General features: G+C 44.2%; 3 protein-coding genes across 4 annotated transcripts in view; all 3 read right to left on the bottom strand.

Annotated features, from left to right (window-relative positions):
* The window catches only part of snap25a (synaptosome associated protein 25a), a 34,267-nt gene extending 30,774 nt beyond the window's left edge, over positions 1–3,493 (bottom strand). The window contains exon 1 of one of the 2 annotated variants that reach the window (XM_082505432.1): positions 3,319–3,493. The gene's annotated coding sequence lies outside the window, so the exon portion shown is untranslated. The remainder of the gene's footprint in view (positions 1–3,318) is intronic. The other variant, XM_082505431.1, reaches the window with a different exon arrangement.
* A 21,209-nt stretch (positions 3,494–24,702) lies between these two features.
* Positions 24,703–37,661, bottom strand: ankef1a (ankyrin repeat and EF-hand domain containing 1a). Its single transcript, XM_082506227.1, has 11 exons — positions 37,469–37,661; positions 36,977–37,183; positions 35,707–35,868; positions 33,653–33,852; positions 33,416–33,565; positions 33,101–33,224; positions 30,213–31,029; positions 29,749–29,975; positions 29,346–29,485; positions 26,213–26,368; positions 24,703–26,039 (listed from the first exon to the last, which is right to left on the bottom strand). Exons 2-11 carry the CDS (start codon positions 37,164–37,166, stop codon positions 25,911–25,913), a joined length of 2,295 nt encoding a protein of 764 aa, XP_082362353.1. The 5' UTR covers positions 37,167–37,183; positions 37,469–37,661; the 3' UTR covers positions 24,703–25,910.
* A 1,627-nt stretch (positions 37,662–39,288) lies between these two features.
* emilin1a (elastin microfibril interfacer 1a) lies at positions 39,289–69,714 on the bottom strand. Its single transcript, XM_082506226.1, has 12 exons — positions 69,324–69,714; positions 50,904–51,020; positions 48,904–49,070; positions 48,479–48,578; positions 48,144–48,252; positions 47,890–48,060; positions 44,570–45,844; positions 43,645–44,059; positions 43,282–43,398; positions 42,490–42,507; positions 42,256–42,390; positions 39,289–42,157 (listed from the first exon to the last, which is right to left on the bottom strand). Exons 1-12 carry the CDS (start codon positions 69,434–69,436, stop codon positions 41,838–41,840), a joined length of 3,057 nt encoding a protein of 1,018 aa, XP_082362352.1. The 5' UTR covers positions 69,437–69,714; the 3' UTR covers positions 39,289–41,837.
* Between the last annotated feature and the right edge of the window lie 2,375 nt (positions 69,715–72,089).

The raw sequence follows: 72,089 nt of genomic DNA, 5'->3' as shown, positions 1-72,089 counted from the left end.
AACATTGATTCTCTCTCACACGAAATTCAAAGCTGGGTCACAATTTAATCTTCAGTACAGCAAAAAACGAGAACGAAAAATATTATATGTGACCACGAGTCACAGTGAACGAGTGCAAACTCTCAATAAAAAGCCTCGGGGCTGTTTGCCACAGTATAAATAACAGCACTTCCACTCTGTCTGCCTGGCCTCAGAGGCTGATCCTGGCAGCACGCTAGCTAAAGGAAGGAAAAATGGGTGGATTTCACATGTTGTAGTGACCTGAGAGGATTTCAGACAAAAGCAAAGGACACTTAATGACTGGTTAGGGACCATTACATGTCAAGCCTGTGAGTTTAACTTAAACGGTAAACAGCTGTAAACAGCTGTCTGTGTACAACAGCTAAAACAACTTTAGAAACATAACAGCGTTTTAGAAAACCAGATTCAATGAACAGGATACAAAATATCAAATATCAAGTGGATTTGCTGGCTGTTTAAAACTATTTGAAAGCTTTGAGGTTAGTTATGCTAAACTTGCTGAAAGCTGCTAAACTTAGCCAATAAGGCTCAATTTAATTTTAATGACATCTACTCATCTAACTCTTAACATTAGAGCAATAAACGTATTTATTACTTTTTACTTTCCAGATAGAAAAGGTTTCATCTTCTTCCCTCAGTCAGTACGATTTAATCATCTGGATATCTCTGTGTTTCTGTTCGTCCTTTGCTCCATTTAAATCTACCACTGTAACATGAGAAATGCACAACATGTAAAAAATAAAATATAAGGTCGTCTGATGACGCTGAAGCCATTTCACAGGCTAATAATGCCTCCTATGACACATCAGAGAAGCTAACAGCCTTTCACCTCAGAAGCCACATCTTGTCCTCCTCTGGACTATGAACCTAAAGCTGGTGTGACTAATCCCACAGTGAGAACGGCACATTGGACCACCAAAGCTGCTCATGCAACAGCTCTGCTGAATCGATAAAGATGATTTTGTTTATTCTGCAGCCAAAACTTGAACTGCTCTGTGACAGCGAGACACGACCGCTGAGCAGTTTAGAGGGATGCATGTACATCTCTGCCTCCATCCTTCCCAGACTGATCTCTAGCTTCAGCTTGGATTCAGGAGCTCAGCTGTTTCTGTGATGCTGCACCTGGCTGAGTTTAATATTCAAGGTGTGAAGGAAACCCTGTGTCACAGACATGATAAGGCTTATAAATTCAATTTCAAAATTTCATTCTGTCTTTCCAGCAGATATAGAAATATCGCCCCAAATATGAGCATCTAGTTTCATTTTGGACTCGCATGAGAGGGTTTGTGTGACTGCATTTGATTATTTCAGCATCAGGCTGAAGGCCGAACTTAGAAACTCTGGAGAGGGGAGAAAAAAGCAAATAATAAGAGCTGTACCTGCACCAAAACACGCACTGCGCCGGCCGGCTCAGCATCAATCAGAGAGGCTTTAGCTTCATTTCACAGATGGCAGGCGTGAAAGTGCTCCTGTGAAATGAACAATGGCCGGGGTGTTTCTAAGAAACAATCAGTGCGTGCTGATGGTGCTGCAAGTCACCATTTATCCAGAAAGCAGCCCTTTCACAGTGTGTGCAGTATAGGCCTGGCACCCCCTCCCACCCCCTCCCCAAGTCTGCCTCGCTCCCTCTCTGCAGTCCAACCGCATAACGTGCTGTGGAAAAGCAGCAACCAGGGTATCCTGAGGGGCTTTACGAACTGTAGGCCGTCCTTTGATGCCATCGGCCTGCAGGCTCTGCTTTTAGACATGATTTTGGTTTTAAACAACGCCATCTGAGCACAGCCTTTGCTTCATGGAAAACTCACACTGCAGATTTCCAGTGACGTGCCAAACATTCAACTGAGCATGTGTCAGTAACACAGCCAGGCACTTACGCACCGTGTGGGAGTGTAATGTAATTTCAGGTGCGCCAGAAATCCAAACCACTTCAGTGTCTAATCATCATCAAAGCTCAGGAGAAGCAACAAGCGCCTCTCTGCACCTCTACGAGCAGACGCGGTGCTGTGACTGATGGGCAGAAAAACTAGCTTAGCTACTGTTTGTTACCAAAGCCTTCAAACACGCAGACTCAAGTTAACATGGTGAGTGTGGTAAATCACAGCACGCACACACTGACAGATAACCTGGGCGGACTCTGCTGGGCTCGCCGCTCCTGCAGGTTTGGGAAAAGCAGTCAAAGGCTCCGACCTGGCAGCTGTGTCGTGGTTCATGTGTGTCTCCTACTGTCGTGGATCAGAAACACTTCAACTGTTACACGTTGTGTCGAGCTCAGGTATCGATTTAGCGCGCGAGCCAATGTGGCTTGCCTGATTGACAAGACAGCGCGTGCGGGGATCATTGACAGTTTCGTGCGTGGCCACAGACGCTGGATGGGACGCAGGAGGAGAGGGAGAGGAGGGTGTCATAGTGCGGGCTTCACCGCCGACATCCCCGGCACTGTCCTCCTTTTTCTCCCCGCACCCCTCAGCCACCTATCCACACACCTTTTCCCTCTCTGCCACGGTCACGTAGACGCGTGGCGTGGATTGGGCATGTTATGCGAAGGTACTGCGTAAAAGAAGGAAGAAGGGAGCGTCGCATTCACAGAACTCGACGCCCCCCCCGCACTACTGTTTATATGGGCTACCCTCCTTCCACCGACTTCACCATGGCGCAGTTCACTATTACATGACATCCCCACAAACCACGCCACGTCCCGCGACTCTGCCGTGTTTTGTTTGGTTTAATTTCCTTTCTAGGTGGCGTGAATGCGACACGTTGATTCACGCTTCAGTCTACACCTGTTTTGAGGCTTTGCAAGGAAAACAGGGTCCCCCCCCCCGGCCCTCTTTTTACAGAGCAATAAATGCTTGAACAAAAGAAAACGACGCTGAGACGCTGATTTCACCTCCTCGGTGCGTTCTGTCTCTGGCTCTGTCCGAGGTGCTGAAGCGCTGAAAACGCCCACACTGAATATGCGCATTATAGCGCGCCGCATCCCATCCTGTCAGCTTTCCACTGCGCGTTTGAGATTTATCACCCAGGAGGTCACGCATCACCCGCCCCCCCAACCAAACCACGTCCTTTGCTTTCCTCGCCCTAACAGTGCTGCAGATCGTCCACAACACTGCCCCAACACTCAAAAGCACACACACGCACACAAATCATCTGTATCCCAGCATCATTTATGCTGAAACACACCCGACATCCACGGTTTCACTCAACACTAAACATCTTCCGCCTCGATTCGCACAATCTAAGCCGTCCCGAGGTACACGAATGGCTTCAAATCTCGCGGAAAAGCGTCTCCAGTCTTACCTGCGCCTGTTGTCGGTGTCCCGCCGTCAGTATGGGAGGAAATGTCTGCGTGTATCAACAGCTAACCGATACCAGCCTCTCTCTGTATGTGACTGCAGCAAAGGCACTGCGCGTCGGCTGGTTCCTCCTCACTTGTTCTTCAATGGGGGGGAAAGCGGTGCAGCTCTCCTCAAAGATGGCGGACACTTTTGACGTCAGCAGCAGCTTTTAATAGATAACTGTCATCGAGAGAGAGAGAGAGAGAGAGAGAGAGACTTCAAAAAGTCTTTGTTATAACGGGCAGCTGCGCGGACAGCAGCTTATCATCTGTTTAGATGGTTTCATATGCTGCTGCTGTGTGATTCATAGAGCCCAGCACATGGAAGCCAAATAGATTCAACACATCAGCTGTTCATACATCCCTACAGGCCTTTCTCTTCATGCAAGATGATCCTGCATCGTCAGTTAACACCCGACAAGTTCCTTAGAGCATTTGTAGCCTCAGAGGTGTCGGTTTGTTACACTGACAGCGTTCACTCGGTGTCAGTGGGACGTGAGTGGGGCTCTACACTATCATTTTAAATCCCACGAGTATGAGTAATCACGATCTGTGGTCACCAGAGTGGACAAAGCGACCAGCTGCCAAAGCCAAAATGTTCGGTGTCAAAACAAACCTTATCATATTGCACCGACGTGGTGCACGGATGGAGAGGAACATGAGGCCTAGTAATAATGGATTGGATTTATATAGCGCTTTACAATTCCACTATTCATTCACTCTCACATTCACACACTGGTGGAGGCAGCTACAGGTGTAGCCACAGCTGCCCTGGGGCAGACTGACAGAAGCCAGGCTGCCATATCGCGCCATCGGCCCCTCTGGCCAACACCAGTAGGCAAGTAGGTGAAGTGTCTTGCCCAAGGACACAACGACCAGGACAGAGAGCCCGGGGATCGAACCGGCGACCTTCCGGTTACAGATACGCGTCCCAACCCCCTGAGCCACGGTCGCCCCAATAGTAACTTATTAATTGCACAATAATCCTCTGGTAGCTGTAACCATGGTAGCAGTTGGCGATTTCTTGGTTTGTCAAGTAAGCACAGAGTTAGATAGTGGGCAGACTGGAGGCAACTGTACGCCAGTCCTAAAGCTCACAGGAAACCAGCTGTGTGACTTGCATCGCAGAAAAGGAAAGCAGAGAAACACTCAAATATAAGCAACATAGTGTGAAGTAAAGAGTCTTCCATGAGCAGAAGCTTCACAACAAACTATAATTACGTGTCCTTGCATATGTGTCTGTTTCTGTTGAGTGAGCGGCACGTACACCTGTGGGTCATCCAACCCTCCAAGTTTAGCACCTTGTTTGTTTGCCTGATATCAGACAGAACCAGACGCGTCACTCTCTGATTCTCTTTCATGGAAACACGCAAACAAATAAAAAACAAAAAACGACGTCGTCTCTGTTTACATGTAGAGTCAACATAATGATACTAAAGGAGAACAGGTGCCAAAAATCCCACAGAATGCAGTGTTTCACTCTGTTATACGTCGTTATATGTTAAACTTTTTTGTCCCTTACAGTTTAAACATCCCCCTCAGAGTTCATACATGCAGGCCATTGCATTTTGACAGGTCGCCTTTCATGACACTGACGTCATCTCCGCTCCAAATGAAAAAATACTGAACGACAATCACGTGACGAGAGGGAAACGTGCACAAAGACAGCGACTGATGTTTCCTCAGCTTGTCTGTGGACTCAGCGGCGTGGGAATGCCCCCCTCCCCTCCAGCCGCTGCCTCTGCTCTGCACTGTAACAAATGTGTCTTCAATTACTCTGAAGCGAACCTGTCTCCTAAATGAATGATAATGATAACTCTGTACGAAAAATCCATTTGGAGAGAAGAGCCAGAGGAGAGAGGACGGGAATCAGGAGTGTGTGTGTGTTGAGGGCTGTTACGTGGCTGCAGATGTGTGTTTGAGTGTGGAGGGTGAAGAGGATGAATCTACAGGTTTCACGTTCATTCATTTTGCTCTGAAGCAATATCACAGGAGCACGGCAAACAAAATTAGTCTCTGATGGAAATGAAGGATTTAGAGTTTGAACAGAAGCATCAGAGGCTGTGAGGCCGGCACTACAGAGCAGGGTTCAGGACCTAAAGAGGTAAGCTCGGGTTTGACTCGGTCACAAAGCTGGTTCACTTTTATTGCCTAACTTATGCTGCAACACAAAAACACCACTAGCTGTCCAATCAACTCTCTGGACAACAGCGTCACCACTCCTGGAGGATCCTGTCGACCTGTGTGCTCAGATATTATAGCGAGACATCCCTCATGAGCAGACTGCCAGCAAAGCAAACGTTATTCCTTTTTCCTCTTTACTGCTGGTCTAAAACAATTTAAAGGCATCTGTTTTTCCATGTAGCTTTAATAGTGTTTCTATACTGTGGATTATTTTTCTATGAAAAATGAAATGCTACAATGCTGCAAGCAGTCATGTTTGTGATTGGTCATATATGGCGAACGGCCTCTCATTGATGGGAACGCGCATAGTTAGACTGGGAAACCCTGGGTGGATCTATCAAGCTGATAACTACTTAGTGGAAACACTTTGTGAGACTGCTGATGGAGCTGAAGCTGCATGAGGGGAGAGACAGCCCGAGTATACTGAACTTGTTTGGCAGTACAGGACACACCTTCGAGCAAACTAAGGTCAACAATCTCACACACCACTTATTGTCAGCATTATTTCAATAATAGGAGTCCCAGTTAGGAAATGTTTTATGGACTGACTGTCTTTACTTTCTGAATATTCGTAGGAATAAATCTGAGTTTTGAGTTGCAATATGTTTACTGTTACGCAAGATGAGACAGAAAAGGAGGAACAATTCATTTATTTGACCGACGCATAGCAGAGATGCTGCGTTGGACGACTCCAAGCAACTTTGCTCCAAACAGTTACCCTCTAATATTTGGCAGCCATAATATTTAAGGTTTGCCATCTTATTTTCACACTAGCATTAGCCATTGGCCCTAAACAGAAGTGCAGCCGAGGCTGGTATTTAGCTTGGCAGCTGAATGTTAAGTGTGCTAGATTAATAAGTGTTTTTAAATTGGCTGTAGGTCTGCAGGAGTGAGCATGCATGGTTGTTAATCTCTCTGTGTCAGCCCTGCGACAGACTGGTCACCAGTCCAGGGTGCACCTGGCCCAGTGTCATCTGAGAAAGGCTTCTTTTAAATGATAAATTAAAAAACACCTTATGAAACAATAATTCATAACTGTTTTTAAAACAGTTTTCACATGGTTGTTGACAACAGAAAAGAAAAACCAGGATAAACAATCCATCTATAGCGTGTCTATAAGCACATCTGGATCAATACAAAGCTGTTTAGCTCCTGCTTCTACAAGCTCCGGAGGTTTTTGCCCATTAGTCCAGTGGTAGTAATTAGATTGAATGACTAGACTGAGTAACGTGAACTCAGCAAGCACAAAAAACCCTGAATTTAAAAAGGTTCAGATTGTTACTGTTTCACAATGACAGACCCACAGCATTAGATAACAATGCAGGGCTTTCTCCACCAAATCTGCAGCTACAAGTACCAAAAAACATGCAGTGAACCTGAAACTCACAGGCCCCCGGGAGTCTGGTGTCCTGGGGGAATTACAACCTCGGGCACATCTAACTTCTCATTTAAACCTGCAGATGGTTACATTCTCAAAATCGAAAGGTTTCAGTGAAGCTGCAACAAACGCTAAGTCTCATTCTGCTTCTGCTGGTTGTTTTCTTGTTTGTGTTTTTTTTGCCTCCACGATTAAATAGACTCGATCCAAATGAAAACTTAAAGTGTGCCTTTAATGAGTATGTGTGCTGGGAAAATAAAGTCCAAAGAGGAAACTACATCCAAGAATCTGGGAAAAACACAAAAGCACAAAACCAAAGAAAACCAGAGAGCAGCGCGGGATCACAACGCACTGACAACCAACAAAAGACTTAAATACACACTGAGGAAAAATGGGATTGGACACAGCTGTGTGAAACACATGGGCGCAAACAATCTGGGAAAATGTGAGGAGGGGAAGTAAACTGAACACGAGGCACAAATCCTTAAAATAAAGCAGGAAGTGAAACGTGGTGAGTAAGTAAGACAACAGCTGAACTAAACCGTAAACAACCAAGAACTGAGAACATGACTAAACAGCAAAATACACAAAGAACAATACCATCAAAAATATGACCAGAAGGTAAGAAAAAGGAGTCAGGAATATAAACTTCAGACACTGGGTAGACTGGGACTATGATACTAACAATGTTTTTTACAGCAGTACGTCATTATTACAGCATGAATGTAGAAAACAGCTGAATTTGTCGTCCAGTGATTCAGAAAAATCATTGACGATTTTGTTGTCATAGAGATTTGGACGACAGTATTATTATCATCGGTAGATTCAGGTTAATCCAGTTTCACATGTTATGAGAATTACATTTTTATTTATTTGTTTTTTTATCTGACAGATTTATCAGTTGTCTGAAACATGCACTGCCAGCCTATTTCCAGAAACTTCCCCCTGGCACTGCTTCAGTTTCTTCACCACAGAGCAAACTGTGGCTGCAAGGTCTAAAGTCTTTCCTTGTGGATTTGAGGGCGAGCTGGTCTCTTCTGTTCAGCATCTGAATATAAAGACACGCCTTAAGTTCTGATGTTATCATGATAAAGACATGAATTAAAAGCTCTCAGTGAGAGAATGAAGTCTTTACTGATCCATCGTGTGCATGTACGTGTGCATGTGTGTGTGTGCACGTATGCATGTATATGTGCGTGTACGTGTGCATGTATGTGTGTGTACGTGTGCATGTATGTTTGTGTGTGTGTGTACGTGTGCATATGTGTGTATGTGTGTGTGTGCATGTACGTGCGCGTGCATGCACATATGCATGTACGTGTGCATGTGTGTGTGTGTGTGGGGAACTCGGGCGATGGAGCTTTTGCTGTAACTGTGCTTTGTCTCACAGTCAAAGAGCAAAACACAGCAAGTGGAGGGAAGATTAGCTGCAGCATTATCAGCCCTGTAGCAGACAAGCTCACACAAACTTCACAAGGAAGGTGGGAGGCTGGAGGAACTGAAGGCGGAGGAGAGAGGATGGGGGTGAGCTGTGAAAGAGTGACGAAGCAAAAAAACCAAACCCACAATAGTTACGGCCTAAAAACATAGAAAGAGATGCGAAAGAGCTGCAAGTGACAAAATCAACTGAGGCAGAAGAATGAGATTAGAGATGAGGCGAGGCAGCGATGGAGTGATGGATGGAGAGGCTGCATCTCTGTATTATGTTATATACGTGTTTCTGTGTCCGTGTGTTTGTGAAGACAGAGAGGGCAGGATGAAGCATGAGAGATGAAGCTAGTCAGCCAGGCTGAGTAGTTCAGTGTGGGGGAGGGCGCTGCAGCGGCAGCAGCAGCCGTGCTGTGACTCAGCACTAAACTCTGCCCCCCCCCCCCCCCTTCATTTCCCTCAAATATCAGCCCTTAGTCATCGTACTTAGCCATCGCACACAATTAGACCGCTTTTCATCCGTCTGTTCAGAGCTCGTCACGACGATGCGTTTTTATTTTAATGTTGCATCTGATTACAGCTGCCTGTGTTCCTGAGCATTCAACCACATGAAGCATTTACATCTGCCCAGCTCTTATTTACAGTTTTTACAGTTCAAAGGATATTTTCTGTTTGCAATTCATAAAACATCCTCATTTACTCGTTACTTTATTTAACAGTCTTAGTACACAAAATGGTCTTTAAAATGTTTAAATGTGTTGCTACAGGATAACGCATTCACAACATCAACGGGACTCCAGTGTTTTTATATTGTCGTGTTAATGCTTATTTCCTTCAGTGCATCTTGTGCTGCGTTTATATTCTGCACAGTAAAAACAACAAAAAAGCAAAAAGTTTATCTGGACAAATGTCGTAGGAGTAGCTGAAGAATCAGTTTATTAAGTCAAGGAATGAAAGACTCTATTAGTTAAACTTAACAGTGCAGTCGATGATCATTAGAAGAAAGTCTGCATTGTTTTGAAATTAGAAATGAAAACACCTACAAGGCTATTTCCAGACAAGGACACACACTTCATATAACAGTCAGTGAACACATAACAATTTGATTCGACTATTGAACAGTGGGTGGCTACTGTCAGTACTTGTAAGGCCATCTTCAGCTTCAGGGTGTGAAAACTGACGAACAATATCAACAATCTATGTGAACAGCAAAACCAGCCAGTAGGCGTGAAGCATGTCAGGGCCGGGTGCTGGCCAACTCCTCGTGCTGGAGACCCTTTCTTGGACATGGATCTAAGAGCAGGTTGCTGTGGTCTGCTCTTTGATCCAGTAGACACTCAGCATTGCTGTTGTGGGGTGCGTCCTTCTCCCATTGGTGGTGCTGGTCTCGTATTGTTCCCCTGCCACCGAGAGTACACCTCGGATGGTTCAGTGGAGGACAGCTGGTTGATTCTCCTACTTATATCTCTCTGCTGCATCTCTTCAAGCGACTGGCCTTTTTCACCTTAATGCAAAACTGCCAAGATTTCCTTCAGTTGCTCCGTTCCTCAGACTCCTATGGTTATATTTACCATTTAACATTTTAATTCAATATGTAAGTGTAATATATATAGAATTACCAGACTAGGTGATTTTTGGTGCATCTGACTGCAAGTCGTCACAGATCCCTGTCTTTGAAGAGACCATTTCAAAGGTAACAAGTCTGCAATTCTATCACACACGGTTGTAATAATTTTGATTGTGCTGTGATCTCTGTTACCCTGGTTGGACTGTAGCATCACAGAGAAAATCCCAACAATCACATTATCCACTACGAGCAGCACTTGGTGACCCCGGGAAGGAAGAACTCCCTTTTAACAGGATGAGACCTCCAACAAAGGGAAGCCACCGGCCACGAGGGGAGGTGAGAAAAACACAGAGAGGCCAAGAAACAAACACATGTACTGTAGAGGGTTGTTTAAGAGAAAGCCTCTGTTTTACTCATATCATGACTGTTGGTGCTGGATATAGCAGCATGTTAACCAAAGCAAGTAACAACACAGGATATTTTTTGATTTTTTAAAGGCTTTTAAAAATATTTTCTGTGATTTGATGGGAAACAAGAGCATTCAGAGACTGTAACTCTTACCAAAGGCTAATGGTTACACTAAAACCTTCATGTTTTATGATGTTTTTATCACAATCTGATGATGTCAGCCTGTTATTGGCATCGTTGTGTTTCTATGCTACTATATGATTTTTTTTTCCAGGTCAACTTTGACCACAGGTGCTAACTATGAAAGTCAAATGCTTAGTGAATCTGAGTACTTATGCTCCCTAAGGCCTAGTATATTGTTGTTAAGTTTGAAGACGATCTGTAAAAAATTGTAGGTAATATGAAATTTTTACTGATTTTCAAAGCTGACCTTGTAGTTGCACCTTGACCACACACCTCTGGTAGCCATCAGTAAGCTCCTGGCATAATTCAGGTTGGATGTTTGACTGCTCTTCTCAGCAGGATTTTTACATTTCATTTGAATAGGGACCTAGCCTAGCCTAGCCTAGCCTAGCCTAGCCTAGCCACTTCTGCCCTTGAGACGAAGGTTTAGAAGTGTCCAGAACATCCAGACTCACTAACTCCTTTTCCCCACTGCCACCAGACTCTTGAACAGCTGACCCATTTTGCACGCCTGGTCGTCTTACATATTGAGCTATAGCTCTTTTGCACACATCTTTTTCAAATCTCCATATTTTGTCTCCTTTTCTGACTTCAGCTATTTATTTGTACTATTTGTATTTATATGCTCTATTTCTATTGTATATATTATTCAGCATCTGTGGGTGGACAGTAAAGAAAGAATTTCATTGCACAAAGAAATGCCTTTTCTCTTGTGACACATAAACACTTTGAATCTTGGATCTAGTGCACAGATTTCAGAGGGATTGAGGTGTGATGGCTGCACTTACAGCCACACAGTGGTAATATCACCATATTAGTGCAGAGGCTTTTACATAACACTGCATTCTAAAATAAGTGCGCACATTTTAGTTTACACTGTTATGTATGATTTAATCTTTGTCTTCTGAGTTACCTTAGTTGCAGCTGCTCCAGTCGCTTGATTGAGGAGCCAGGAGGTGGAAAAGGGGCGGAGCAAGCCTTGATGGAAAGCTGCAAATTGGCTCATTCCATAACTCGGGACCATGGGGGGGATTTGGACTTCATTATGTTAGTTTCAGTTAGGTTTTGTGTGTTTTACCCCTTTTTGTGGGCTGATCAGCCACTATTTAAGTTTCCCTTTGTCTTGTTAAGTTAGGTCAGTTTGTTTGCGTTATCAGTGTTGTTGTCAACTTTGAGTAGAGTTCTGTTATTCTGACCTCTTTTATGGGCCCAAGATGTTGATTCTTTTTGCAGGATTTAACCAATTATGATTTTGGGGTTAAATAAAAAATCCTTTTTTTGGACTTTAACCTGTGCCTAAGTTTCCTTCGCTGCTCAGTCCATCACAAAGCTCAGGACTGCTAGCCTGCTGTATCCTTTCCATCTGGGATCACTATCCTGGTGCAACATCAAACTTTGTCTGAATGCAACCCTCTATCTGGTCATTTGAGGTGACATTTAAGAATATCAAGGTTGTCCTCCTCCTTCATTATTCCATCTATTTTTTACAACCTGCCAGTAGCTCTGGGAGCAAAGTGCCAGAGCAGGATGCAGCCTCCTCCGTGCTCCACAGCTGATACAGAGTTTGAAAGCCTCAGTTTTACTCCTCCAAACATACGTCTTGTCGCTGTGGACAAATAGCTCCATTCTTGTCTGTTAGGGAAAATGTTATAAAACACTTCTTCAGTAAAGACTCAGAGAAGAGAAACACACAGAAGTTCTTGCTAGCAAGGGCAGCCTCCACTCTAAGAGACTCCAGTGAGAGAACTGCCCTGGTCTTTATTTATACTCTTGAGCGTATGTGTGTGTGTGTGTGTGTGTGTGTGTGTGTGTGTGTGTGTGTCACTGCTGATCAAAAGGGTCATATAACATACAAACACAAAAGGTACATCCTTGGTCATAAAGAGGGTAGTCTCCCCCACCCTAGATGGCACGGTGAGGAAGTCCAGCAGTTAAAGCACTTAGACTAAAACAGACATAGCTACGTTAAAACAATAAAACAAGGTGCGACCTCTCCCACGCTCCCAGGATGTGGGGGGTGAACCAAGCCTGCAGCCTGCTAGAGATCACACATCTTATCACTACACAATTGATTATATGCCTCTAAGTATACATGGTTAAACATTTCCTAATACAAATAACTACAAACAGCATCCTACCATAAGCAAACTTATATCACTAAAAGATTATACTGACTACTAAATACAATTTTCCATTGACATTGTCTCATCTGACTATGAAACTTTTCTCCACAAGGCATCTGGCTTGTCCATGTGGGGAGCTCCAGATGTCACTTGAGCTTGAAGGTGCTGACTTTGGAGCGAGGGCTTCTTCTCTGTGGCACCTAGTTTCTGTTTTTAAATGTCATTAGAGAAAAATGCAATCATTGTACAACCATTCCACCCTGGAAACGGTAACGTTCAAAGAAAACATTAAAATCCCCAAATTACCACGACATTCATGCCATGATGAGTGTATTTGAAACATCTGACCACAACTGTAGGCATTAGCACGTGTGCTGTTGTGTCACCATGAGGAGTGATTTAGATACCAAGTCATCGTGTAGTAAGTTTCAGCATTATTCTAAGAAGAACTCGTGTCTCAGTGGAGTGCTGCTAATATCGTATAAACATGACTGAGTCTCATCTTTTGTAGCAGCTCTGTGTGTTGACTCTGACGGTTTGCGTGCAGGCCTGTTATGTTGCTTAGCCTTTAACGGCCTGAACTCTTCCACAGCAGCATTTTTAATTTCTCTTTGATATTTGGGCTGATTGGGACCTGATGAATGTAAAAACAAAGAATTACCAGATTTTTTTTTTTTTACCTAATTTTTGTTTCTAAGAAAAATGAGAGCCACTTATGAGGATATTAGTTTAAAATTTTGATAGAACAGTAGCAGGATAATGTCCTCGTGAGTGGATATCAGGCCCTTGTTAAGCAAAATTGAGTATTTTGGTCTAAATAACCCAAAATGTGACGTCCACATATGTGGACGCAGGTCCTAGGAGGTTAAACTGGAGCTAAAGCAAATATACATCAACGGGGACGTGCATGAAGAATAGCTCTCAGTCTCAGCCAGCCCACTGGGGAGAGTGATATTCAATCTGATAATTGAGGTATTGATGAATCAGGAATGAGTGGTGACATTGATGAGTGTGAGACTGGAGGTCTTGCATCCGATGGTGAGGAGGACCGTTAGAGGGAGAATGGTTGTGAATCGACCCGCACAGCTACGCCTCCCCGGCCTTATTCTTTTTCCTTTTCTATCCTTAGCTTTGGTATTTTCTCTCTTCTGTTTGCTCCAGCTCTCCCCACATTTTCCTGTTTTCATCTCCTCTTTGGATCTATTTGCAACCCCCACCTCCCCACTCCACCCCCTTCTTTTTTGTCTTCTGTTTTTTGCTAGTGTGGGATGAAGCATGTAGAACAGGCTTACATCCTGTGAGTGGTATGTGGTATTTGTGACTCAAACAAGGAAACGACATAGAAGCGTTGTCCTTAAACACTTCACTCCAACCGAGCAGAGACAGACCGACTGGACAGAGCAGGTTATGGAAGATATCGTCCCAAACTAACACAATAACAAATGCACAAGCGCTGTTACATAAAGCAACACAAGGTAAGGAAATGTAACGTAATACAACGCGATGTAACGTTACAACAGAACTGAGAGCAGAAAAGGAGCAGAAGTGATGAGGGTGCACTGGCCCAGAATCTAAAGTCCCTCCTGGCTAGCTCACAGGAAGTGGCACATTACTGTCGAATAAACTCAGAATTCTCTCCCATATGTGCATATGTGTATACATGAAACTGCATATAAATGTGTGGTAATGTTTGAACAGCTGACACTGCCCCGATGCATGACTAGGGCCAGTGAGCAGAGAAATGCAATCAGCTTCGTCAGGATATGGAGATCAAGACGTTTCTGTTTGCTGTTAAAGACAAATGCAGATAAATGCCCATCGCAGGAATTTCAAATAGACCAGAATGATTTTTTGTGATGCTTCAGTGTTCATTAATAAAACTAAAGCTGTGCTGAAAAGTGACAAGTGAAAAATGACAAGAATGGCAGAATAGGCTGCACGTACATATTGCGCAGGTTTTCTTTGGTAATGCTCTGTTTTATTTGATGCAACCTCCTGTTTGTCCGCGGTAGCTGCTGAGCTTTCCAGATGGTCAGTCCATTTTAAATATCCCTGCAACTATTTGGTGCATTACTATGATATTCTCGCTGTTTTGCACAGAAACAATTTTAGTTTTTGGACAGTTCACACTGTTCGGGACATGCTAACACATGGACATGCTAACACATGGACATACTAACACATGGACATGCTAACACATGGACATACTAACACATGGACATGCTAACACATGGACATACTAACACATGGACATGCTAACACATGGACATACTAACACATGGACATGCTAACACATGGACATACTAACACATGGACATGCTAACACATGGACATGCTAACACATGGACATATTAACACATGGACATGCTAACACATGGACATGCTAACACATGGACATACTAACACATGGACATATTAACACATGGACATGCTAACACATGGACATGCTAACACATGGACATACTAACACATGGACATATTAACACATGGACATACTAACACATGGACATACTAACACATGGACATGCTAACACATGGACATACTAACACATGGACATGCTAACACATGGACATACTAACACATGGACATATTAACACATGGACATACTAACACATGGACATACTAACACATGGACATGCTAACACATGGACATGCTAACACATGGACATACTAACACATGGACATGCTAACACATGGACATACTAACACATGGACATGCTATATTGCTAACACAATTCTAATATTTAAGAAAATGTTTTCCTGAAAGTTAAATATGAATTGAACTTTTTCGTGTCTATTTCTACTTCGGCTAAATTGTTGATTGAGGGGCGTTGGTTGGCATAGAGCTCCACGGGGAGGGAGGGGGGGGGGGGGGGGGGGGGTGATGATTAACAGTGATGAGTAAAATTTACATTAAACCAAAATTCACGATAAGTACTTACATTCAGAGTCCAACTAGAATCTCAAATATCTGGAGCAGTACCCTCCATGGAAAAGGAGACTAAAGGCCCTCATGTCGTTGCAGAGGGAAGTGGAAAGGTGTGATAAAGAAAGGGATGCCAAGTACAGCAAAATCCCCACACCTTGGAAACTGCCGAGCAAAGACTCACAGTCTTATCTTGAAGAGATAAACCAGAGAGATTGAAAGTAGGAGAAGAAACCAGATGCTCTCCACTGAACCATCCAAGGTGTACTCTCAGTGGCAGGGGAACAATATGAGAACAGCACCACCAAGACTGGAAGAGCACATGGGAGAAGGACGCACCCATAACAGCAATGCTCAGTGGCTACTGGATCTAAGAGCAGACCACAGCAACGTCTCTGAACAGGATGCAGCAAGTATCACAGCGGCAGACATCCAAGAAAGGGTCAGAATTGGACAGCACCCGGCCTGACATGATTCACACCTACTGGCTGAAGAAGCTGATTGCAGTCTATGAGTCTGGCAGCACAAATGAATCAGCTGCTAGTAGATAAGACACACCCCGAGTGTCCTGATCCTCAATAATCCCCAGAAAGGACCGGTCCCATCAAAATACCAGCTAATAACTTGCCTCAGTATCATGTGGAAGGAGGCATCATAGCAGCTAAGATGAACAGACACATGAGCAGGGCACAGAAACGGATGGGCAGGAATACCAGAGGGGCGAAACTACACCTACTTATAGACAGAGCAATTGCCCGAGACTGCAAAACCAGCCTCACTGTGAAGGCCTATGACTCAATGCCCCACACCTGGATCCTGGCATGCCTAAAACAGGAGCCTAAGAGCCTTCATCGGGAACTCAGTGGGGATGTGGTGGACAACACTAAAGGCCAACTTAAAGCTCACAAGTCACCATCAAGTGTGGGATCTACCAAGATGCTCTGCCCACTGCTGTTCTGCATAGGCCTGAACCCCTCAGTGAGAACTACAGAACGGAGCAACCGTCAGCCACCTCCTCTACATGGGTGACATCAGGCTGATGCACAGCACCAGGATACACAGCAACGACATCACAGTGTAAAGTCCTGTTGTGGTACAGCCACTTTGGTATAGCCTCCACTGCAACACAGCAGACCAGTGTGTGAATGGGTGGATGACTGGATATGTAAAGCGCTTTGGGGTCCTTAGGGACTAGTAAAGCGCTATATAAATACAGGCCATTTACCATTTACCATTTACTATCATTCAGGCAAACAAGCGCTCAGAAGTGTTCATGCTGTAAGGAGCTGTGGCTCTTTACAGCATGAACAGCATTTCTGCAGCACACCCTGCATGCATCTGCCTTTTCTAAAGTTTTCCTCACGTCCTGCTCTAATCTCTCCCCTCTCTTGTTCATTCTTTGAAATTGCTTTCTTCTCCTTCCCTGTCCTCACCCTAGCCCAGCGATCCCCCTCTCTGTCTCTCTTCCCTCCTCTTCATCATGTATTGCAGCTCCAGGGTACAGATCAACACTCTCTCCCCCAGCACCCCCTCCTCTCTAATCACACTCTCCTGCCTCATCCTTCTCCTCCTCTCCCCTTTCCTGTCGACTCCCCTTTCACCCCCCTCCCCTTCCCTCGCCAATGCGTCAGGCATTTCCCAGAACAGGGTCAGCAAAGTCACGGTGCTGGTTGGCCAATCGCGTCTTCTCTGTGACGGAGACCATTTTCACACGTGTGCTTTTCTCACATCTATGACCGAAAATGCACGAAGCTCTGCCATCGCACTCGTGTGAGCGTCGTTCTAATCACACTGCAAAGTGCATGCAAATGTTTCACCTCAGCAGATCGAAAACTAGCTCCCAATGTCTTGCACCTGCCTGTTGCTATGGAAACTGGGTATCCTCTGTGCGTCACCTGTGCCCATGTTTGGTCTGGTTTCCTGCTCCCTTCCATCAGCTTCCCTCTTGCTCTCTCTTGTCAGATTTTGCTGTCTCTGACGCTCTCGCTCCCAACAACTCACTGGAAGAGAAACACACACTAAAAACCTTAAGTGCATTAACTAAATGAATTCCTTTTTTTGCACAGTGCAGTGCACAGACACACACACACACCGCTGGGATCACCTCAACAGAGACAAAAACATAAAATACTGTACACATTTCAGAATACAAGCACTGTAGAGAAAACAGCAGCATCGAGTTCCTGTGTGATGCTCTTAATCAGAATTAGCTGAGCTTTGATCAGCGGCTGTTTGCGGTTCAAACAGATGTCGCTCTTTATGAATCAGCGATGAGGAACAGAGCGCCGCACACTGAAAGCATCGGCATTACTCATCATCGAACCCTGTTGTGAAAATAGTACCTACAGGAATTTCTCTCCCCTAATACAGAGCTGATACTTAAACCCTACTGCACGAACCAACAGGGCACCGATGGAGCCTTCCCACTTTATGACACAGCTAACAGCTAACAGCTAACAGCTAGCCTGGCTCTGGGAAAAGAAGCAGCAACTCTAACGTTTGCTCATTTATCTAATTTACTCTACACAGAGAAGGGTGCAAATGACAAAGTTTATGTTTAATGTGTTTCTTTGACATAAGTGGTAACTTTAATGAACCTGCAGTTTCTCCAAAACTGATTCAGTCCCACAGACTCCCAATTTTAAAATGCCCAACTTTACAGTATTAATACACCTTCTTCCAGCCACATACAAAAAACATTTACAGCCTCTACTGATCGTTCCCACTTCATGACAGCTGGACAGGGAGGGAATGTTTATATCATCCTGGAGAAGAAACGATAACTACTTTATTTATACCATATACGGGGAATTCGTTTATTACAGCAAATGTTAAATAACAACAATAATACAGTAATAATTACTCTCTGGCAGACACCGCGTTTCCAGACATCCAACCACTGCAGAATGGTCAGAGTGTTTCTCTGCGTGTCCTGGGGTGTACATGGTGAGCAGGAATGGAGACAGCACAGTGGAGCTGCTGTACTGCACATCATTAAACCAGACAGAGCCCTGCCCAGTCTTACATACTGTCTATCAGATAGTCACCAATCCATGAAATAGATTAAAGTTAGTGCAGAAACAATGTGGTGTAGCTGACAGCTGTCTGCTATGACAAATCTGCACTCACTTCACTAAAGGTCCCCACACTTTCAGTGCCTTTAACACCAGTTTTACTCGACTTGTCTAACTAAATGATTTGCTGTGTTACTTTGGTTTTGGTGAGTGAAACTGTAATCTTGTGTTACATTTTATAATAGCATAATATTTGTGTAAACAGTTTGGTCATGATTGTGGTCATACTTTGAAAAACATGATTGAAAGAGGAAGAAAAAAGGGTCTCCTGCGTCTCCACGTCTGACACTGTACTAACCCGCCTGTCCTCCCCGACCTCCTCTCTATGCACACCTTACTCTGTAACGATCTCAGCCAGTGTCTCAATATAACAGGCAGCCAAAGTGCTGCTCATAGGGGGTCATGTGATTGTTGGGTTTTCTCTGTATGTATTATTGTAGGGTCGACCTTACAATATAAAGCACTGTGAGGCGACTGTTGCTGTGATTTGTATAAATAGAACTGAACTGAATTATTCATCGTAGATCATCCCGACAGTGTTTTTGATAAGGTGAAAAACCCATCCATCAGTGTATCCCTACCACTGCCCCCTACAAACTCCCTTCCAAACAAACTCTAGAAGAATAAGTTTTGTGCAAATGTGCCAAGTTAGTACAGGGCAGACGCTGATGCAGCTAATAAGGAAAAGTGTAGGATCTTGGCAGGATGCTGGATGTCTGCACACTGCAAGAATCTGAGACAACTTCACCCAAGGCTGCCAGAATAGTTGTGGACAGTGTGGCGCCAGGTATCAGAGAGCAAGGTCCTGCCTGGGGGAAAACCGGGCAGAAGGACAGGGAGAGACAGCGAGTCAAGCAAAGACAGATGAGACTCCAGTTAGAATGACGGGAGAGAGAGAAAGATATGGGGCCTATCAATGTGAAGTCAGAGAGAGAGCCTCCACTGCAGTAAAACAACCCTATACCAGGCTGACCCTCCTCCTCCTCTTTCTCCTCATCGATTCAGTAGCGCAGCAGCAGCATAGCAAAACTCTTGCAGAAAAGAAATCGCTCAGCTTTGGGCTCTGCAGTGGCTACACGGTTTGGGGAAAACACCTCTCTTTTGTCTTCGATCGCTGCGTCCTCATATTTGAATCGACACACCCAAATACAGCCTATTGTACTGACACCCACGATGATACCTGCAGTTTCATTAAAGGCCACCTTCTTTTTGAAAGACACCCCTTTTCCCACTTTTACTCACCGCTAAACTTATCCTCACCTTCCACTGTGTCTGAGTGATTTTCCTCGCCTGCCATAACTTCCATGCAGATCTTCTTCAGTCCTCTCACGCTCCTCCTCTTTATCACCTACCGGCTGCCTAACAACAAGCCTTCACCTTCTCCTTCTCTTCTACCCTGAAGCACATTTCTCTCGTACATGATAAAACCAGGAACACTGTAGAAACACAGGCATGCTTGGCATTCGGTTCATTGTTTCCTCTCTGCATCCTGTGCTCCACAGCCACGGCTGTATCCTTACCATTCAGAGTGAGAGTGCAGTGGCAGCGGTAAGTGTGTGATGTGTGGGGCTTTAGGGGAAATAAAGCTAATGGGAAACATAATGACAAGAACTCTTCAGACTCCTAATTAGATAATAAAACGAGTGTTTGCATGGCAGCAAAACTAAAACAGTTCAGTCACAGTCTTGACGCATGAGTGGCTTTTTTTTACACAACATTAATCTGTATTATTTACAGGCTTATCAGGAAGCCCTGCTAACAATTCCTTATATAACATTTAGATTTTATATTATTATTATATTATATTTTATGGCTGTTTTTTTGAAGTTTGATTAAAATGTCTCTCTCTTGGCCACTGAGCAGGCCCTGTGTATGTGTGTGTGTGTGTGTGTGTAACTGTGTGTGTGTGTGTGTCTGTGTGTAACTGTGTGTGTGTGTGTGTGTGTGTGTCTGTCTGTGTGTGTGTGTGTGTGTGTGTCTGTGTGTGTCTGTGTGTGTGTGTGTGTGTCTGTCTGTGTGTCTGTGTCTGTGTCTGTGTGTGTGTGTGTGTGTGTCTGTCTGTCTGTGTGTGTGTGTGTGTGTGTGTGTGTGTGTGTGTGTGACCATCTCTCCTCGTTGTATTTTCAAAGGTCAGTTTGGGGAGTACAGCTGACACTGCAGTAAGATCCAAGCGCACACAAAGGCTCGGACACAGGACATCAAAGTGCTCTTATCAGTCCTGTAAATCCAAAATGTCCCACTGAAAACAAAAGCACAACACTGACATGGTCAAGTCATGAAACTGAACTCGTGTTAATCAGATTTGGTCTCATGTATCCAGGAGAAACGCAGGAACCTGTGGGCTCTAAGCTCTCCTGTTGTTAACATGTTTCTACTCGTGGCTCCAGGTGACGTCAGTGAAAGCTGACATTAGAGGTCAGTGGATTGATCCAAATATCAATAATGCTGGTATGGGTATCAGATTGATACCAGCTGATACTTTGTTTCTAGTCTCTGATATCATTATGTGACCTCTTGAATTGTATGAAATTATCTTCTTGGAAATTAAAAAAATATACGTTAAACCTGCTGTATGAAAAATGTCAGAGCGTATTTGTGTTGACTGTCTACTTTATTTAAAACCTACAGCACATTTAAAGACCTGAGGTTGATCCAACGTGCTGTTTGCAGGGAAGCACAGTCCACGTCTCACATACTGGTATCGGTGTGTATATGTTGGTATCAGCAACACTGCGCCTGTACTGACTTATTAACTAATAAATACCAAAATGTGCAGTACTGCATTACCTGTTAGGACAGCAGTTGCTCTGTTTGTGAACGCAGCAGCCCCGCCCACCTGCTTGTTTATAACAGGCAGCCAATCAGTAGAAAGCTGGCTTAAAGGAACAGCTAATAGGACTGTTTCAGGAAACATCTGTAATAAGGGGCTGTACCATTCCACAGAAAAAGATGGGGGAGGATTGTTTTGTACAGTGAATCATGGAAAACCTCATTAAAAGTTATTGAATAAAAACATAGAGGTGAAAATGAGCACAGTAGGTCCTCTTTAAGTAGAATACTCACCCTTCTTTACACCCAGACCCAATCATATATGTAATACTTTTAGCAGTGTCGCATTCCTTTTTCTCCTACATTAGATAATATAATTTTTAATGCAGTTTCATAAATCTTCATTCCCAAGTCAAATTAATAATATCATGTCTTCTTAAGTACACTAAACTATTATGATATGTATTCAGCTTTACACTTATTATGTGCCAGTCCTGCTTCTTCGTGGAGGCGCTTATTTGGACTTTGGTATATTTTCAGTGTGCTGTAAAACCATACTGAAGACTGAAAGCCAGCAGAGTTAAAGTCTAATGGGACCGCTCTGGTCTTCATGATCTCTGCCAGCAATGCTGATGAGTTGTTTTCAGGGCAGAGGAAATTTGTTCCTGTAGTTTGAGCTGATTAAAGCCCAATGCCAGCGTGTTCCTTACAGAAACAATGTGTTTCTGTATAATAGGATCTTAAAGTAGAGAGTCAGTGTTTTAAAATCCCATGTTTGATTATAGTGACCTGGTAATATCAAATATTGCTCCTTTGGCCTCCTGTTATTCTCTTTTTCTTAAAATTCCATTAAATACTGTTTTTTTTTTTTGTTTTTCTTAAATCAAAGTACAGTCAGTGAAATGGTTGCAGCTGCAATGCATCCTGAGAGATATTTATTATACCAGCTTTTGGTGTCTTTCCCAGGAATTGTTCTGCTTATGTGAGCCAAGACCCCATCCTCTGTTTACCACCCAGCCTTACTGGTCTCACTATGAAATTCAGATCAATACTCTCATAATAAAAGTTCCAGGCCTGGAACAAACTGGAATCTAAAGCTGAGAAAGATAAAGAGATCTATGGCACTGCCAACGCTGCACTAATGAAGGATGAATCACTGCAACACACACACACACAGTAAACCTGCACAGGTGCTAAACAAAGACAAAAGCTGCTGGCAGAGCTTACTGTACGTTCTCCTGTTGTGTCACATTCAGCGTGAAACACGACTCCCGCATCAATAATGGATACAGATCTGCACAGTGCTGTCGACGGGAGCGTGGCTACCATATTTACACTATTGGTGAGAAAAGTCACGAGCACTGGATCCATCTCACCCTGAAATCGGAGAAAAACAGATTTTTTAACCCAAAATGTTGTTCATCATCAAAGCTTTTAAGCTAACACCTATGTGTCTATGTGGATCTCCGTGTAGATGCTTCTGGAGACTACAGGCAGACAGACACAACTGCACGTCGTGCATGTGCACAATGAGTCTGTGCATGGTTATGCATGTATGTCATTACTGGATGCTGGATGCATATGTGAGCACATTTGTGTCTCTATGAAGGCACGATTATTGCAAATGATGACACATCAATAATGCTCTAATGTGACAAACAGCAATAATATAATATAGTGTGTGTTTTTGTGTTTGTCCCCAGAGGCTGTTTGGGGAAGTGAAGGGTTGAAGTGCTGAGTAAGCGGAGCAGGGCCCGAGCTGAGAGACTGCAGTGCTGCTGCCTGCAGCTCAGACTGATACTCAGCAGAGGGGAGGAGGGAGGCTCCAAACAGGCTGCGACTCTCAGGCATGTTCAGCTGGCACGCTTTCATGGTACGCTCACACAGACAGTTCAAATAGGAGAGCTTGTTCCTGACTGCGCTAATGACACATTAACTCAAAGCCGCTCGCATGTGTCTCCGAGTGGTTCTGCAAACATGCTGCAAGCCGACGCCCTAACAGACGTGCTGCATCACAGCCTTGTTTACTCCCTCTAACCTGTGTGCCACTGATTGTGCTAGAAAAGCCCTCATCCTCTCCTCCCGCCCACTCCCATTCCTCCGTCGTGCTCCCTCCCCATCCTCTGAATCACCCTCCGCTGCTCCCCCCCCCGTGTGCCTCTGCCTTCCCTTTCCTCGCCGTCACTCCTCACCTTCCCTCATGTCTCGGGTCTCTTTATGAATGGCACTGCTGGGCTTTCAGTGATATGTTCTCCATTCCCCTGCTCACCGTCTCCATTCGTCTCTCTGAGCATCGTTACATACATGCGCGCCTTTTTCTGCCTGTCTCACTGCTTCCATCCATCCCCCTCTTTCTCTCCACTGTCATCGATGGCGTTGTGCTTATGTATATTTAAACAAACCCGAACCCCCCCTCTCTGCTGATATATTTGATTATATAACTCCGTCCCCATGGACCTCGAGGACGCTGCAATCTAATTTTATCAGGTGAAGGTGGCGATGATGATGGGAGTGTGCCTCAATGCGACATTTAAAGCAGAAGAAATGTCTGTTTCCTGTAGCTGCATTCATGCAAACATCCAAAACACAAGCCTTATCCAAACAGGGCTCAGACACAGTATCGTTAAGGTAATCTGGGCAAAGATGAACGGCTACCATTTTGATGCCTTTCTGTGCTCGAAACACAAGAGCTTGCTCCAAGTTTTCTGTTCTAATAAACAACCAGACCGCTGCTTTGGAAAACCTGGCAAACAGCGCCATGTGCTGGTACAAAGATGGAACTGCACAGGGCTGAAGGACCAAATCACCCCGACACGAAGGCGACGTGAGAGCCCTGACAGGCTGCGATGATGACTTCTTTCTTTGTGTGACGTCTTAAGCGTGTGGTTTGATCTGTTTTCTCTCACTGCAGGCACAGTTACTGCAGAGCTGGCAGGATCTGAACCATCTGCAGCATCTGCACACTTTTATTTCACTCACGAACTGTGCTAATTTCCAGCTCTGTATCTTTCTATTCTTGCAGACCACTAGAGTAGCTTTGCATGATTCACAACTCAAAATAAGTTCTTCTTTATCTTTGCTGCACCCTCTCAGTTCATCCACTGTCTGAAACCACATATTGTCCCCCTCTTAAACCAGCAAAGACAAATTCATGTAAAAACATCAATACCCCATTATCTGTAACTGTAACCTCATTTAGTTGCACATCCAACCCCCGAGATGTCTCAGAATAAGAAAAATAAAGTGCAACTGCAACAATACTCCTTAGCTTTTCTACATGATCAAAAATGCTGCTGTAATAAATGAAAGAAATCTTCCAGCACAACTCTGAAACTGCAAGAAATAAATTAGAGAAAAGGTTCCAGGGGCTCATTGCCATCGAGTGGAATATTTTATACAGAAAATGTCTCCTTTTATTCATTTTTCTGTGGATACATTGTATAAAAAGAAGATGTTTTTTGTAGTCGATAGTGAGAAAACAGGAACTTTTCTGTTTTTTAATTGTTTATCTTCATTATTGTGTTATGAATAGCTGTGGGGGGAGTCTTTATTAGTAGGACAGCTGTAGGTTTAATGAAAATACAGTTAAAAGTCCTAAAACATCCAGTGGGCCGAGTAGGGGATTTTGCCAGGCTGATTCTGGCCCCCAGACCTCAGGTTTGACAACCTATCGTTCCGGTTACTCTGCGTGTCAGAGATGACCACATTGAGCCATTATAGCAGCAGAAATATGAGCAGAAATAAGAAAAAGCTAAATAAACGTTGTTTCATGAAATAAACAAACAGTTTTTTAAAATAAGCGATCACACATTTGGCCCATAAAGTTCATTCTCATGAAATGCAAAGTTGTTGCCATGACAGCAGAAAAAGCAGTGAAAGATGATGCGTATCACCGAAAAACAGCTGCAGTTTGTAAAACGTGTTCAACAACACTACAGCAGATCGGCTCACAGTTCATCCTTCTGAGTCATGCTGCCAAACAACATTATGACCTTTGACCCTGTGGATATAATGTTATCCATACACCATGTTGCTGCAGTGCTTCCTGAGTTGCAATGTAGTTTATCAGGGCCACAAGCCCTTTGTTCTTTGCCACATGTTGCTGTGCAGTGCTGTCTGCGTTTAATCACCTGGCTGTGATAAATGACAAATTTTCCCAAAAGGAAACAATAAAAGTGAATCGATTATGTCCAATCGGTTCATCGTTGAGTCCAAGTGGATGCTTGTGCCTCCTTAAAAAAGAAAAAAATATTCTTAAGGTAATCCTGAGTTATAACATCGATGATTAGAGACGCACAACCTGGAAACATCAAACCTGTGACCACGTCTGTCACGGGCACAGAGCCGTAATGAAAGCAGCAGGAACCTGATGCGATGGAAGGAAACGTTATTCAAAGCACGATGTCCAACAAGGCAGAAGAAAGAAGCCATGTGGAAAAGATGAAACATCCACAATTATGATAAGTGGCCAGTTTCAGTCCAAGATGTCAGCCTCTGTCTAACCTCGCTGCCTGTTACTCTGCGCTGTTTGTTAGCTCCAGCATCGTGCCCTGGAGGTCGCGGCTGAAAGGCATCACGAGGTTGTCAAAGTCCACCTTTGTCTTTGACATCAGCTGGCTGGTGGTGGGCGGCTTCCCCCAAACCTGAGACAAAAACAGTCAGAGTGAGAAGTGGAATTACACAGTCACTTCTTCAGGAACATGTGTGCACTAACGGGCTTAATGCAGGGTTGGTTTGTGCACGTTGTGACTGCTGCAACTAGCCGGCAGCAGAAGACACATTAAGCCGTCTTCTTGTAAACGGTGGAGAGGCTCACCGTCTTTGGCACAAAGGTGATGTCCACGAGTTTGGTTTTCCCAGTCGTGATGCTGGTGTTCTGCAGGACGACGCTATTTGAATCCTTCTGGGGTGGAGTCTTCTCTGCTGCTGCAGACGACGTCTCTGCTTGCACAGCGACTTTTGCAGCAGCAACCTGTAGTGAATACCAAGACTTTCAAAGCTTCTGCAGCCTCGCTGTGTTCAATACAAAGTGTCAGATTCAGGCTGGTTAAAGGCAGCTAGAGATGTCCAAATGCACAAGATTAGGTCGCTAACAATAAACGTTATGTTTGAGGATTAAAGCTCAATGGTTTTCAGTAACGGTGCAGAGGCAGGATAAAGAGTAATCCAAAGATTTAGCTGTTGCACCGAGGAAACAGAAGTACTCTGTTAAAGCACCGGACAGCTAATGTTTACTTTGGACTGAGAAAACCTGGTGAAGGAATCTGAGGAGCATCAGTAACAAAACTTATTGTGTATATAAATGTGCTACAAAAAGTATTTGCCCTGTTCCTGATTTCTTAGTTTTGCATATATGTCACACTTACATGGCTCGGATGTTTCAGATGAGAAACAAAGTCCCTGACATCCGTCTTGAGAAGGTTACAAAGCCACTTGTAAGGCTTTGGGACTCCAGCGAACCACGATGAGAACCACTGTACACAAATGGAGAACCTTCCCAGGAGTGGGCGGCGTACCAGAATGACTCCAAAAACACATCAACGACTCATCCAGGAGGTCACAAAAGAACCCCGAGCAACAAAGAACCGCAGGCCTCACTTGTGTGTGTTAAGGTCAGAGTTCATGATTCAACAGTAAGAAGGAGACGGGGCAAAAATGAGAGTTCGAGGAGAAAACCACTGCTGACCAAAGAGAACAGAAAGGCTCATATCTACCAAAAAACACTGTGATGAAGCTGTTGGGATAATACTCGGTGGACCGACGAGGTAAAGCTCTCGTCTGAGTCCTGTTATGCCGGCATAAAACTAGCACGGCTTTCCATGAAAAGAACATCAAACGACTGTCAAACCTGCTGAATTCAGCTCCACCAGAAAATCCTGAAGAAGCATATCTGGCCATCAGTTTGTGCGCTGCAGCTTAAGTGCGCTTGGCTTCTGCAGCAGGACAACGATCTGACACACACCAGCATGTTGGTAATTCATGTTCAAGAACCCTCCACTGTGGCTGAATTAAAACAAAGACGACTGTTGCTCCACAGTGAAGGATCCACAGTGAAGGATCCACAGTGAAGGATCCACTGCTCGTTATCACTGACTGCAGTTGTTGTCACGGTTGACACTTAGTAGCTTTAGGAGGCAATGACTTTTCCACACAGCTCCACGTAGGATCATTTAGTTGAATGAATATTTACTCAGGTTATCGTCGTCTAATATTAACATTTGTTTGATGATCTGAAAACATGTTATTGTGACAAATAAGAAATCAGGAAAGGGGCAAATAATTATCCACAGAACTGTGAACTTTACGAGATATGACTTCCTGCCAGATGTTTGCATCACTGCTACCTGCTGCTGATGTGATCCTGCCTCTGGATGGTACCAAGTTAGACTGAACTGAAGGTCCTGTGAAGCTGCAGCTGGAGATCATCTAGGCCTGCTTTAAGCAATTTGCATCGATTCGAGTGTTTCTTTTTGTCGGCCATCATCGTCAGGTGTTCAGCCTATCTGCCGCCACCGCTGTGTCAGTGTGTCATCGCAATAATGAATGTTTATCACTGGCATTGTCAAAGCATACGCAGGAAAACTGTCTGCAGGCTGCAGGATGTGAAACTTGAGCTTTGCCAACTGCATGTCAAAAAAGGCTATCATCTGATTGGCCAGGACTGTGGCTAAGCTGGATATTGACGGCTGCCAAAACGCTGTTTTTGTAAAACCCCGTCTACATGTGAGGCGTGGTCATGGGAAGAATTTGCTGCTACACCAATCGTTCTGCACAAAGGCCCATTATTAACTTAATCACCGATCACACGGGTGTTGATGTTCTCATCAGGATGTTCTGGCGTTCACCACAGACGCTGCAGAGCTCTGTGCTGTTTGTGTGAGCTTGTTATCAGGTAATCATTGGCTCTGCTGGCATCAAACTGCCTTTCCCATCCCCTAGCTGCTCTGTGTGTGTGTGTGTGTGTGTGTGTGTGTGTGTCCTATATTTCTTAGTGTAATTATTCTTTCATTGACAAACATAAATTTTTTTGTTCACATGTAACTAATTTTTAAAGACAAACAAGAGCAACATGCAGTCGGGTACTGAGAGTGGTGTACTTCCCACAGAAGCCCCCACATGTTCCCACGGCTGTGGTTAGAGGGTAGGACGACCACAGGGCTTCTTCTGAATCACTCACAGTGCTGAAGGTGCATGATTTACAGAGAGTTTGTGAATTCCAGTGGGCCTGATGAGGATTATTGCCCTTTATTGTAGAAAACAGTGAAAGCAGCTCATACCGCCTCCGACCGAGCTCAGAGAAAAACGCTCCGTGATTCGTCGGCTCGCTGTGTGACAGATATTTTCATTGAATTATAAATACTCCTGATTATTTATGAACGCGTCACAAACACCTGCTGCTTTCAGGGTCTTAATGACAACATCAATACATCTGAACCGACTGTGACCTGGTTACAGGGAATACAAAGCTAAACACCAGCTCGGTGTAGCTGTAACCAAACACATGTGGTGTCATTTGCGTACGAGTGCCCAGCTTTAAGTAATCGGCTCCCTTTGCAGGCTCGGGTTTCCCTGCTGCTACGAGGGAGAAGAGAGCAACACCAGCGTGTGTCCTTTTACATGATTTAGAGGTCATGATGGGGATCAGGAGACAGAGCGGGCTGTCTCTGTGGCCCAGACGCTGATCCCAGAGCTGCCCCTGCTGCATACATCAGCGTGGGAGTGTGAAAGAGCACTGAGGCCCAGGAAAACGCACTTGTGTGGTGAAAATGCTGTGAACGCTCAAACAGAGGAGAAAAGCACTATATCAGAACCAAGACTTGCTATATTCCTATAGTACAGAGTGAACATTAGATACAGTTTAGAGAAACAAAGATAACAGGGAAAGTCTGAAGGCAAACGATTTTAATGTGTTTCAAAGGTCTCCTTTAAGTCGTAGATTATTTGTGTACCTTGGCTTTAGGCTTTTTAGCTTCGGCCTCCTTTCCTTTTGCTTTGTCCTTTGGTTTAGGCAGAGAATCCATCTTTTGTTTGACCAAGTCGATTATCACAGGGTTTGCAAAATCTCTGGCAACATCAAGGCAGCTTTGCTCTGTACAGAAGTAAAATCGGCAGTTAAACGAGACATGGTGATTCTAAAGTGGCCATAGATGTGAAAGTGCTACGATGTAGGGTTGTAGTCAATGGGCCTATAAAGACAGGATATGAATGCTGGTACGTTATACATCGCCACAAAGGAGACCTGTAGAGTAAATGCTGATGGAGAGTTAGAGTTAAAGAGTAATTATACAAAATCACGTGTTTCCATTGTGGCATTATAAGAAAAAGGTACAAAGGCTTTGAACTACGTCACACCTCTCTTGTTCTCTGCAAGCACACTGGCACCCGCCTCGATGAGGAAATCCACACAGGACACTCGAGACGTCTCAATGGCCCTCATGAGGGGCGTGGCTCCGCCCAGGGCCGGGGCATCGACGTTAGCTCCAGCATTCACCAGAAGTTCAATGAGTTCCCGCTGCCCGGCGTACGCCGCATGGTGGAGGGGGGTCCAGAAGAACTGGTCACACCAGTTCACATCAGCCCTGTCACAGACAGTGATGTCAGGGTTTAAGGCATGTATTAGTATTTAGGCCCATTCTTTGGCTCGGATCAGCAGTCATCTCTCAAACACCAGAAAAAGTCAGTTTGCTTCTGTGTGCGTGCTTTGTGATACAAAGCTAAAGAAACGGGTAAAAAATATTGAAAATATTAATTTGGCTTTTATTGTAAAGCCACAGAAAAAACAAACGGCACTGAAATCAGAACATGAACTTTCTCACCCCTTGCTGAGGAGGTACTGAGCCGTCTCATAGCTGCCAGTGGAGCACGCGACCATCAGCGGCGTCTTGTAAAACTCATCCTGAACGTCCACCGGCACCCCTTCACTGAAGGCCTGGTCCAGAGACTCCAGATCATTGGTTCTCACGCAGGAGTTCACGTTGACGTAGACCGGCGGTGGCTTGTGTATGTACCATCCTGAGTCGTTCATCACCGGATGCACTGGCGGGTGAGCCGGGTCGAATCGGAGGACGTCCGAGCAGTTAAAATAGGAGCTGATCATGAAGCTGGGTGGGCCTCCGTCTGCTCGTCGGGGCTTCAGCTCCGGTGGGAGGGTGCAAACGGGCATGGGGAGAACAAACGGACCCTTCTTCTTCTTCTTGCCCCCTTTTTTTCCCTTTCCCCCCTTTTTCTTCTTAGGCATATACAAGGAGAGGCGGAACGGTTTCTTGATGTACTTGACTCCTCTGATGAAGTCACTGATGTTGACGTCTCCTCCATGGGCTGAGATGACTGCTTGGATCCGGTCTGGTTCAACTGGAGCTTGTAGCTCCTCTAATACAGAAATAAACCTCTCTGCAGTAACTGTGTCTGATTTGTCGCCAAAGGCTTTCCACAGTTCGGCTTCATACTCTTGAGACCAGTCGTGGAGAGTCAGTGCCCAGAGCTCTGACATCTGCCCGGTGCCGCTGGGATCGCTGCCTTTTCCCTGCTTCCTCTCCGCCTTCCGGAGCTCCTTGGCTACTGCGTTGTGACCGCAATCTTTGGCAATCTGATGCGGCAGCAAACCTTCCCGGTTCTTCAGTTTAGGGTTACAACCTGACCACAGAGCAGAGGTTATATAAACACACGGCAGAATGTCCTCAGGACTGTGGTTGCAGCTATAGTATCATACCAGAGATATGCAGACACAGAGGGGAGAACACTGATCCTCCAATCTGTTATAAAAATACTGAGGAGAAGAATTCGAAATTCAGTTCTGGAGTTTACCCAGAACCCAGTCCAAGCAGTGAGGAGACGTCAACATGGGACAAATGTACTGTCTGACATCCTGATAACAGCGAATTACACAAGTCCAGCCTAGAAGTCACAAATGCATGAACGTGGGATGTTTCCAATACAAGAGAGGGTTTAATATGCGCGTTGAAGGACAGAAATGTCTCCAAATCAGCTTAAGAAACATGAGTGATGGGACAGATTTGTCCCCAGCTGGGCAGCAAACAGTCCAAAAAGACCTCTGATCACACAGGAAGCTGACAACGCGCTAAAACCAACACACAATGACAGGTGTGGTGAGCAGCAGGCGTGCACAAGCTGGTAATTATGGACAATACTTCCACGTGTGAACATGAAAAAAGCAGGGGGACTGTGTTATTATGTTAATCTCTGAAACGACTGTGCGTTTGATCATAAAACGACAGTTTGATCCATATTTATAGCAGCTGGGAAACCCCCGTGTGTGATCAAACGAGACGTGCTCGTGTATCAAAGAAACCAGAACAGAATCAGAAATGTGCTCGACTCTTCCAGCGTCCACACGCGTGTAAATGAAATGACATTTCAACATTTTGGCAGTAACGTGGAGCGTGCTCCTTTACGTTTCCATGTATACGAACACTACTACAAACGGAGGGTAACATATTGAAATCATCGTACCGTAAAAAGGTACCGTAGAGCAGTTTTTGGAACGAACTGAAACTCCCATATTCCAAATAGAGTCCTGTTCCCCTTTTAAACTTGAAAATATTCAGTGTAACCGTCAGCATTCCTCTCACAGGCCATGCATATGAATCATTACACAGTTTGGGTATACAATACTTACGTAGCAATACCTCAAAAACACCGTGATCAACAATAATGTGACAGCCTCATGAACACGCACTCACAGAGGCGACGCCTACAGAAGGTGAGGCAGGTGCTGAGAAGACAGCAATAAGATGTGAGCCAGTACAGACGTACGGCCATCATCACGGCCACATAAGTGTCATAGATGCTTAGGTGGGACCCTGGGAACGCAGTCCAGCACCTTTGGGCTCTACGAGAGAGAGGGAGGGGATCAGAGCGACAAGCCAGAAGCAACCATGAATACATGGCCCCCACCCCCACCCACAAGATGAGCTGCTACAACAGTGCCTTAGGTAGCTGAGGAGCTAACAGGAGGAGGAGAAACAGGAGGACAAAGCCCCTGCATGGGCTAGACAGAGGAGGTGGCTGACATCAATAAATCCTACCAGAGGTTAGAAGAGCTCGGCCTAAAGGACTCCACAGAGTCATGGCGGCGCAGACAGACAGCTGCTGACGACCAACCACACAGAGCTGTGGCCGATAAAGAGCACAAGGCTGCAGACGCGACAATCCTAGCTTACTGTAATATTGGGAAGAAGTCCGATGGGCGGAAAGAACAGCTGGAGATGTGAAAGGTCAAGTCCAAAGTGGTCCCAGTGGCTAGAACAGCGAGTCCAGCAGATTCCAGGCATCAGAGGTCTGAGGAATGACCGAGACGCTCGAGCAGAGCACACGTCATGGTGGTTTTTATATAAGGCTGCGAGGCTGAGACACATTTACCTCGTTCAACAGTAAGTATTACGATGAGCCCTTTTTACTTAAGTATTCAGTTTGTTTCCCTGTTTGTCAAACACCAACACACACATTTAAGACTCGGAGCCGATTGCAATGCTCTGTGACCAGCTTTCTCCTCATGTACATTTTGAGTAATAGCTGCTGTGCTCTCCTCCTGCGTTTCAGCGTTAGCCTACAAGTGACATCAGACTGAAATTACTGAACGTAATGTTGATATGAGCTTTAAATGTCTGCACAGTCGGGCTCCTATTAAGGCATCAGCAGGAGTGACAGGCCTCATCACAGAAGAAGACTTTAAAGAGTACAGTACCTCTCTGTGCCAGGAACTTGCAGCAGTTTGCATTGCCCGAGGCAGCAGCGTAGTGTAAGGCTGTGCAGTCCTTAAGGCTCATCGCACTCATGTCTGCTGAGTATGCAGACAGCACCTGAAGCACCTGAACACAGCCCAGAGCAACACGTTAGACGAGCCTAAATCCGAGGTGCTGCTTACACTAACAGTGGGTCGCTGTCATTTTAATTCAGCTTCCAGGACAAAGTAGAATAAGACCTAATAGATACAGCTTAACTTTGCATGTTATTGCCATTTCAAAAGTTGTCAGCTATTATATATGAGCAGCTACTACACCTCAAAAAAGCCCCCCATGGCAGCATAGTGGACGGCTGTGAGCCGCTTCCTGTCAGAGGCGTTGGGGTCTCCGCCCATCCTGATTATAGCTCTAACAAGCGGCAGGGACCCTGCTTTGCCTGCCTCCATCAACGCTGTGACTCCAGTTTTCTGAGCAGAGGGGAAGAGAGGAGAGGAAAGGCTTCAGCTCCAACAGACTGTCTTCAAAACGCAGGTCTCACAGTCCCTGTTGTTTACCTGGTGTGCCGCATTGGGGTCTGCCCCGGCATTCAGCATAATGAGGCACAGGGGGGTGCACTCCTGGGCCTTTTCACACATCAGCTGAAAGACATGCATCCCCTGCACTGACACGCTGTTGGCATCGGCTCCGCACTTAAGCAACACCTGCAGGCAGCGGCAGTGGCGTTTGGTGGGGTAGATGCAGTAGAACAGCACATCTGAGTCACAGCGTGGGTGCAAAAGTTTAGGAAAAGCTCATGAGACAGAAGAAGCAAGTAAGCGTCAACAATAAAGCTGTACATCAGTGTAATCAGACTACTTTGATAGCTAAGCACTTAAGACCTAAATGCTGTTTCAAATATTAATGTGGACCCTCCGTCTAATCCAGTGTTTGCAGTCCTTCGCAGCTATCAGCGAGCTAACTCTGCCAAGTCAAATCAAGCCATCTTCATTTCTACTGCAAAATTAAAAGCGAGGAAACTTTCGGGAAACTTTGCTCTGACAGAGAGCTTCCACGCTTCCAGCACCGAGCACAGCTGCTAACTGCTGGTGGATCAAACTGCTGTAAAAGGAGGGAGGGCAGGATGCTGTGTTTTACTTTCCCCACTCTGATTATTCCCACATTACTCCATATTCCTGACACGACGGATAACACAAACAGGTGTGTGTGACTACTGAAGCTCAGCCTGCTGTGAGCACTGAGGCCAGGCTGAACAAAACCCCAGGGAGAGCTGGGTCGTATCAAGTTGCTCAGCGTGTTTCACAGGAGACGATCATTAGGACTTGATCTGTAATTAGACGTGTCCATGTGGCATGACACACAAACAAAACCTCATATGGCTCTTCACACATGTGTACATACATCATACAGTATGTAAATTATGCACACGTCAGGAAGCATTCAATCACTCAGCCTTGATCTACCTCTCAAAGGAGAGCCAGTTAGAGTAATCGCTACCACAGACACACTGTAATGGGGTCATTATCACGATTACTTCAACGAGCTCCTTCAGAAGACCTTTGTGCGCTCTGATTGGAGTTGTCTGGGATACCACCTCCTCATCAATATCTAAAGAGACAAACTCTGCATGTTCATGAGCGGAAAGACGCCGCAAGCGATCCAGCTGACCTAACTTGAGATGGAAACGCCCCCATTTGGGAAACTGAGACTCAAATGAGAATACATACATTTAAAGCAAACCATCTGATACACTTGGCACACAATGAATGAGCTTCATTTGTGCAGGAACTTTTAAACAAATATGACATATCGCAAACAAAAAAGCTCTGAAATTCAACTCTCACGTGTTCCTGTGATAATATCAGCCTTGATCATTCTGCAGCTGTTAAATGCTACAAAATATTTTTGTTTCAAAACTTTATTTAATCAGAAAGCAAAAAGCTGCAGCTTTAGAGTCTCTTTGTTTAAAACGATCGTGGGATAAACCTGCATCCGCACAGGAAGCGATTAGCTTCCCAAACCTTACTTTGTAGGTAACAGTCGGCTGTTAACGGACAGACTCCCATCACCTAAGTAACTTCTAATGTATTTACTTCCCTGTTAGCTGTCAGCCACCAGCATCCTGTGCTCTCAGTGCCAGCTGAAGTTGAGAAAGACTCAGACTTCTTTCTCATTGCCATAGTTTTTTCACCCATAGTCACTTTACGTCGCCAGATGTGACTGAATTTCTCTCGAGTTGCCAAGTCGTTGAAAATCACCCACTGTGTGGTTAAAGCTAAGGGAGACAAAGATAGGCATCAATGTCCCTCTAAAAGTGAGCATCGCCATTGGGCTGAGCCCTTGAAATGCCTCTGGGTTCTTATTGTGAAAACTTATTTGAATTGTGTGACAGCTGCAATTCTGAACTAGACATCTGAAGAAAACCCTGCTGTTTACCACCATATACACACTACATGAACAAAAGTGGGCCGCCTACACCTGTACCATCGGCCATAGAAACTCATGCCACGAAGCTTTAGTGTGTTTGAAATCCCGTAACTGTTCTGTCAGTGCAGGGTTGCTAAACCTACACAGAGATTATAAATAGTAATGCCTTTAGTTTTGAACTCACTTTTGCCCTCTACATCCAGGAGCCTCAGGTTGGCTTCGCTGTGGGCCAAAAGAGACACAATGGGATGGTTGCCCAGCTCAGCAGCTAACATAATCGGAGCGCGGCCCCTTTTGTCCTGCACGTTAGGATCTGCTCCCTTGGAGAGGAGGAAGGTGACGAGCTCTGCGAGGAGAAAAAGAGAAAGCAGAAACAATCCGGAGACAGATCATATTTGGGCTTGTGGTAAATTCTCAGACCAACTGGGCTTGATGCAGATTATGTTTAAAAGTAACTGGAAATACATGTTTATACCCCATGTCCTCTTTCCCCAGTATTTGTATTTGTATTTGTATTTATTTATTTATTGTCATTGTCAAGAACAATGAAATTGCGTTTGGGGCTTCCATACAACCCAAAAAAAGAAGAAAATAATAAATACCCCTTAAAACCCAAGTGTACATATTTAACCCAGTGTGACTCCAATGCAATAAGACAATCCTTAGCAATAATGTTCGTAGAAATTCAGACAAAGACCTGAGAAACATGACAAAATACAACAATGCAACCCATTCAATATTATTGTACTGTGAGATATGATATCAGATTGATATCTGTTGAGGGTGCCGCTCAAACCACACTTTGTTTTCCTCTGCCATATCAAATGGCTGAAAATTGCAAATCTTTTTTACTGCAGTGTTACTGCAGGCAGTGATTAAGATGTTTAGCAAACTTAATAACATCCATTTTCCATTGCGCTGCCGTTTTCGAGAACTCTACATGCTGCCACAAATCTCTGTGGACATATTTTCTTTGGCAAGTAATGCGGCATGCAAACAAAGACACAAAGACTAAATTCACTCGCTGGGCCCACGTCCTCATTTTAGGTTTGACAGCGTTTTAGTAGGTAAAAGTGATGCTTTGACATGAATTGAGCTGCAGTTTGGGGAAGGCCTCGAAGGGGACGGCTCCCGGGCCTGGCAGATCCCCGTGGACTAAATAGAAATGAAGAAGTTAAAGAATTGAGAACAAGGAGGGAGGGACGGTGGGGCACGTAAACGACAATGAACAGTTTGCAGAACTGGCGGAACCTATACAGATGACAACCGGAAGGAGCGTGTTTGGAGGCGTGGTCCCGCTCCTGAAATTCCGATACATTATCTCCAATGAAATAACCTGTACTGTAAATACCCACAGTATTTGAGCTGAACAAACATAGCACTCGTCCAACCAAATGTGTCTGATTGTTGCAAAGGAATGAGTCAGCCACAGCCAACCCACAGGCATACATTACCTAGGTTGTTGGCTGAAACTGCCACGTGGAGCACCCCCACGCCGTCCTTCGGCTCTGTGAGACTGATGAGGTCTTCCGCCCCGAGCTGCACCATCTTCTCTATCTGTGCCGTATCCCCTTCATGGACCAGCTGAAGCAGGCGGTAGATCTGCAGGGTCTGCAGGCGGCCCTCTGCCACTCTGCTGCTCATTGTGGACTCACTGAATGCTGGTATGAAATAGGAGCTTTCTAACATGCACGCAAATATTTGGTTCTAACATGTTTTAATTGAATTACAATTTTTAGGTGCTTTCTTTTCCTCTGAAAAACTGCAGTTTAAATAAGCTAGTTGTTCATGTTACCCATGTGAATGGCGACTTTCATACAAAGTGGCCCAGTGCTTTTTCTGGTCTCTTTAAGACAAACATCACCACAGTACATGAAAAATAAAGTCACGAGTATTGTTAAAAATCTGTCAGTACAGACGCATAAACCCTCAAGCTCATCACGCACCTGCACGCAGACACGCACGGGTTACACGGGCTCCCCTTGTTTGACAGACACTTGCTGCTGTGGTCCACAAACCCAGGCTTGGTCAGCGAGAGGGTCCCGTCTGTACCTGCTTTTCCTCCCAGGCTTTTCACTTTTCTGTGCGGGCCGTTAGAAGGAAACAAAGTCGGCTCCATGGCAACGGAACGCGCGAAAATCCCGGGCAGGACCTCGTGCCCTCGGCAGCGTCTGATGCTGCTTTCAGGGTCTCTCGATAAGCTCGGCAATACTGAAATTGTCGTAAATGAAAGCGTCACCACTTTGCTTCCATTTCCCCAAATGGATTATTTTATTTTTTCAAAATTGTCAAAAGTTAATGACAAAGTTAAAATCGTTTGCTTGAAATTCTTGCAAACTGACTAAAAATAACAGATCATGTACATGAGTATTCACAGCCTTTGCCATGACACTCAAGGTTGGCATCATGTTCATCCTGTCTCCACTGATCATCTGTCAGATGTTTTCTGTTGGAAAAGCACACACCTGTATAAATCAGGTCACAAAGTTGACAGTGCATGTCAGAGCACTAACCAAGCCATGAAGTCCAAGGAATTGGACAATCCCAAACCTCCGAGACAAGATTGTATGGAGGCACTGATCTGGGGAAGGTTACGGAAAAAGGTCTGCAGTTTTGAAGGTCTGACTGAGCTCAGTGTCCTCCAACATCTGTAAATAGAAGACGTTTGGAACCAGCAGGACTAGAGCTGGCTATCAAGCCAATCTGAGCAATCAGGGTAGAAGGGCCTTAGTCAGAGGTTTTAGAGAACCTGACAGAACTCCAGCGTTGCTCCGTGGAGAGAGGAGAACCTTCCAGAAGGACAACCATTTCTGCACCACCAGAAGTTTCTCCACCAATCAGGCCTGTGTGGCTAGATGAAAGCCACTCCTCAGTAAGAGGCGAATGATTGCACGTCTGAAGTTCTCTGATCTGATGAAACGAAAATTGACCTCTTTGGCCTGACTCATGTCCTCCATCATGTCTGGAGGAAACCGGCCACCACCATCCTCACAGTGAAGCACGGTGGTGGCAGCATCATGCTGTGGGGATGTTTTTCAGCAGCAGGAAGACTAGTCAGGATCAAGGGGAAAGGAATCAAAAATGAATACAGCAATGTGCAGAGAGTCCTTGATGATAAGCTGCTCCAGAGCTCTCTGGACCTTATACTTGGGCGAAGGTTTATCTTCAAACAGGACAATGACCCCAAGTGCACATCCCAGATAACAAAGGAGTGGCTTCACTCTGTGAATGTCCAGCCAGAGGCCAGACTTGGACCTGATTGAACAGAGAGCCAAAAATGACTACGCAGCCTGGTGGGGCTTGAGTGGTTCTCCAAAGAAGGATGAGAGAAACTGCTCAAAAACAAGAGTGCTAGCTTGTAGCATCATATTCAAAGACTTTAGGCTGTGATTGCTGCTAAAGGTGCTTCAACACGATGTCGAGCAAAGTCTGTGAGTAATTATGGGCATGTAATATGTAATTATATATTTTATATACTTCCAGCAAAAATGTTTTTCACTTGTGTAGAATTTCATTTTGGAATGAGGCTATAACATAACACAAATAAGAGCACATATCTTTTCTTTGATAAGTAATGAGCATCTTGACTGTTAAGCTTTTCCTAACAGCTGCTGGAGTAAATATCCTGAACACTAGGGGTCACTGCAGTGCAGCATATGAAAGAAAAACAGTTTAACAGACTCCTTGTCTTGTCTTAAGCTAAAATTAGCCTGTTGAAGTCGAGGGAGGAGATGATAGAGGTTTGAAGTAGGAGCCAGAAACAAAAGTCAGCCCAGCTGTGTGTATTTGTGAAGGCCAAAGAAGTGCCAGATCAAATAAGTGAAGTCCAAAGCAGGCGGGGCAGTGTGTAAAACCTGATGCATACCAGCTCATTTAATAAAAGAAACCAAATCCAGATGAGAGCGATGCTGTTGACGTGAGCCGTATAACATGAGCCGTATAACATGAGCCGTATAACACTGGGTATCTGTATTTGTAGCACACGTGGCAAAACATACAAAACGTATACAGTACCATGCAAGGTGAAGTGGCAGTTCTTAAAGATCATAAAAATATGTACAGTCTGTTAAGGTTACACAATGCTTCGACACATACACTTATATTTCCACACTAGAGTTGATGACAAACATGTCCTCCTTGCAAAGGAAAACGTGTATGATACGAAAAAAGAGAAAATACACTCTTAAGCCATAATGTACAAAATGCATTATGAATCTGCAAACAAGTGTGCAAGCCATTTAAAAATATGTACAACACCTTTCAAAATACACAGTTGAAAAACAGACAACCAAAGGCAGGATGTGTGTGTTCAATCAAAGAAATAGGCTTTGTATACTTGATATAAGGATAAGTGTAGCTTCTGTATTTGTTATTGTTTGCTTTGCATAAAAACTCCAGCGTAAGATCGACTGATAGTAACAGCGACATAACTTTCACCATCTGAACTCTCACAAACGTCCTTTAGAAGAACTGTTCTTGCCCTTGGCAGTCCTCCACGTCCTCTTGTGTTTCTGGGCACAGCTAATGTCCTACAATGCTCTTATTGTTTTGTATGATTTATAAAATCCTGTGGTTTCTCCACCAAACTATCAGTGACTTCATTTGCGCATTTCCTCCTAAAGAATAGTGATAGTGGTTTGGACTTCATCACTCTGCATTTTTTCCAATACAATTGGCACTCTGCGTTGTATTTCTGGGAATTTACTTGTGGTAAGAATGAAACTCCAAGGAATAATTCAGGAAGTGTGTGTAATAACCTCTGATCGTTTGGTATGCTGTGGGTGGATAAGGGACAAAAAGCCCTCACATTAATCATCTTTTTATAAGATAACCTTTCTTTAAATGGCACCGGTGGTGCTCCCTTCCAGCTCCATGTTTTCATTCTTGAACTCTGCTTAGCTTTGTAGCTTTGAAGGATCCCTGGTTAAAAATAACCCTTTTTTTATCTTACACTGGTCCTTGGCGTAGCCCCGTAGTTCATCCTCTGTCTGAAAGAAGCAATTTCAGCTCCCCCGCCCCACTTTGAGCCAACTTTCTTCCTATTGGCTACACAACTAAGGTGCCCATATAAGGGATATCCATTCTCAGTGACATAATACGGAGCTAAAAGTAGAAAAAAAACTACCTGAACCAGTTCCAAAAATGTTGGAATGGCATGTAAAATGAAAATAACAACAGAATGCAATGATTTTGAAATGTTATGGATCCATATTTTTACAAGTTTAAGCTGAAATTATTTTGAGAAAAAAACATTAGCTCTTGACTTGGTTTGCATCAGCAAATCTCAAAAAAGTTTGGAAAAGTTAACGTTACTAAAAAGAAACAGCTGGAGGAACATTTTGCATCTAATTGTAAGGTCCATTGTCTGTGACTACAGTCCGCCGTGACATCCACAAAGGCAGGATAAAGCTCTATACACGAACATGATCCAGAAACTTCTCTGGGCCAAAGCTCATTTAAAATAGACTGAGGCAAAGTGGAAAACTGTGGTTGGAAGAACTGAAATTTGAAATTCTTTTTGGAAAACACGGACGCCGTGTCCTCTAAAGAAAAGGGAAGAGGCACCATTCGGCTTGTCAGCAGCTCTCGAGTCCTGCCTCTCTGATGGTGTGGAGGCGCATCAGTACCTATGAAATACATACAGGTGGGAGATCAGAACGAGTTCCCACCCAGACATCTTTTCAGGGAAGGCCTTAGACAATGCTAAGCTGCATAATGCATCTATTACAGTGCAACAGAGAAGAGCCAGGACTGTTGAGCAGCTTGGATCCTCTAACAGACACCAACGGGACAACAACCCTCTCCCAAAAGTCCAGCATCTGGTCTCCTTAACTCCCAGCTTTTTAAAGATGAGGGATATAGTGATAAGAGTCACAAACATGTTTTGTGTATTCGATTGTGAATAAAAAGGTGGATTTATGACATTTGTGACACAAATCATTGTGTTCTGTTTTTATTTCCATTTTACACGATGTGCCAATTTTTTTTAATTTAATTTTGGGGGAGGGATTGGTTGTAGATATATATGAAAATATTAGTGAAAACATGTGACATTATTAGATAACCGTGCAGTGGCTTCTTCAGGATACAAAAACACACCAATGGCTCTTGCCTAAAATAGTTTTCCTTAAAGCTGTGAAACACAGAACAAACGACTGTGGTTACAAAGGACTTCTGAAATCCTTCCTGGCACTGAAGGTCAAACATAAGCTTTTGTCTTGCTGAATAGATCCAGTCCAATAATCTGCATTTCTCAGTGGCACTGTCTCTTGGACAAATCAGAAGCTCTCACGCTCAGGATTTTTACACATCCAATCAGATGGTTTCGTAGAGCAGCATCCCACTGAAGATGGTCAGAGGTTCGGAGGAGTAGGCCAGCTTCCCAGTTACAAGGTCGATACAGACCGTGTCCCCTTCCTCCATGGGTAGGATGATGTTAAAGACAGCTAACGCTCCAGGGATGTGCTTTGCCTCAGCCATGGGCTTCTCCAGGCCTTCAGGCTGATATCCGGCCGAGTCTGCTCGGGCCACACCAGTGTTGGACTTGGACAGCACTGCCTCGATCTTTATGTTTTTGTGGCCTGTCAGGATGCCACTGAAGAAGTACTTCCCACGCACAGGAGCTGTGAAATAACCTGAGGGACAGGACGAGGTCATAATGACTGACTGCAGACACCAAGTTGAAATAAAGAAAACCTAAAACTATTGAAACGTCCGTTGTAGTGAAACTCACCTGTTTTGGGATTGTAGGCGTTATTTTCATTGACAAAGACTTCATTGAACACTATGGTTCCCGTGTTCCTCATCGGGCGGGTCATGGCGGCAGAGAAGGAAAGGCGTGGCACGTGGGCATCGGAGCCTGGAGGACCTGATGATAGAGCAGAAACAAAGAGCAGGTGTTACCGTGGATTCGAGATCAAAGAGTTAGTCGCACTTTGATCTGCTGTTTGATAAGAACACCACATACCCTGTTCCCCTCTGAGACCTGGAAAGTAAGATGAAAGACAACAACAGCGAGTTAGACCCAGCGATACCATTCCTCATGTTTATATTGTACATATGCAACATGTTAATGAAGAGACATCAAAGATGCACCAAATACGTCTGTTAATACACGTTTATTTATATAAAAAGTAAATTCAAACTAGTAAGAAGCAGAAGTCAATTTATGGTATTCGTCATTACTCTGACCTAAATTTACTCTTCTGTACTGAAGTTTGTGTCCCAGTGGGAGACGGCTCACACATGTGCCTTGTCCCATGGCTGGGTCGCATTAGAAATTCATAGTTCTATAGTTTATGTTTTTTTGAGTGAAAATTTAGAGCAAATCACATTCTACTGCATTTTAGTTGGTGTGATGATTTAAGATTTCAATGGTGATAACGTTATTGTCCCCAATGGGAAATCGATTTGCAGTATGTCCATAGAGAGATATAAACAAACAAACAAACAAACAAACAAACAAACACACACAAAAATAAAAAATAAGCCCAGAGAAAACTACCTAAATTTGATCATCTAGTTGAGAATAATGCCAATTATCAGCCAAATAAAAATGATTTGCTGCTGCGGTGTTAACAGATTGTTCAAGAAGCCTCTGTTTGGTGAAAGGTTTTACCAGGAGTCACATCCTAACGGTACAAATGCACATTCCTAAATAACATAGCTAACTTTAGCTAGCTTGATTAAGCTTAACTTCCATCTTTTTGGCCTAAGATGATCACTACTCTGGTTCCAACACTGGGCCTACAGTATTTACCTGGGGGTCCCATTGGTCCCTGTTCGCCATCTCTGCCCTGAGGTCCTATCCTCCCTTCGGGTCCCATCGGACCCCGGGGCCCTTGCTCTCCTCGGAGCCCAGGTGGACCAGGTGGACCTGAAGGAGTGCAATGTTTGGTGAGACAGCCAGGAAACACTCCAGTACCAGTAACACTAGCCTTAAAGAGAACTCGTGGGACTTAGCTTTTAGGCAGAGAGCACCATTTAAATCATTTTATGACAACTGCCTGGAATCTTTCTTTCATCTATTTTTCCCTCAGTCCAAACGTACCTCCCTTCAGTTGGGAGCAACTATCTCTCGACCAGCATTCAAATCCCACGCCATCTGCCCTCTGTGACTCACCCTTAAAGTCCCGTGTTTTGAATCTGTGGAAGTCTCTGACCAAGTCGACCACTGAAGAGTTCAGCCTGTGTATGTTGGAGTGGATGTGAGGCAGCTGGACGTTCTGGATATTTTCAATAGCATTTCCTTGAGAAGTAACTGTGACATTGAGTCCATTAACAGAGGTCCACAGCCCAGACACGTGTCGGTCCAAGCCCTCCTTGATGCCCTCCAGCTTTCCAGAAACTGAGTCGAAGCGCCCAGACACTTTTTCGAGGTTGGAGAGCCTTCGATCTAGGCCGTCACTGGACCTCCGGCACTCCCCGATCTCAGTCACATGGTTGCTCCTGATTATTTGGATCTCTCTGCCCAGATCGCTGAATCGAGTGTCTGAGTCAGCGACGTGGTCTGCCACGACCGTTTGCAGGTTGTTCACCTTGAAAAGAGTGTTGAAAGTTCTACTATGAAAAGACAATTTATTCTCCTACGGTCAGCACATCATCTGTCAGAAAACCCAAATATCTGTAATATCCTATTTTCATAACTGTATAAATATTCTATGAAAACAGTTCCAAAGGTAACCACGATGCATTTGGAAATTTTTATGAATTTCTCTTGTTTTTTATTGAACTTCTGTTTTCTTTTGTGTGCTTTTGCATCATTTTCTGTTTGCTGGTGTTTTCTTGACTTGCAGTAATTTGAACTGAACAACTGCGCAGCCCGCCCAACACTGCTCTTTCTGTTTTTCCAGGCAGTTTCCGCTGCTATGCCTGCTGATCCAAGCTACCAACAGTCACACTGATATAGCCTCCTTGTTTTGGTTCATTGCTTACTTTATAGCCACTCCACAATGCAACGCAGAAAAAGCCTTTAGTGGCTTTAAAAGGTTCACATGTCAAACAGATGTGTGCATAACTAGGCTATTATCTGCATCACATATTCTTACCTCAACGATGATATTGTCCTTAATGTGGGTCAGATCTGTTATCGTGTGCCCGTGTGTCTGCACAGTCCTTCCCAGGCCCTTCAGAGTGTCATTAATGGAGCTAAAAGTATCCATGACCTCAGCCAGCTCTCCTTGGATAGACTTCAGATCCCCTCCTAATTTTCCACTATGTACAGTGTGACCTTCCAGACGTTTCTTTAGATCATTTATGTTGGTTTTACACTGCACCGTGCACTCCTCCACGTCCTCTCTGAGTCGTCCCACCTCCTCCTGGAGGTTGGAGCAAACCTGAGAGCAGACAGATTCTCCCGAGTCGACTTTTCTCCGCAGATCCGTCAGTGCCGTCTGGCATCTGTTGAGGCTGATCGTGGTGGAGTTTTTAAATGTGAGCAGGTCCTTTTCTACAGTGCTGCATATCAAACACTCCTTAAAATCGCGGCCCAAAGTTTCCACTTCAGTGAAGATCCTGTTGAAGTTCTCGCCATCCTTCCCGGTCACAGCTGTTATCTTTTTCACATCAGTTGTTAAGTTAATCACTCTCTCAAGCAGCGAGTCTCCTGACACCGACAGGTTGTTCAGCTTGGTGTTAAACTTTTGGATCTCATCCTGGTTGGCCACAACCCTCCACTCTAAAGTTTTCACAGTTTCATCACTTGTTCGGTCTCTTGCGTTCGGCCCGCAGGTGTCTCTGCACATGTCTGTGGTCGATGTTAGCCGTCTGTCGAGGAAGGTCGTGATGTTCTCCAGCTTGCTTAAACGTCGACTGTGGTCCTTGACCGTGTCTGCAAGAACAGCCACATCCAGCTCTACTTTACCGATCTTGTAGCTGTGGTCATCGAGCTGAACGAGGACCGAGTTTCGCAGCTGAGTGACGTCTCTCTGCACAGTTTCTTTCATGTTGTTCCCGGTGTTAGTACACCTCTGCTCCGTCTTCCTCATTGTGGTATTCATCCTCTTTTCCAGTTCTCTTAGCCTGCCGTTCAACCGGTCCTCTGTCACTCTTCCCTTTCCTCCACCCGTCCCGAGCTCCTTATCCAGCCGCCCTTTAATAGCGTCACACTTGTTTGCAGTGGAGGTGAGTCGGACTTCGACATCAGACAGCCTCCTTCCCAGCTCGGTGACTGTGTTGCAGCAGGCCTGTGAGCGCTCGGTCTCGCTGCGAGAGATTTCCAAGCTTTGCCTCAAGTGCTGGTCTATGGAGCTGATCCTCTTTTCCAGGGCTGCGATCCGGTCCCTGTCCTGCTGCTGCTGGCGCCTCATGTCCTCCACGCCGACCTGGTGATAACGAGACATACGAGACATAACCGTCATGATGTCAGGCTCATATTTTTTCAGCGTCCTTGAAACTTTGATTTTTTTGTGATTTCTAAGGGTTTCAAAGGTACATTTTCCTGAACTGTAGGTTTGCTTTGTTGTTCTGCTTCTCAGCAGGAGTGATTGTATCTCTATACTAATACCATCTGTATTACTTCACTCTATAGGAGAAAAGCACTGAGCCATCTACACACCAACAGGAAAGCTGCGTAGCCCTGGAGAGTCACCCCACGAAGCCCCTGGTACAAAGTGTTTGTGCTGATGTTTTATTATTTTTATTGTTTTATGGATCACTGTTTACTTAACACAGGCCAGGAAATCAAGTATGGGATGGTGGAGGTGGGGTTTCCACGACCAAACCCCTCTTTCATCTTCTTATCAAAGGTTACAGCGCTCCGTTAAAAGGAAGGACGTTCTGATTCAATATTGTTTCCCTGTAAATATCACTCGTTGTGTAATATTGCAAAGAATTTTTACATATATTATGTATACAGTGCAATCTGAGGCTATAGTAAAGATAAATATTTTTGTCTTGAGCAACCATGTTTGTTTACGTCATCCAATCCCAGACTGGATCCTGTAACTAGCTTTTTTCTTAAATGATGTCATCTGCTAACAAACTCACCATCAGCAGATTTGCACATCCAGCTAAGCTGCAGGTGGATGTGTAATCATATCCTACTGCAGGGGTAGGCAACTCCAGGCCTCGAGGGCCGATGTCCTGGAGGTTTTAGATGTGTCCATGACCCATCACAGCTGATTTAAAGGGCTAAATGACTCCTCAGCATTTCTTGAAGTTCTCCAGAGGTCTGGTAATGAACTAATCATTTGATTCAGGTGTGTTAACCCAGGGTGAGATCCAAAGCCTGCAGGACACCGGCACTTGAGGCCTGGAGTTGCCCACCCCTGTCCTACTGACTGAGATCACAGCTGGCAAAAACACAGACAGTAGAAAGTGAGGCTAAGCTAATGCGTTAGTGCCTTAAACCTGCATTCTATCTGAAGACCAACAGGTGGCGACAGCTGTGGCTATAAAAAGACTGACGTAGGCCTGTGGGTCAATGACTTTGTGCCTCTGTAAACACTTTCCTGCTTGGTTTATGGGCTCATTTACTCTTTTCGTGTCATACTGAATAAAAAAGTATATTTACAAACCTTCGTCATTCCACCTATTTTTCTATTGTGCGAAAGGCTTTATAGCCTTGTTTTGAAACAGGTGCTATATAAATCAAGTATCAGTCAGCACGGGGTGGTTGGGCTGACAGCTAGCCAAAAGTGTCCGAAGCTTCCACACAGGAAGTGACTAACAGTGACATGGAGACCATGGGCAAAAACTTTTCTCATTTTTGAGGTAAATACATTCGCTGAGTGCCAATAAGAGCAGAGTGTACATACGGCGACAGACGCAAGACGATATAACGTCCTCTAGTTTACGCAACAGGTGTAGGTGTCATTGTAGAAGCTGCCCAGTGTACTAAGACAATCGCCCTGCTACGACGCTTTGTATGCAGCATTTTAGGTCATATGTGCTCAGAGTGAAGATCTGACAATGCAGGAGCACCTGGGACAAACAAAGGAGTGGCTTTGTGCTATGGTGGGCGCAAGTGTGGGGCCCTTTATGTGTCGACGCCCACAGGGAGCCATGACAGCACACGAGGCAAATGAAAACTCACTTTATCTGATTTATGTTGAATCCCAACAAAAAAACGTAATGCAGCTGGTAAACTGTTTCCTTATTGTCGCTGCACTTTTCTCATCTTTTTCTTCAGTAATCCTTTTTTACTGTTTGTTTGTGCAGCGGTTTATGCTGCAGCATGGGGCCATTATCTTTTACTGCTTTGGGCAGAAGAAATCGCTTCCCACAGAGGCAAAGGCATGAACATCGAACTGCTAGTAAACGAACCACAAGTACGCCTTCATGTCTTATTGGTGGTGGGGAAATAATGGTGATTGTTGCCATATTGATATAATTATGACATAATGAATGAGGACATATTGGACTTTACCTGACAGGAAGAGCAGGACAGAGACACCCTCCTCTCCAGCTCTGTCAGTATCTCTTCCTTTAGGATGTTCAGCTGGTCACCTCCACCTCCTCCTCGGTCTGCTCCATCCAGTTCATTACCTCCTCCATTCACCAGGTGGTTGTTGATCGTGAGCAGCGTCTGATCATGTGCCTAAACGACCACAACAGTCACAGAAATGAGCATCATCCATGCTTGCGTGCACAAACAGCAGACTTCTGGACAGCCGCAGTTACCTGTGTTCTGTTATAGAGATGATCCAGCTTTGTCTGGATGCTGTTGATGGTTTCCTTCATGTGTGGTTGAGCTGAATCTGCAGGGACAATGGCCCCAGTCAGCCCGTGCCTACGAGATAGAAACAGTTTTGATTCCCTCGCGTGTGAGAAGTTTTCATCCACTCCAAAGCTGAGGTATATCTCCAGTGCAATAAACAGGAATTGAAAGTGTGCCGTCCATGCGTGACCCTAACAACACTTTAGTTTCTTTATTTCCACTAAACAGCGTTTCACTAACACTCAACTCAGTCCATGAAATAAAGCGTGCACGTGTGTTAAAAACAACAGTGACGTACAGCCTCTGGTTTATGCCATTGATGGTGGTCTGCATGTTGCTGAGGTCTTTGGTCAGGCCATGAATGGTGTTCTCCAGCTGTCTGATCTTCTCTGTGTCTCCTGGACAAAAAGAAAGGAAGGTGTGAAATGTGCTGCTTAATGCTGTAAATCTATTTGCTAAATGTCTCGACATGTTTTTCAGTCAGCTACTTATACTGACTGTTTTCATGTTTCCAGATTTGGACCATTTTGCAGAAACACACAGCTCACTGAGGTTCAGTACGTGTGACGCACATAATACGGCAGCCTGAGCTTCTTTTTTTAATGTTATGACCATTTGAAGCAGTCGTCCTTTACTTTATCAGAGGCCACACGTCTTCTTTCATTCTTGAGGTATCAAAACTCAGAAGATAAAGAATATTTTATGATTTGTTTGTAATTTCACCTTCTCCTCCCCGCTGCCCACCACCTGTGTCCGCGACACCAGTCTCAGGTGTCCCCTGTGGTCCACTGTGGCAGTCCTCCCCGGAGTAACCATGGCAACACCTCCACTCCATTTCTGTCACCATCTTGTAAGCGACTTTATATCTCGGTCTCCTGTACGTCCGATAGCTGAGGATGAAAAAGGAGTTTGTGAAACGACATCCAGATTGGTGTTTTCACTCGTCCGACCCCGTGACCCTTTCATCTCGATTGTTTTTAGTTTGTGTTGGTCGTCTTTATAGTGTCCCATATGGAAGAGAAATAGAATAAACTTATAAAAGACTTGCATCAGATGTGGCCTACTTCATATAGTGACTCATATAAGGCTGATATGATTTAGTCATGAACGTGGCCACTTTCTCAGTACTTTCATATATTCTTTTAGGAAGTATCCAAAACATACAAGTTTCATTTTTATAATTTTTAAGGATCTTATATCTGTTTTCACTCTCTTTTCATACAAGTTTCACACAAGACAGATACAAACTTTATAAGATTTATATTTATCTTTTCCATATGGGGTGGCTCAAAAATTGTTTCATTTTCTATGGCCAGATTTAGCTTTATATTACTCTTTTTTTGGTATCATTGTATGGAGTGTAGAAAAGTCAGGATAGATTTTAGAAAGAAATCTATAGGCATACATGCATTAGCCTGTCAGCATGCTATCATCTGTGTTTGGTTTCAAGGTGCAGCCATGCCTGAGTACAGCCTCACAGATCACTAATACAGCACCAAACGTTTCTGCCTTCAAAAACTGCAGCCAACTTGTTCCCGGTGATGACACTGCAAGATTTAATATTTGCAATGTAACCAAGTCAAAGACCTGCAGCGGCCCCTAAACCCTGCATGAGACATCATCATTGTGCTGTACACTGATATTCATGTGCAAAGGTCATTATATGTGAGGAAAATCACAGCAAATCATCTACTGATGATGAATGAGATTACAGGGACTTTAAATTCCCATTTTCCAAAGGAACTGCACTGAGCCAGTACAAAATCTCGTTCTTAGAGCATTCCTTTGCAAAAAAAGAAAAGCATGTTTTATTTGGAAAGCTTTGCTGGAGTCGTATCATTAATGTGCCACTCAGCTCTGCTTCTGAAGAGGTCTTATTTGCAGTCCTAACGCAATAAATAGACCAGAAATTGGCCAAAGCACTCCATAAAGATTTACCATCACAGGCATGTTAACAAGCCGCGGCTGCAAAAGTTTTTTTCCTTTCGTGACTTTACTGTAGGTAACACAGAAAAAAGATTTCGTCTTCCAGCTCCCTTTTCTGTGAGCGTGAGAAAAAAGGTCGTCGTAGAAGAAAAACAAAACAGGGCTCGAAGAAATGGGAGCAAGAGCTGGGCAGAGTTAGCAAGTGAAAGTGAGAGAATCATAAAAGGAAGAAACAGAGAGCAAGAGAAGATTGTTTTTGCAGGGTAGGAGACGAGACTGCGGTGCCTGGAACTCCTGTTGGCTTCATTCTTAGCATAGCCCAGGTTTAGACTGAGGCCCCTGGCAGGCATCGGGATCAAGCGGCAAGGCCAGGGTTAGACAACACAGTGAAAACTTCAAAGGAGGGAAAACATCAGCAATGCTCGATTAATGTTTTCTCCAAGTATTACATCCACGACTGGAAAACCCATTTAGCGAGTCCTATCTCTAGTAAATGTGCTCCGTTACTTGTAATAGTAGATATTCACCCGTCTGCACCAAAGAGACTTTATCACTGAGATTACCCAGAGACCAGTACGGAGCTGCAATCATGTGGAAGCCCAGCTTCAACCAGGCGCCCTCCTGACCTCGTGGTTGAAGCCCGGGAGACAAAAGATTGAGAGAGCTGAGTGAAGTCTACAGACAGGAAATAGAACAAAGTGATGGATACAGGGTGCAGGACTCCTGCGGCTTTGAAGACGGCAAGGCTAAACTCGGGGTAGAATCCGGAAACACGGAGACGAGGCATAGATACTCACGCTACTCGAGGACACTGTCCCCAGGCACAGCGCTGGTAGTCCGGCTTGATGTACGTCTCCACGCCATCCTCCATCACGCAGCTAACCGTGCGCGTCACCACATAAGCGCACCAGTTCCTATTGAAGCAGGGAAAAGGAAATGGCAGATGAATGAGTGTGTGATGGCTATCGGTTAGCTCAGAGTTTCGAGTCAGGCGTTAACACAAACATAGCACCTCGCCCTCACTCCAGTTCTGCTCTACGTTCCCTGGCACAGAAAACAGGGAAGGAATGACAATCAAAACTCTGGTCACACGTTGAATGTGAGTCTCCACTGTTTGGAGTTTTTGTAGATTAATATCTCAGACCTTAGACTTGCAGTTATTGTTCTGTGCTGCACTCCAGGAAAATTGGTGCAAAAGTCAGATCATGTATGATAAGTACATGAATTTAACAATGACTGCAACACACCAAGTTCACTGCAGTATTTATACTGCATCTCTTTGCAGTAAACACAGAGTTACATTTATTCACAAATGCCCAGCATAACATTTATAAAAGCCTGTCAGATGCATGATCTCTTTCCACAAATCTGAGAAGTCGTGAACCAGGGAAAGTAACTGCAAAAGTAAATTAGATTTTCTCTGCAAACAGTTTTCAGTTCATTACATCAGTTTTAAAAAATGAAGCAATACCTTCATAAACCAATGAAGGTAGATACACTGTAAATGTGCTTTAAGTATGAAAGCGCCTGTTTGCGTTTTTCCTTACAGATAACAATATAAAAATAAAAGAAATATTCATTTCAGATCTGGCCCACATACCTCAAAGAATGACGGCCCTTTGGTGGCCCAGATTTGGTTTGCCAAAGGTGGCCCACACATGGGCCAGCAGCAGACACGCTGCTGGCCCTGTGATGGCCCAGAACAGATGTCAGCCTAATGTGTACCTTAATCGACCCATGTAATAACTACATGTGCCGGAACATAATAGTGCAAAAGTAACATGACGAAACTCTGCTCAGACAGTGAATGGACTGATTCTTATATAACACTTCTCTACTCTCACAGATTACTCAAAGTGCTCCATACAGCATTCACACACTCGCTCTAAGCTAAGTGCTTCCTAACTACATTCATGCACATTCACACTCTTGACATCCTGGAGGAGTCAGGGATCGAACCACTAACCTTCCGATCAGTAGGTGACCTGCTCTACCTGCTGAGCTACAGCCACCCAGCGGCAAACATGAGTGAAACCTCACTGGGTTTTGGATAAAGTGTACACTCACAAACCTGTCAAACCTGCGTTTGAAACATTAGCTACCATAGCAGTATAGTATTGCAACATGACATTTGGGTCTTCTACCTAAAATAGGAAAATAAACAGTGTCATCATTGCCAGACCTGGCCCACATCTGGTTGACACACACTCTGCCATGACACCAGTCACTCAGAAGTGCCAGCTTGATGCTGGGCCAGACCTGTTTTCTATGAGCCTGGGCCACATAACCCAAACCATAATCGGCCCAGATATGGCATGCCATCACATAGACAGTGCCATCTACACCTGGCTCGTATCTGGATGACATACCACTTACTATGCCAGAAGCCAGCCAGCAGTGTCAGCTTGACACCAGATCCGGGCCAGACCTGACTGCTATGTGGGATATGACCCCCTATGAGCAAGCACTTCGGCAACAGTGGGAAGGAAAAACTCCCTTTTAACAGGAAGAATATATAACAAAATATAAGAGTAAGAAAACGTTTAGCCTAGTTAAGCACATAATGTTAACCCGGGGATGCAGGTCGCTTCGTCTAAGCAAACAAATATCAGCAACATCAGTTTCCAGTTTTTCCAAACATAACTATATTTCCTGTCTTTGTTAACTTTGATGTTCCAAAGCTACAAGCTGGTTGTGCTAATACTGGGTTATTTAGTGGACTTCACACAAGAATCACACAAAAAGCTGAAGATAGTAACCTCACTGTCCACATGGTGTTCTCTCTGGTTGTTTCACTGTATTTGAGCCTACAGCAACTCAGTGCACTTAGGTGCGTAGACATGGTCAACATGACCTGCTAAACTGCTAAACCAGACAGGTTTGATTGGGATTATCGCACATGAACACTTTTTCTGATTTTTCTGTGATCAAATGTTAATGTCAGAGAGAGTGTCCAGACTACTTCAAGCTGATAGAAAGGAACACTGCTATCAGCTAAGAACAGGATCCTCAGACTACAGCTGGCACAGGCTCATTAAAAAGAAGATTTGAAAACCATTGCCTGGTCTGATGAGTCTGCATTTCTGCTGCAACATTCAAACAGAGTCCAAATTTGGTGTAAAAACCATGAAAGCATGGATCCATCCTTCCTTCTATTAATGCGTCAGGCTGCTGGTGATAAAACTGCGTTTGATGCCACTTTGGGCCGCTTACTACGAACTAAGCCTCATTTAAACAACCATCCAATTATGACCACACCTACCCATCTCCTAATGGCTGCTTCCAGCAGGAAAATGGACCATGTAACAGAGGTACAATCATCTCAAACTGGTTTCATGAGTTCACTGCACTCAAATCCCACAGTCACCGGATCCCAATCCTACTGGGTCACCTTTGGTGCAAGAAGACATTCACATCATGGATCTCAGCAACTGTGTGATGCTGTCATGTCAATATAGACATGAATCTTCAATGAATCTTTACAGCACTTGATTGAATCTATAGCATCGAGAATGAAAGTAGTTCTGAACGCTAAAGGGAATCTGACCTAATGTCTGTGAAGGTTCTCAGTCATCATCGTAGTATAAGGAGCTTGGAAAGCTCCTTAGAAGTTCAAACTGAAGGTGAAACATCTTCAAGCAACTTAAAGAAGTCCAGACGCTTTTCTTTCCAAGCTCCTTAGACCAATCTGACCTAATACTAACAAGGTGTACTATATATGGTGCACACACGTGTCACTGCTGACAGGGTAGCCCTCTGATCAACCCTCTGAACCACCGATTCCCACCTGTTCAAGGAAGCACGATGTTCATTGATCCTACAGTACACACATGGAAAACCACAACACCAAGCATAAAGTGGCTGCAAAGAGCAAAATCACAGATCAACAGCAGCATGCATCTAGAGTTATGTTTCCCGGTGAAGTATTCACTCGCGTCATGTACTTCCCCTCCTTCACTGAGCCCTGAGGGGACTGTAAGTAAGTAAAGTTTATTTATTAAGCGCTCTTCATAGACAGGCCGTCACAAAGCGCTGTACACAGAGATTAAAATAAACAGACAGTTAAGTAACAAAATAGACAATATACACAATATAAAAGGTTAAAAGTAAATAAATAAGTAAAATAGTAAAATAATACTGCAGCTCCTAAGAGCTGGTGGCTAGCTTTGTTTGCCAGTGACTTCAGTGGAAACAGCTGCCCGCTGTGGCTCAAATAACACTGGCTGCTTAACTGAAAAGAACTTTTCACACTAAATTAAATCCAATGTTGATAAAATAATGCTCATTATAGCAGCTTTCTAATGCTAGGTTCAGGTTTTAACTTAATCCATACTTTTCACGCCAACTCAAATATTAATCCTAAAATAATTCCCATGAAGTGGACGGTCAAACATTTGTTAAAACAGCAAAAAAACGTCCCCATAAACATGCTTTCATAGCACGACGCTCCCACACACTCCCACAGTCTGCAGGCTACTCCGTTTGTCCTCGTCTGCCTTATCGCCCTTGACCCTCTGATGTCTCTCTTGATAACGGCTGCAGATAGATTTGAGACACAGACGTCCTTCAGTCACTTTCTATCATCATTTTCATATTACCCACAATCCCCATCTGCGGCTATTTCTCCAGTGGTCATTACGGCCAATTAGTGTCACTCCCAGAGTCATCTACGCAGAACTATGAAGTGTTTTATGGATAAAATTTGGAGAACACAAGGAGCTCCTTCATCCTGGGAAGTCAGTCAGCAGCTTCAGTCCCTCTTCTGTCTCGTCCTTTCATCCGTCTGTCTGTCAGTCTTCACGTCTGTCACTTTTCTCTCTGTGTTACCGTCTTGTTCAGTCTCACACAGGTTTTGGCACCCGAGCGCCTCTCTGTCCATCTCTGTTTATTATCTGCTACTCGTCTCCTTTCCTTTTTTCCTCCTCCTGTAGCCTTCGTTCTCACCCCGTAAACTGTCCCCCTCCTCATTCCAGAGCTTGTTTCATTGACAAGAAGAGTTTATCATGTTCTGACCCCCATGACCTATTACCTCTCTTCATGGGAAAGTGAACTAATTAGTTGTGGGACTGCTGTTAATGTTTGTTGATCTGAAACATAACATATGCTACAGATGGATGGAATCAACCACATCCACACCTTAAACATGTCAATTTTCAAAAACTTTACTTATTGTTGGAGCTTTTTCCCAAAAGGTTTTCCCAAAGTTCTGGAGAAAAAACTGTATCTGCTTCGGGAAACTTTGCTGGGTCAGGACATTTGCAAATACCCCATCAACCTGATCGCGGTGCCAAAGCCTGTGCGTTACATACGAACGCTGAGCCCATCAGCTCCGTAACATATGCCAAGGTCGCGAATCTGAGACATCCACTTCATCCATCCATCCATCCATCTTCATCCGCTTTGTCTGGGGCCGGGTCGCGGGGGCAGCAGCCTAAGCAAAGAGGCCCAGACCTCCCTCTCCCCAGCCACCTCCTCCAGCTTATCCGGGGGAATACCAAGGCGTTCCCAGGCCAGCCGAGAGATATAATCTCTCCAGCGTGTCCTGGGTCTGCCCCGGGGCCTCCTCCCGGTGGGACATGCCTGGAACACCTCACCCAGGAGGCGCCCAGGGGGCATCCTTGTCAGATGCCCGAACGGCCTCAGCTGGCTCCTTTCGATGTGGAGCAGCATCCACTTCATTTAATTATAATCAATAAAAACAGTTAAAAACAACCGTTGAGCATAATTTTCTCTTGCAGAAAGCAAAGAGGTCCAGGTGATGGTTAAAGAAGCACCTCAGACAACATTTTGGTTTAAATTCATGACGTCAGTCCAACAGTGAAGAAAGGACAGGAGGGCGGGGGCAGAGCGAGGGGAAGACATGCGGTAAAGGATGGATGCTCTCAGCCGTACGGCACGTGGCCGCCCGCTCAGCGCCCCGAGCTTTAAAGTAGTTACTGTTACTTTTCACTGTACACTTACAAAAAGGCTTTTCAACAACTTCTGTTGAGAGTAGAAAAGTTAAAGCACACAGGGATTAAAGTTTCATTTAAAATGGAAACAGCCTGTAAGATTTGTTACTCTCTTTTTTAAATGGGACTTCTTTATGTTTTCTGTCCACAATAATAGATGTTCATAGACGTTCATGGCTCTACGTGACCGATTAGGCTGTTGTTAGTTTTGTTTTCACAGCTTCCCTCCTCACGCAGCCACAAACTGACCTGTGTCTGTTCTGTCTTCTGTTAGGTGCATGTGTAAACCACTCACTCTACAGCCACGGTTTACTTAATGTGATGACAGATTATCACTGACATGTATGAGTGGGTCAAAAACAGTGGTTACATCTGTTAAATCCGCCTGTGATTCCCCCTCATTAACATCTTTTCGGATTGGCTGAAGGGAGCGTCCTAACGTTCCCTCTGATGTGTGCTATGATGTTGAATTATTATTTATAGTGTTCCTGCGCACTGTTTTGGTAGAGCAGTGGCTTAATGAAAGTGAGCTCTGTGGATCATAACCATAGTTTCCTGCTGACTCGATGCTTGATGTCAGCTGAAGGGTGAGAAATTTCATGAGGATAATACATTTTGTTTCAGTGAACACAAAAAGTATTTGTTAATTATTTAGATCTTTAGTGTCTGTCTGTGAAGCTTTTGTATCTGCGTGTCAATCGAGTTGATCCCATAGAAAATAACTGTGCAGATGTTGATTCAACCTGAAATAACCCAACAGCTGCTCTGACCTCCGATCTTTGTCTCATCCTGTGGCGGGTTAGATCGATCAGTAAGGCATCTAACATCTAACAGCATGTTTCAGACAGAGGGTACCACAGCAAGCAGAAAAACTCAGACGTGCTGTTGAGATTTTACTTCTTTATCTCATATTGACACATCTCAAGGATTAAATGTGTAGTTAAACATCTTTAGACTGAAAGAGGAGTTTTCACTGTTCGTGGTCCTTCATGTAAAAGGCTAATAATACATGTGATGGTTGTTTCTCTTTTCACCAATAAGACATGGAGTTTGAGTGGAGGGGTTATGGGAAAAACACATGAAATATTGATGGCAGTTAAAGGCCGTGCGCAGAAACTTGTGGCTTATTTGGTCCGTTTACAGCATATCACGTTGCCTCACACTGATGTGAAGTGGTTTCTAGCTTTCAGCCTGGAGTCGGCACCACTGAATGATATTTGGCTGAAATCACCCAGCGCCCATGCGTCCAAACAGCACTGGAGCTGCCTCTATATGCTTCCACAGATGCAGCACAGACACTCGTGTGATTTGTTCCACTAGCTGTGCATTGCTGTTTTTAATATATTACATTTTCCTCAGTTACATTGTGTTTAATGTCTTTGTAAAACTCGGTCTGGTGGTCGGTTGCACTGCATTATGCTTCGTGGTGGTTTGCTGGGTTACCGCTGGTCTTGCTCTCTTCTACTTAAAATGACTGAGAAATGGGAATCGAACATGTTCATCAAAGCAAGAGTAAAAAGAGAGCGTTTCAAGTCACACAGCCGTGGTTAATCGTCACCGCTCATCCTCCTGTTCTCGCACTTTAGCTGACTTGTTTTCGTCACAGGGATTCAGTGGGACAGCGCTGCCGCTCACTGACAGCAGATAAAGCTTAGAGCTGGCAACACCCCGCCCGATTTTCTCTGACAGAGAACAGAACGTCTCATATAAATAAACGTAACCATCGATCATTTTTTCACTTCTGAGCAGACACAGATGTGCAAACACGCATTCGTATCCATATACATCCAGAACTGCCTCGATCTGGCAGCTTTCAAACACTTAGTGTACACACCGCCCTCACTGTGGGCTCATTTTCCAGTCTTTCCATCATGGGATGACAGCCGTCTTTATATTTGTCAGATGATGACGAAGTCTAAGCGCAAAGCTCATTGAGTGCATGTCTGTCCCAAAAGCAGACTTTGCTGGATTTGTTGAAGTTTTCAGGCTCTGTGCTGCATAGATGACACATCTGAAACGTTTCAGCAAACCCGTTTTCTCCTCTCTGGCTAATCAGCATGAAGTTAGGCTTTCTCAGCCGTAATCCAATAAAGTCCCAATAATCCAAACGGCTGCAGAGAAATCACTCAGATGAAAGTGCACTAACTAGACTTGGCATCTTTGCCCATAAGTGTGAAACACAATTGCACGCACACTCAGCTGTGCATTCCTAAACAAGCACTAGCACACGCACAAAGGTAGACGCAAACCTGAGTGTCACCTGCTCATTCTTCACAAACACACATTACTATTGTGAACATCATCATTAAAATCACTGCTCAGAACATAACACGGCAGGAACACGTGTTCCTCCGTGGACACACCGTCAAGACCGTGACGTATGGATACTAAAATACTTGCTTTGGATTTCACAGTGCCGGTGTTTGGACAGTGACACGTTTTTGTAGTTTTGCCTCTGACCAGCACGATGGGGGACTTTAAATCATACAAGCAGGATGTGATTGAAGAGCCAACTGTCAGCGTTATTTCAGGCCGTTTAACAAAATTGCTCCATTAACTGTTCAGCATTGGCAGATGTTTTTATACATAGTGCCCCATTTTCAGATGGTCGAAAGTAATTGGACAAACTAACAGAATTTTAAATAGAAGGAATGGTTTTAATATTTGGTTGAAAGTCAGTGAGTGAAGTGTAGAACATTTCCTCCAACGATATTTTTCTCTTCCTTCTATCTGCTACATTTCGTTTGTTTCGTCTTTCCAAAAAGTTGTGTTTTGTCCAAACTGTGTTGGCTCTTTTCCGTGAAGGCCAGCCTGTGCTTCCTGTTCCTGGGTGTAACCAGCGGTTCACAACTATGAACTTGTTTTTCGTAACCAACTAAAGATTGTCGATTTGATCGCTCCTTAAGTTTTTGCTATTACACTCATGGGATTATTTTGGATTTAATGATGGGCATGTTCACTTGCACTGACATCTCCTTCAACCTCGTACTGAGAGCTTGAGTGGACAGTACCACCAAAACATACCAAGTTCAACACTCAGAATCAGCTCCAGACCTCCAGGATCTGCTTCATTTACCATTAGAAAAATACAGTAGCAGGTTTCGCCTGGACATAAAAGAGCTTGTCGGTCAGTCGTCCAGTTACTTTTGAGCTACTGAAAAAAACTGGCTTTGTGTAAAAATGGCTGTAGTTGATAAACTGTCACAGTCGGGGTGTTTGCGGAGTGGACGCAGAAGCAGACACAGGAGAGAGAAAATGAAGGTTTAACAAAAAGCCGTTTATTTGGCTGATAGTAAAAAACCACCAAACAAAGGCGAGGCGAACTGGGGCAAAACTAAACTAGAAACTAAACTGGGAGCAGCTAAACTTACTATGACGACTAAGACGTGAGACATAACATGTAAACTGAACAGCAGCATGCAAAACTTTGAACATGAAGTAAACTAAACCTGCCAAGAACACGAACACGAAGAGTAGAAAGCAAGACTCTGCGACCCGACGTGAAGTAAACAGACGACCCAACAATGAACAGAGGAACACAGAGGACACATGCACAGAAGGGTAACAAGGGAAGTGGAAACACCTGGAAACACAGCTGATACAAGTGAACACGACGCCACAGGGGAAGCAAAACTAAACACACCGAACATGGAAACACAAGACTTTCAGACAAAACAGGAAACATGGAAAGACGTAGACTGTGACAACACAGGCTTGACGACGGGACATGGAACACGCAGACATGAAACGCACAATAGACAGAACGATACACAAGGAGAGGAAGATAGAAACAGGAAGCAACACATGAACAAGGGAGCATGGATGAAACTAAGACATACTAATAATACACTAGAACTTACCAATTACTCTAATAAATCATGAGGAATCAAAAACAGTAAATAAACCTAAAATGCTGGTCACAGTCCCGCTGTCATAAACAGCTCATGCATTAGTTTTGTTAATGTCCTTGAATCAGAGCTGAAGGTCTACACGAGGGCTGTTCGATATAACGATATAAAAACATTTATCGTGTCCTATCACGCTATCGTTGGTTTCGTGGTGTCGTAAAATAAACTGTTTATATTAATATTGTTTCATCGTTTGATGGTCACTGTAGTGGCTACATTAATTTCTTAAAGTAAACCTTTCACAATAAAGCTTAAGATCCTGTTGAGACTTTTCAAAATAAACTGAATCGTGAAAGAGTATGCAGAGAGTTTATGGATGAGAAACAAAAAAGAGCCGTCAGGTGCTAAAAAATAAACCTTAGACTCAGACCTTGAAAGGAAACGGCGGCCGTTACAACTTGTGTCTAAAAATGTGTCGTTGCATGCATCGGTTAAAACACTCGACTCCAGCTACACGACGCCCAGCTGGAAACACTTCAAGTCGAGCTGCCCGAGATTCACAGAATTTACAGAAAATGTTACATTTTTGTGATTTATATCGTTATCGGGAAGACAGATGTCTGATATCGGGATATGGTCATATCGCACAGCCCTAGTCTACACTTACTGAAGCTGACCGATTGATCCAGCGTGATGGCATACAGAGGCAGAGCTACAAAAAAAGTGTGTCACTTGCCAAAATTGTACCAGTTGGATTGTATTCACATGAATCCCAGTACGCTGCTGTACTCCCAAATTAAAGTGCACAGCTGTTGCCAGTATTGAATCATTTTTCTACAGTTTGCTTACAATAAACATGATTTACGCTTTACTGCTGTTAATGCATTTTAATGATGAGAAAGCTTTCCTTTCTTTGCTTCGATAAACTAATAAAGCATTAAAAAAACTTGGATTGTTTCCGAATACTCACATCCCGTTAGATAACTCACCGACTGAAACTCTAAACATGTCTAAGAGTAAATGACATTAAGACATTTGGACTTTGGAGAAGTTTGTAAAGCTAAAAAGCTAAAAATCTGAGTTATTACAGGCAACTGAGAATTAAAGCGCTCGTGTTTGAAATGCACAGGTCTCCATGTATGGGTCTGTACTATTGCCTCCCATCAGGGGCCATTCAGCAACGTTTCCTTTACTATATCAGCTCCACAGTATAATACTGCACATGTGCAGAGCAGTTCCTGCACATGCTTCAGGATGTTTATGGCTACATTGTGTATTTTCAGGATGCTTGTCTGACAGTAGTAGATAGAGCCAGAAATGTAAAGCTAAAGTACAATGATATTCAATCCATATTCAAACATCTATTGTGCTGTGCAACCAAACATTGTTAAACCTGCTGAACTGTAGTTGAAACTCACTATGTAGGCTGAGTCTGTAGACGCTTTCCTTGTGCCAGTGCAAGTGGAAAGAGTTCAAGTGGAAGTGGACAAACTGGTTCAGGTAATTACAGAAGAAGGTGTGACTGAGGCTGGGGTCATGTGGAAGTAATCCAAATGGACACACAGAGAAGGCATTTCAAAAATCCACATCCATTTATTAAATTGCATTATGTAACCTTTTTTTTATCATAGCGCTAAAAACCCTTTAAATCCACACATTTGTATCAGTATTTCCTGAGCCGCTCCTTCCCTCAGACACTGTCACATTTACAAGTGTAACTTTGTTCTCACAGCTTTGAACCATCAGCAGTAACAGAGACTTCTGTCAGATAAGAGGACGTACAAATGCAGCTCTTTGGAGGTGTTCAGTGCACAAACAGTATTGTCTGGCTTTTTCTTTTTCGAGGCAGGAGGTCATGTGATGAGCCGATTAGTTTTTATTGACAGTTGTAATAAAGAGATTAGCGATGGCACACTGGAAATGTTCTGGGATTGAGAAACTCACAGCATCTACAGTAATTTCCATCACCTGTCGACCTGCCGGTCGTACTGCAGAAAATCAGCATCTGCATGAGAAAGGCGGGACAGGTTTTTTACTTCATTTCAAAAACTAAAAAAAATGTCCAAGATTTTCTCTAGCAACTTTTTTTAAACACCCATTTATCGGGGATTAGCTCATAACTCATGTGGTGGCACAGTAAAGTCGGGCCTGGGTTCAAAGCTACCAGCTGTTAAATCACAAATTAAGCTGAATTCAATTTCACTTAAAACACTAAAGCTACAGACCACAAAACCAAAACAAAATACTGAAAGGGGCTAAAAAGTAGAGTAAAGGTGAGTATAAAGTTACTTTAACATGATAAGACATACCTGCTGCCTTGCCGCCTTAAGATGTTGCTGATTTCTAAGGATGAACCAGGAAATTGCTTAGAGTTTGTAGCTATGAACAAGTGTTCTCTTGTAAACAGTAATGTGAGTCATTGTTACCAGAAGGTTAATGATTATAGCAGCTTTAAGTCAACGAAACGGGAAAGCCGCGCCTTTGCAATGCAAGAAAGTAACCAAACGATTGGCCTTGAATGCTGGCTTCACATCCTCACATCCACGTCGTCAGTCTCCCACAGTCACAAACATGCAAACTATGCCTTCATTAGCTCTCTGGCAGACACAGAGCAGGGAATCTTTGAACGTATGCGTCTTGTCTTTATATACAGAGCTATAACTCAGCGTGAGTGAAAGTCTTACACCTGCCTGAACCTTGCTTTAATGCCCAATAAATTTCAGCTCCCTGTAAAACAGCAGACAGAAACTTCACAGCCAAGCAGGAAGTTGTGATCTGACATCTCTACCCACGCATTCCAGGTTCATTATATTCAGCAGCATCACTGCATGGGACCTGCACAGAGAACGTGCGGGTAAAGTAGAATATTCGCATCGAATGAGTGGGCGGAAGAGGGAGTGAAAGAAAGAAAAGAGTGGGCTGAGGTTTAATGCTTAAACAAAGAAATCCTTTGGCGGCGTCTATTGTTGAGGAATCTTTCACTTATCTTCAAGGAGAGGCCTCGACGGCAACCTGAATGAGTGGGTTGAAAGGGGTAGGCTAGCATTTGAACTGTGAACCGGAGGTCGAGCGTCCCTATGAAGTCCTTGTACACACAGTGAAAGGCACACGGATCGCCACGGATGACTCGAGTGCACTCACTCATGCTTGAGCGATCCCATTTGGAGAGGCTAACGTACAGAAAAGGCAGGCGCACGCATATTTCCAGGCTCTGCACACGTTTTACTGGCACGCACACCAGGACGTGCGTGACTATGTAAACTTCTCTCTGATTGTTTAGCCTGACGGTCACCAAGATATACTGAGAATGTCTAGGATTCTGCCATTTGCTTTAATATTATTGCTAAGACACATCAGCATTCGGAGGTCTGCGGGGGATTTTTGGTGACCCACTTGAATTTTAGCCATTTATGGAAGCGTGCGCATTTAGAGCATAAGTGCTCAAAGCCTTAAAATCACAGTTGCCCAGAATAGCAAGGTAAAGCTCTCCAAGCTGTTTGTAGTACAAATGTCCTGTCATGGCATCCGTGACCCGAGTCGAGGCTCATAGTCTCAGCTGTTGAGCTGTGTGGGGGGATGTGATGGGAAGAAATCCCAGTCTTTATAACTTTCTGTAGGTTTATGTAAACAAAGGACGGCTTCCTCATATGTGATGCGCGCTGAAACTATGGTAATTAGGTTACAAAGGCTGTGCCTGGAGAGCATCCCTGTTCCCACATGGCATTAGCATATTTAAGGAGATGTTTTTTATACTGACCTAATTAACAGGAAGCAGAAAATACGGATAAAGTGAATTTGAGCACGTTCCAAGTTTTGGTTCAATAGGAGACAAACAGCCTGATCCACCGGCTGCATAGTGCAGCGTTAAACATGTTCTAACTGTGCAGTCCTATTAAATTTACAATGAAGTTTACGCCCCTCACTTCTGAGTAATTTTGTGGGTAGATGTGTCATATAGATGGGTGATTGTTAGGGAAATATTACACTGACAGAGATGAGCTGGAGCTGATCAAACACGTGCCAAAAAGACAAATAGAGGACATGCTAATCACTTCTGTGCCAGTCAGACAAATCAAATAATTATGTTCTTCAATTCTGTTGCAACAAGAGTTAAAGTAATAGCCATGCTTAGTGCAAATTAGCAGATGTTACCATAGTAACATGCTAAAACTAGAAAGCTCATTGGAGCTTCTTAGCTGCTGCTTACATGAGATGATATCAGAATCAGAATCAGAATGGGTTTATTGCCAGATGTTGAGGTTTACAACATTAGGAAATTGCTGCGGTGCTTCAGTGCAGACAATAAGAATTAAAGTGCTATGTAGAAAGAAAGATATGTGCATGAGATATACATGAGATATATACATGAGAATAAGAATTAAGAGTGCTACGTAGAAAGATATATACATGAGTGCAGGTGGTGATCAGTGCCAAACATGAAATGATGCAGTGACACAGCGTAGGGTCATGTGTTAGTGGCGGGGACAATCATGTGGTTATTGTTCATGTGTCCAACAGCAGAGGGGAAGAAACTGTTCTTATGGCGAGAGGTTCTGGTGCGAATGGACCGGAGCCTCCTGCCTGAGGGGAGCAGGTCAAACAGACTGTGCCCATATTTAACACAGTCTTCAATTTAAACTGTCAACGGTTGCCCCAAAGTGCTTCATATTGGTAAACGGCCTAAAAATCTACTTGAGCATTCAAACAACATGTTACGTTCACGTAACCACCGAGATTTATGCACATTCACAACACTTCAGAGCAATTTGGGGTTCAGTATCTGACAACAGTCAGTGTTGTCTTGTGTTGTGGGTGTCAGCCACCAGGTTTAAATAAAGATAACCAACACATCAGCCCGGTTCTTAGTCTGTGTACAGATCATTGTCCATTCACACTATGGATGCTTATCAGCTTTGATAAAGTGATACAAAGCAATAATATCTGAGTAGGCCTACAGTTGGTGATTTTGAGATTGGATTTCAGCCACACAGACCGTTTGCCCGCATACAGACAAACTCACTCAAATGTTACAGGTCGACAATTCTTGGACTACAACAGAAACGTGAAAGCTTCCTGCACCCATGCCCCCTGATTCTGCACATTCATATGCAAACATCTCTTTAACAACACTGTTTACTTTTTACCCTGAGAGCGACATCAATTTCTGCTTGGAATTTCATCGCAAGTCATCCAAAAGTTGTTGAGACATTTCACTCAAAAGCACAAATTTGAACTCCACGGTGGTCCTAAAAGAAAAAAAAGCTACCACGAATGCTGAGATCATTCAGCCTGTATCAGCTGGCAGGCATTACCATCCACACAGCCAAACTTAAGCACTTGAGTGTGTGAGAAATTCAACCCCCTCATTGTTTAGTCTCACCGTGCATTAAGATCGGCTGAGGGAGCACTTTATGAGGTGTTTATAATTTATAAACGAAGAGCACAAAGTGTTGGATCACATGTGGGTGAACAACAGTTGTGAACATGATATTTTGGGCTAATGCTTAGTTGAATCTAAGGATTAGTTCCCTGTAGATTTATGCAGATGTGGTCAGTTAGGTTTTGCATGCATTGATGTTAAATAAAGAGGACTAGAACCACCGAACGCTGCCTTTAAACTTCTGCGATGCTTAATGAACGGATGCTTGCTCAGACGCAATTAAGACAAGCTAAGTTGTGGACAGCAGCTCCCACATTGCTGAACAATCCGAATCTGCTCCTGTTTCCTTAATAATTCCTTAAACAGAAGAAGAGCGTTCTAAACAGAAAACCACAATGAGAAGGTTAGAAAGTGAAACAGAGTCTTGTGGTTCTGCCGGTAACTTTTGGTCAAGAAGCTTTTGGAAATTTCACATTTGATTCATTTTCAGTGGATCCTTAAACCTTAGGCCCAGAACAAAGAAGCCTTTGTCATTCAGTTATGAAGGACTGACAGCAAATCTCGGTGTTTACGACTGACGTTTCAGTTCAGCCACAGGAGTAAGTACCAAAAACCATCAGGGCTCCGCATTCAAGACTTTTGTTCTCAGTGTCATGTTTGAGGACACCAAAATAAAAAGTTTAGACTTTTGAGTACGGAGAGAGGCGACCGACTTATTCCAAAGCCATTTGCTGCACAGGGAGGTACAACAAAGTTACACATTCATTTCATTTTGCTCCAGATTACTCCAGTGTCTGAATAAGTGTACAGTGCATTTGTCTCCCTTTGTGACCCATGTATAAGGGAACCTAAGTGTGATAACTAACAGACGGTGACAGTAAGCATGTTCTGCTCCTTGCTACCCTCCAGTGGTGATCTAATGCCTCGTCCATCAAACTACCAACGAGCCAAAACAGGTCTGCAGTCCACCTGCATCCATCTCCAACATCTCCTCCGCTCTTCCTCAGTCAATATCTGCAGCTTGGAGATTTTGGCAGGAGATGTGTCAGAAAGCTCTGGGTCCTCCTGATCCCGCAATCAAACCTCTGCTGGATGTCTCCAGTTCATACCAAAGCCTTTGCCGCTTTTGGAATACTTCACACATCTGTCAAAACAGATCACTTGAGTTCAAACAGATGTCAGAGGGGCAAACTGCACCGTCATGGGCCAATACATTCTTCTTCCTGATACGTCACTTTGTGTGTGCGTATGTGTGTGTCCATCACAGGCCAACCATGGTGACTCCTTCATAGCCTGCTGGTTGCAGCAAAAGGAAGCCTTTTAAGAAGCAAAGCCCCCCCTCTGCCCCTGTCAGTCTGTCTTTTTTCTTGTCTTGTCTCCCCTCCCTGCCTTGTTGTCACTCTTTCACTCTCTTTTGCCATGCCCGCTTGCTTGGTCTCACTCCAGATAGCCTTTTATACCACTTTTTCTACTCCTGCAGAGACAGAGAACATTTTATGCCTACTTGTCTCCGTCTGATTTTTTTTCTTTTAGCTTCCTATCTCTTGCTTCCACTCGACCAATCAACTCGTTCTCCATCTCCATCTTGTGTCCTCCTGTCTGTGGTTACAGCTCAACTTGAATGCACACGTGAACAGCTGCTTTTCGTCACAGACAGCATCAGCAGCACAGAAACCTGATAGAAACCTCTGTCGCAGGAGCTCAGCTCCCAGAAGCTTGGCCTATCCTGCCGACACATACACACTAACTACAAACACATGCAGGCCTCGAGGCAGACCCACACCACATGTGAGTGCAGTGAACCTTTTTATTCACACACATGTGCGACTACCTACATCATCAGATCAGTTCTTTATTCATCCATTTACAGCCGTACAAGTCACTCGCATTGTCTGAGGGGGTCGTCCACACACGGGCCCCTGAAGGAGGCGATCAATTACATGCTAATAACAACCTACGGGGTGGATACAGGATAATAAAAATTATACGCCCACTAACAATATCATTGGCCGGGTCTGAGCTGGGACGCCATCAGTGACTACTAAGCAGCTGTCTTAGGATCAAAACGGGAATGGTGCAAATCCAGCTGAACCAGCAGTTCTGAAAAATGAAGCCAACATGAAAGGTTAAAAAAAAACTAACGGAATTACAAAGCATGTTTACAGGATAGAACAGACGGGTAACAGACGTCTCCGAAAACGTCGGAGCGCTTTTGAAAATATGCGGTGTCTTGATAAACTGAGCAGATATTTGAGGTTTACACAGCTACATTCTCGCCTGAAAATATGTTAAACGTTTATTTTGTGACCCAGAAAGAATAATAAGAGTAATATTAAAACTAACTAGCTGCTGCCATTGTTGGAAACTGAGCTGGGCTGCGCTATGAATTCTGGGATAGGTTGGGCCCGACCCATCCTTCATATCTGGGGAAATGAAGAATGCATTTTTCGGCATGGTGGAGTCTTCGAATTTGGACAGGCTTCGCCGTGTCGCTGTAACGTAATTGGTCTACAAATGCGGCCTCCGAAGGATGCAGCCGCTAACTTTGGAGACAGCTACGATACCGGACACTGCTCCTTCTTCTTCGGGGTTTGGCATCCTTGTACATGCAGTGCTGCCATCTTCTGTTTCAGTCCGTTATTACACTCTTAAATCCTGCTACTTATTCCTGCGTCCTTTGGGATCTTACAAAGCTTCAAACGACGCGTCGACTATTAAATCAGTCGTCGACGATTTTGATAGTCGACGTAATCGTGACTAGTCGACTATTCGTGGCAGCCCTAATGGAGAGTTTCCCTTTTATAAAAGTTTCACGGCCATTTGAAAGTTAATCCAAGCTAAAGAAGCTAGCTAGGGCTGCTTGAATTGACTGACGTTTTACACTGTAGCCAACAGCCACCTACTATACAGCACCTTGTTCCAGGTGATGGTGCCCTTTAAGACAATCATCTTTGTGTTCTAGTAATAGAAATGCTAGTATTTGTAACTTAAGACAAACACTGAGAAACACGGTATTGCACTAGTACTGTTCAGAAATGCACCTCTAACCAAGCTTGCTAGCCATTGCTGATAGCCTAGCATTCCACCCTCTCACATTAATATGGTGACTTCTGGCTAAAGATAACATAGTAAGTTGCATCTTCTGAAACATGCTAGCTGCAATGCTGAGCCACAACTTTTACTCTGAAGGAGCCTTCTTCATGGCTCTTTGTCAGCTTTTACTCAGCTCATTAGTAGTTAGCCAGTGTTTGCAGACAAACATAAAAACTAGCAGCAACTGTGGCAACCTGCTGGCAACCAAAGCAACTCCTAGGAGATTTTTGTGCAGCACTTTCTTTGTAAACTCAGACAGCCAGAGCCAGCAACCTCCAGGAACCATTTGCCAACCAGTCTGGGAATACACATCATTCCCTAGCAGCCCTGGTTGTATCACATCCTTTATGGCAGACAGCTCCTGAACAATGTGAGCCCTTTCACCTCTACTTAACAAGCTCCAAAGCAGAATGATAAATCCTCCTCTGACACTTGAAGCCTGTGAGAGATTCAGGGCCTCCTGAAAAATTTTCACTTGGGGATCTGGAACAGTAAATGTCTGTAATTCCTATAAGCTCTGTCCAGCTCCGGGGCCCCTGAATCATCACACTCCACTCACCCACTCACTCACTTACTCACGCTTTATTCCCGATTCTCTGCTGCGTAAGAGACTTTATCACCAATAACACATTTCATGTGAAAATGAGAATTCAGACCACGTGTGAGCTGCTTATAAACGGCCCATTCATTTGATGCTTGAATGGTTTAAACAGATACAAGCAAACTTTAAACAGTTGTTGACTAATAGATTGTTGCATCCATGAGTTCATCCATGAACGGACCAGTGGGGAAATTCACAGGTCTCGAACCTTTCTTTGGAGAAGAAAAAATAACAAAGCAAACTTTTTTAACCAAAGAGTTTAATTTGAAACTATTTTTAGGTAAACAAACGTTTTAAACTGAACGAGTCACAGGTTGGTGATCTCTGCGCGCGGTGGACCTTACCTGTGCCTGCTCGCCGCTCTCTGACCCGCTGGAACTGTAGACTCCGCGTATCCCAGACCCGAACACACACGGGCTAGTAAGAAGGTAAGCAGGTAAAATAAATGCTCCATCATTAAATCCAATGTAAGTCAAAGACAAATGAAAGTCATTTAGGTCCAAAGTCTCTCCAAGAAAAAGCCCGCTGGATCCGTTCAGTGACGCACAGTCGGTAAATGCAGACGCAGAGCCATGACTTCACAGGATGATGAAGACCCGCAGAGTCCAGTCAAGTGCATTTCAGACGCTAAACTGCGAGCGTGCTGGAGGCAGACTTCCGCTGAAGAGCGAAGGAACAAGAAGCAAGTTTGCTGAGCTCAGTGAGCCCCATGCCAGCTCCCTCCCTCCCTGCATGCCCCCTACCCTCCCCCGTTTGTCTGTTTCGCTTTGATACTCAGTTTACTGGAAGTGCACTTCGCTTTCTACTCTGCTTCCCAAGTGTACTCATGTCGACGTGCGTGACGCTTTTCAGTGTGTTGTTATCTTTTTAGTAAGTAGTAAAGTTGATTTATTAAACGCTTTTCATAGACAGACAGTCACACGCACAGAGTAAAGTTATTTTTAAACTTTACTTAATAAACGTTATAACCTAAATCGTCAGAATACGAAGTAGACTCCTCTGCTCTCAGGCCCTGCGCCAAAATCACAGTGTAAATATAACTGTGGATAAACTGTATAGAAAAGATGGCCATAACTTATCTAGATGGATGAGTTAGAACAACAACCTGTCTCTGAACTATTAAAACCGCCCAAAAATATACTTTAAAATGTGTCAGTTTGGACACATTTCAAAGTATATTTATTTTAATATGTGCTCACGTTAAAATAAATCACACTGAGCTAAAGTCAAGGCTCTGAGGCATGAAACATGCTTATTTATTTCTGATATTGTCCCAGTTACTTATTTTACTTTGTTTTACACGCTGTAACTGTAAAACTTTTAGTCTCATCTTTTAAGCCAGCCTGGAATAGAAAATCGATTAACTCAAAGTAAGGATTTTGTATCGTAGGCTGATGTCAGATTTCAGTCTGAGAAGCAGATGACATCGAGCGACTCCAATCAAACGCACACAGACAGCAAGTAGTCGAAGCATTGTGGATATTCTTGTGCTCTCTGAGCCAAGAGAGAGCTTTTATTCATGCCATGATTTATGCTGCTCTTCATTTCCTGCTTCAGTTCTCTTCCTGCTATTATACGTATCCAAAGTGGGCCAACATGCCCAACAGTTAAATATAGACGGCTGCGATCTCAGCAGCTCTCCTGTGAGTGACACGGTGTCCAAAGTCGGTTTAAAAACAGTCGTTTTTATTTGTACCGTGCTTTCAAATGTATTTGGAAACATTTGCTGAACTCTAATTGTCCACACTCTGTGATTCAGACGAAAGAGGGGGGAAAGGACACACTGGCTGTCATGGTCCGTGGGAGTACCCGGAGGGGTTTTCCTTCTGTGGCTGCTGAGCCATCCCTTTGGGGCGGAGACTGCAGTGCTTCACCTGAGCCTCTTCTGCGAGCAATCAGCGGGAGACCTACTTAAGCTGACTCGACTGCTTCTCCTCGCCAGTTTGTTCTACTCTTCTCGGTGGTAAATGACGTTTGCCCTTCGTGGTTTTCCTCGTGTGATTTATCTCTTGGAGTAATTTCTGTCTTCCCTTCATTCCGTGGAGTTCCAACCCTGGCTTCACCTTACTTGGACAGTCTCTGTCTCCCTGCCTGCTCACCCGCCTGCCCTCCGAACTCCACGCTTGAGCTTGAGACCCTCCAGACACTTTCCACGGACCTCTCTCCCCTCCCCTCAGTGATACTAACCCGGACTGGCACAGTAAGGCAAACAATTCTCCAGTTTCTAGTTATCAAGCTCCAGTTTTCTCTTCAGACTATAGCTCCCTCTCCCTCTGTTACAGAAAATTCCCCCGGCTCTCCGACCTCTTCCCCATTCCTGCAACTAGCCTTATTGGGCCTCCCTCGTCACTTTAGGTCACTGTTCCAAATAAATATCGCTGTAAAGCATTCCTCGCCCGTGTTTGTCTGCGTTTTTGGCTCCACTTTCCTCGCAAACCTTTCGGTTCATGACACTGGGTTTGTTTTTCGCGTTTGGTTATTCATGTTCAGAGAGCCTCGAACAGTTTCTGTGTCCTGATGAGCAACTTTTGTGAGACTGGTTGTAGGAGGCTGTTTTCTTTCCCTGGAGTTCTCTTGGTCTGTTGGTTTATTTCTTTCACTCACTGAAAGCTGTGCATCTCCTCCACTGCTGCCACAGAAGAATGCCCAGCTCAGCAGCCCTCCCATCAACCCACAAATGAGATCAGCTCTCCCAGCTGCGCTGTTGCCGACTCCCCACTGAGAGCAGAGCCAGGCATGCTGAGGAGCATAGACCATAACAGGAACATGCAGCTGTACCTGCAGCTGTATGCATGATGATAAACGGATAGTTGGCAAATTAAAGATAAACTCTGCTAGGCCATGACTCAGATATATCATTGAAATACACCCAACAGTGTTAGGAAGCCAGGTGTGGTACAAGCTGATGCATGACTGCCATGCTTGCCCTTTTTGATGTTTTCTACCAAGCAGCTCAGCATCCTCATAAGTCAGAGTGACAGTTAGCAAAGCATCTGCTGGGCTTGTAAAATTGGCCATTGCCCAGTTCTAGCTTTGTGAACTGGATTTCCAGCGCAGTGACCCCTGACCTACGCAGATCCATACCAAACTAAATTCCTTCCAAAGAAACG

This window comes from Aulonocara stuartgranti, assembly GCF_965226115.1.
Source record: "Aulonocara stuartgranti genome assembly, chromosome: 15".
NCBI lineage: Eukaryota > Metazoa > Chordata > Actinopteri > Cichliformes > Cichlidae > Aulonocara > Aulonocara stuartgranti.
Note: the sequence above shows the minus strand (reverse complement) of the source record. Positions and strands in the feature narration are given on the sequence as shown.

Coding starts and splice junctions, on each gene's coding strand:
- ankef1a (XM_082506227.1), bottom strand. CDS start 37,166: ATGAGCAGCAGAGTGGCAGAGGGCCGCCTGCAGACCCTGCAGATCTAC. Junction 33,853..35,706: donor CCTGGATGTAGAGGGCAAAA/GTGAGTTCAAAA, acceptor GCTGTGACTCAG/ATGTGCTGTTCTACTGCATC. Junction 29,486..29,748: donor GCTTGCAGAGAACAAGAGAG/GTGTGACGTAGT, acceptor ACTTCTGTACAG/AGCAAAGCTGCCTTGATGTT.
- emilin1a (XM_082506226.1), bottom strand. CDS start 69,436: ATGATGGAGCATTTATTTTACCTGCTTACCTTCTTACTAGCCCGTGTG. Junction 48,579..48,903: donor TGGGCAGCGGGGAGGAGAAG/GTGAAATTACAA, acceptor CTTTTTGTCCAG/GAGACACAGAGAAGATCAGA. Junction 45,845..47,889: donor TGTCCTGCTCTTCCTGTCAG/GTAAAGTCCAAT, acceptor CGTTATCACCAG/GTCGGCGTGGAGGACATGAG.